Consider the following 72,089-nt stretch of genomic DNA (forward strand, 5'->3'; position numbering starts at 1 on the left):
ATGTATAAAAGGGTGCCTCTGCCATTAGTAGAAGAGTCTTAATCTTCTTGTATCTTCCTTGTCACAACCCTAGTGATTGGTCCCGAGCTGGGCCTTCTGCCATCATCTCCACTCCTAGCTTGCCATGTGGCAATATTATTGACAAGAAACTCTTCATTCATAGCTTGTCATGTGTCTTTGAGTGATGGGAGAGTCATGGAAGGAGGCACCTAGCTTCACTCTTTAAGGATCTTAAAGAGTCAACAAGCCAAGAAGAGGCGCCCCAAGGTAGTCTTGTTTGGAGAGAAAGATATTCCTATTCTTAAGTTGACTCAGAAATACAAAACCAAAAAATACTATTATATTATTTTATACAGAAACTAAGGCATATATTATTTCTAAATTCTTCCAATTTGAACCTCTGCCCTTAGTTAAGAAGAATGGTGGCTTTAGAAAGGATGATCCTCCATCAGGTTAGGTCTAGTCACTTGAATAGATGAATAAGAGACCAAGAAAGGTGTTTACCCTAAAGAGAGAAGACTAAGGAGAGTATTGATGACTTTGTACGGCAAGTGCACCACGTTGTCTACAGTAATAATGTGTCCATATGGACAGATATCGAACCCACAAGGAACAACTGAATAATCAAGTAAAATATTCACTAAATATAAAACAGAATAATAAAAGTTTGTTGGAATTTGTTGTGATGGCAATGATTAATAAGAAAATAAGACAAAGAGTTGTTACTTCAATTGGAAAAATAGGGATTGGGTTTCATCTTTCTCACTCTTTTGTATTTAATTTAGTCTTGATAATATTGTGCCCTTAGATTGATATTGATGCTTGTATACAAATCATTTATATTGATTCCTCACATATAAAATTATTAAGATGTTTCCTAAATATCGATTCCTCGCATATTTATAAAAACAACTTAGAATTCAGATCAGACATTGATAGCAATTAACATTTCAAGTTTATTCCTAACACTCAAATATTTTAAGTATTATTGTTTAGGTCAGAACCATAAAAAATACTTTCTAGTCAGATTTAAGATTTTAGATTAAGAATAAAATATTATATTCAGATATCACCTCAACGCATAAGAGTTTGAACAGATTACTCTCAATCCCAAAGGGTAGAATTAACCACACATCTTCTAACACCTTTTATTCTGCTAATTGGGTTACAAGTCACTCAATGGTGTTTTCCTTTCAATCTTGCACACTAGGGTTGTGCCTCAAGCCCCTTATTTAACCTAATTTTTTTGGGCTTAAGTGAATTCTAGCTTAAGCGAGATTTACTCGCTTGAGCGAGTAAAGCGTCGAATTTGTCCAATGCTACTGGAGCATTTTCGCTTAAGCGAGACAGGGCTCGCTTGAGCGAGATGCTCTAATGCTGAGTTGAGCTTTTTGTGCGCTTGTGCATTCTGAGGCCTTCCAACTTTTCCTTTTAGCTTACATTATTCTTCTTTAGCCCACTCATCTTCGTTCTCCCCTAGAAACCTGAAATTAACAAATTTTGGGAATAAAATGTTCTTATTCAAATAAAAATCACAAAATATATAAAAAGGTATAAATTCATAAATTAGAGATTATTTTATACTTATTTTATCAAATAATACTCATAAGTGCCTATATTTGAATATGAAATATTACTAATATTTGGCACTTATCAAGTATTGGTTGGAAAATTCAATAGCATAACTCTATGATTCATGATCTAATTTTTATGTACACAAGACACTTATTTATAGTGTGGAATCCGACCAAGGATGAAGCCCAAAAGGGGAGAGGAAAATTCAAATTTGAATTCTTCTCCCATGTTTCGAGTTTGTTTCACATTAAGCATGTGTTTAATGGTTAAAGAAACTCCAAGTGTTCTCATTTGCCATTACTTGTCTTTGGTTTTGGTTGGGCCAAGTGAGTCCAATTAAAACCCTAGATAGGTTTCTAGAAATCCTACCCTAACCATAGTCTATATAAGGCCTAAATACAAGCCCAACATCGCTACTTGACCCAATTTTTGAAGCCCAATTTATTTACAAGAAAGGAAATCTTATTATAATTTTACAACTAAATCAAGGCCTAACAATTTGTAAGAATGTTCCTCTGGCAGTCTTTACTAAGTACCAATTCTTCTAATCCTGGCTCTAGTGGAATTTATGGCTGGAAAGTTTCCATCACCAACGATCTTAAGCAAAGACAACCTATATCTATTGGTTGTGTATGTGTTATGCATTAACAATACAAGGCTAAATGCATTCAACAATTTTACTGAATTAAGGTGTGTTAAAAAACCATATGTAACAGCTTGTGAGGACTCATTAAGCCTACTTCGGTGAATATAATTTTCATGCTCTAGCAACACCATTAACTGTTACGTTTCAGTTTCAGATCCTCTAAGTGATCTCTTATATGCACACCTAACATTGTACAATTGTTTTATTATGGTGACATTGTCCTTATTATTCTCCTTCAAAGTAAGTAAAATGTTTGCCTACTTCACTAAATTTTAGTCATGTCAACGACCATGAAATATTTGTTAGGCTTTAATATGCTAACATAAAGTGACCTATTAATGCATCCAACTCCCAGATATTACCTTCAACACCCACCCTCCTTTATCGTGAACTAGTTTAGTCTGCAATTAAAAGAACAAACACATTTTCTTATACTAGTTATAGTGATCTGTAAATCGTTGTTGTATTTCCTATACTTATCACCTCTTTCACAACCTAACAACACATATGTCTTTCGTTTTTTATTTCCATTATTTGTATCAAACCTCAAAATGATAATTACAAAACCAAGTCAAAATTTTACCCTACACACACATTCAAGTAAGTCATCACATGTATCAAATACCTACACAAATATAGTGTAGCATAATCATATGTTTTATGTCATATTTTTTACACAAATAATATGAAATTTAACTTACTTCATTTGTTGTAAAAGGTCGAACACAATCTTCTCCAACCAATTCTTCTTTTTTGTCTCAAACTTTATTATATCAAACTCATCTATGTTAGACAACTTATCCACTTAATTTGATATTTTTCTCCAAAATTAGGATTTCAATTTTATATTTCACAATCATCATTGAAGTAATGGTAAAAGTGATTACAAAACAATGTAATGTTTTATTCTATGGTGTAATTACACGATGTAAGTATGAACTTAAAATAAAATTTAAAAGAAATTTAAATAACTGCATATTGAGATTGTGTCATCGAAAATACATTTGTTCTTTTAAAATGTGTTTTGGATTACACAATTTGAAAATCAATATATATTTTAGATTGTGTAATCTAGAAGTCATTTTTTACTTTCAGATTGTACAATCCATAATACTATTTTCACTTATGAATTGAGAATCTAGAACACAAATAATTTTTATATAACATTATGGATTGTGTAATCTGAGAAGTCTTTAGATTACACAATCTGAAAATTAAATTAAAAATCATTACCTTTCTTCCCTACACTATCTTTACTTCACCTTAAATCCAACAACCTAATGCACTCTACACTTCCAACATCACCACCACAAGCATGAAATGTGTAAAAACACTCAAAATAACCAACAACAACACAACACCAAAACAAACAATGCCCTTCCTTGTCATTAAATACCCCAAGGGTAAATTTGAATTTTAAAATTTCATGTGGGCGCATATAAAAATTATAAGATTACAAAAAGAAATGATCCTTAAAAGATTTTCAAATTGTTAGTATGGGATTAAATATTCTTGAATGTTTATATTGGTAATAAGGGGGTTTCTTTTGCAACTCATAATTTCTTCTTTCGCCTCAAAAAGGGAATGTGTAAAAGATAAAAAAAAAAAAAACCGTTATATCTCCTTTTATGTTATTGTTGTTGGTTATTTCTCATCTTTTGTCATTGCCCTTTTGGTCATTACTCCTTTGATCGTCTCCTTTCGTCGTTGCCCTTCGTGTCATGTCTTTCACGCTTGGAAGAATTCAATATATTACATTGCATTCTGACAGAAGTTATTCTGGTTCTCAAGAATGACTTCTGGATTCACCAATCAAAAATAATTTTTATGCATTACTTGTGTATAAACAATCCATAAACTTTTTTAATGAAAAACTAATTTTCAGATTATATAACTCACAAAAAAAATCATATAAAAAATGACTTTCAAATTATATATAAAAAAATACTATTGTATACTCCATAAGCACGATAAAAAGTGAGTTTCAGGACGTGTAATTCAAATAACACTTTTGATGTTCTGATTACACAATCCAAAAAAATTTCAAATTGCAAAATTTGAAAAGAAAAAAAAATTAGTTAAATTTCATATTTATGGAGTTGCCATGGGATTCAAAATGAAATCCACAGACCACGAATGTCATGATAAATAGAAGGTCATCACTTCTATGGATGATAGAGCTGAAGTCAATGTTAGAGAAGAAGCAAGTTTGTCTGTTTATTTCTCCTTGAAAGAAAGAATCATGTCTCGTCATGGGTTGGCTTCCTCTATCTGATATTAGATCCTCTGTTGGAAAATCCCAACAATGATGTATATGACGTTGTGCATTGATTTTGAAGTACATCCTATGCATAGTTGGGGACGAGTTCTGGAAAGCAGTGACTCAATTCCTGTCTGTAGGGGCCCTGATGTCCTCATACAACTTTTTGCACACATGCTTTTAATTCTTGCATACAATTGTATACAAAACTAATCGTAACATGACCAATTATAAGCTCAGAATCAGATTTAAATTAACAAATTAAACCAAGTGAAAATTGGAACAGCAACTCTGCAGTATTTGATACTTTTAAACATCTAAATATTTTAACACGTCTTTTATGCGTTATTATCCTTGAGTTAAAGTTTACAACAATAGCAGTTCTCCATCTAGAAACTGATGAATTGGACTATTAGTCTGAGAGACACAAGGGGAAAAAAGGTACAAATCTGATTATGGCTCCTCCAACTCTTGGGTTTTCTTCCTGTACTTGCGGTTGAACTTCAGCAAGCTCTTTCTAACATCCCCAACTTCTTGTTCATCTTCCTCCATTGCAGAAACATCACTGTTTTCAGGGTCACCAGCAGCTATGCCAACAGGGAAGCTTTTTCTATTCACGGCCTCTACGCCAGCATCAAGCTTGTGCTTTGAAATCATCTCACTGTCACTCATATTGGCATCACCAGATTTCTTCTTTGATATAAAGGTTACAGATGGAAGATCATCCAAAGCCTCATCCTCTTGAGATTCAGGTCCCTTGTTCAACTGCAAAAGGAAGCTCATGTATGCTTCTTTATTCGATTTGTCATCAATTTCACTTGGAGAATCATCAAAGGTATATCGAGTGTATCTTGAAGGATTTCGAATGTAATCCGGAACTGCTGAATCAAATTCTTGTGACTTTGACAACTGGTCCAACATAGGAACCTCTTCCATTGAAGAGGTCTTCATGCGAACATCCCTGGTTTCTTCGTGCTCATCATCATTAAAATTATCTTTATCATCACATTCAGGATCAAACCGAACCCGTTTCTGTGGCCTGGATTCACAAGGATTATCCTTACTCTTCAAAATTGACTTGGGGTTAGTAGCATCTCCGCCACCACCCATGTCTGGTGTGGATTTCTCAGAGACATGTAGGGCATCAATTTTTTTAGCCGCTTCATCATCCTGCTTCAGCCTAATCCTCGCAGCCAAATGATTTGCACGTGGATCTCGCACAAAATCTCTGAACGAAGTAGGGAAAACACTGCTAGAACTAATCTCAACTCCATCGTCCTTTACATCCTTCATGTACACACGATCACCCGAATCCTCTTTGCCAATAGCCTGCTTGTCATATTGATCTTCCTCTTCCTGCATAAAGTGTGATTCAGTCAAATATTTTTCCAATCCAAACTTTGATTGTGAAAAACTAGTAACAAACAGTGACAACAAAAACAAGAATCGCAAAGAAAAAACAGGGTGCCCTCCTCAAGTTAAGTTCTAGTTCTGCGCTTACACAAATAACAACAACAACAACAATAATAAAAGGAATTCAAAAAAAAGAATTTGGTGCAGACTGCAAGTATCCTCTACAGTTGCTTGAACCGGGTAGGACTACTCTACAGGCAGGCATACACTGGGTTCAAACACAAAACCATTTGACTAACATGAAAAAACTCCATCCGATTCGATCCACATGTTTCATGATATTTGAAATTTAAACATATATAATAATCTTAGTCCATCACCTTCAAAATATACTCTTCAATAAATTCATTTTCCTACAGAAATTTTCACATTAAACCAAAAAACCCTCAAACTTAGAGACCACTAGTTAAGGTGGAACAACCAGGTACAAGTGGACCCGTGGGCGAACTAACTGGTAACAGTAACAGACTCTTCAGTATATTCAAATCTTCTTCCTACACAATTTCCCCACACAAAAGCGGAGGGTAAACACAAATTAAAAGGAAAAAGGGTTTTTTCATTGCAGGTTAAAAAAACAATTTTCATCATCAAATTGGTTGAATTAAAATTACAAGTGCATAATGTTAGTTCATAACAACATATTAGTGAGGGGAAAAGGATAGAGAGGGATGAGCGGCATATACCTCGTAATCGAGGGTGCAATCTTGGCCAATACCAGACCTAATCTGCCACTGTTCATCATCGTAATCGGGGGGTTTAGAGGGTCCACGTGGCGCTTCTTCTTCGTCGTCGTCGTCTTCGAGATCGTCGAGGTCCTCCTGCTGAACCCGCGAACTGGAAAAAGTGTAGGGTTGGGTTTGGGGTTGGGGCTGGTGGGTGCGATTGGAGGGTGTGCTATCGATTTCGCCTTCGGTGAGAGACCATAGAGAGTTGATAGAAGAAGAGGGTATTGGAAGAGAACCAAAGGCTTTCGCCACACGCACTCTGAAACTATCCTCCATGCCGTTGCAGTGATTCGGGGAATCGTACACAGAAATTTGATTATATAGGGAAATGGTGAAAAGGGTGAGAAAGAAGGGTGAAAATGGTGAGGGTATTATTGGCGTCACTCCAAAGCGAAAGTGCAATGCTTTCAACGTTTATTACCCTTTTATGGCGGTATACACTCTACAAAACATTTTAAATAATAAAATCAAAGAAACTCTACATTTTTATTTACCATCATATTTAATCAAATAAACTAGAATAATATATTCAAAAATATTTTTAAATTAACACATTTTTTTATTTGTTTTTATTAAAAATATATTTTAAATTTAACTCAATTTTATAAAATAGATTTATAAAGTGATATTTGTACACACTATACACTATGTATATACGTCTTTATTTATAATCGATATGTGATTTTCAACATATTTATTATAATATACTTTAAATAACTATATTATAATATTAAGAAATGAATTCTAAATATAACTTAATTAACTAACTCATAATATTAAATTCGCACTCGTTTATATAATTATGAGATTTATTTATTTGATTTCAAACTTTTTTATTATTATCATATCTTAAGTATAATTTTTTTTATAAGTGAATGTATAATAAAGTGAATCATATATTTTTTAAAATAAAAGGAAGGTTTGTGTAGAATTTTAAATACAATTTGAGAAAACATCAATGGGTGTAAGTATAATTTGCTCTATTTTATAAGAATAATTTATATTAACATTTATATTTTTATAATTTAATTTTTTTCGTGTTATGATTTTATTTTCTTTGAAAAGACGATAAAAAACTATTTTGTGATTATCTTTGTTGTTGTGGGATGTTGAATAAGGTCATAACAAAGGATTAGATGTTTAAACAATATCATTTTGGTCGTAAATAATGGGATAGTATTCACTACATCAAATTTACATTTGAATTGTTTGCATGCATGTAATGGTGAAGAGGATCGAAGAGAGCTTATTTGAGATAATGGATTCGGTTTACTTCAATAAAAAAGTTGATAAATGAGATGGATGAAATGATGGCCACATAGGTCATGCTTCCTCACTCAAGACATAAAGATGAGAGGAAAAGTAGGCTTATGTTTCTTTTCCTAAAATGCTTCATTCCACTTGCTTTTTCATAGTGGTGATGCACTTATATAATTGGTTATCTCTCCACTATAACCGATTTGTTGGCTAAGATATGCATAGTTAACATCAACTTATAAATGTTAATTTTTTATTATTAGATATAAACTAACTTTTGCATATATTTAAGGGAAGAAGCAATATATTTTTCTCATGTTAAAGATAAATTTAGTTACAATGAAAGGATATAATAATAGTTCAATAATAACTCCAATTTGTTTCTTTTAAATCAAACATACTTTCAAACAAATTCACAAAAGATTGTCTAAGATTAAAAATATTATGATAGAAACTAACATAGAACATTTTAATTTTATATTGTTCTTCTTAACATGTATTACATCTAATTCTTTTTTTCCAACTACAAAAAGGTTTCACTTATCAATAAATAATTATAAATATTAATTGTCACTTCTAGCTTATAATGACTACACCAAGTCATTCTTGGCTATTTGGTATTCCTCCACTTATATTAAGCATCAAGTACGCAATTACACAATGTCCTTTCAACCTGAGTACACAAAGTGATAGAGGACCATCCTCAACCTTACATGCACCAAGCATACAACTAAGAGCAGAGACCACTTTCAAGCTATACAAAAGACATTGTAACTCTTAATCTATAAATATTTGTAAAAATTTATAAAAAGTAGAATATGATTTACTTTAGACCTTGTATTTTTGGGTCATTTCTAGTATGGATAGAAATAACTTGAGGAACTCTAGAAATCCTCACTTGAGAACTCAAAAAAGGGTTTTTAAAGCTCCTCCATGGCTTCCTAATTTGTATATAGGACAACTTTAAGTTGTATATAGGATAATTTGGCATTTTCACATGCTTCCTCAAGAAAAGTTGCATGTGATAGCCACTTCATGTTCTTTCACAACATGGGGAATGGATGTACTTTGTACTTTCCCACTTGCTAAAGGTTAAGTAAATTTTTTTATAATAATTATTGATTATTTCACTAAATTGATAGAAGTCAAACCTTTGACATCTATCATTGTTTAGTAGGTACAAAAGTTCTCATGGAAGAATGTGTATACAAACATGGTCTCCCACGTTTGATTGTTACATACAATGGTTGTGAGTTTAAAGATAAAAGGTTTTAGCAATTCTTGCAACAAGTCAATATCAAGCAGTGAGTATTATCCATTGATCATCCTCAAACCAATGATGAAGTTGAGGTAGCTAACATGGTCATTTTAAATGAACTAAAAAAATAAACTTGGTCAATAAAAAGGTTATAGGCCGAAGAGATGTCCAACATACTATGGGATTATTATTGCACTATGTTAATCATCTACAAAGGAAACTCATTTCTAACTAAAATATGTGTCAAATTCCATGATTCCAATCAAACTTGGAGAGATATCTTGAAAGAGACAAATTTTTTATAAAAGTAGTAATAATGATATATTGAAGGCGGAGTTGGACCAAATTCATGAAATAAGAGAAGAAATTGCAAAAAAAAAAGGATAGCCTAACGTGTGTCATGGAACAAGTTTTCCACAAAGGAGACTCAATATGACAAAAACTAGGAAATGCTTGAAAAGATAAACATGAAGGAAAATTGACACCCGATTGACATGATCTTTACTAGGTAACTGATTTCTTTCAAAATGGAGCATACAAACTTGAAGAATTATTTGTCAAACTTTTACAGAGAACTTGGAATGCAACACACTTGAAAAGGTAGTATGTATTTTTTTTTTCTTAGCTTGGGTTTTATCCCTGACAAAGATTTTTTCTAACAAAGTTTTAGCGATATACATTCTTAAATAAAATCTCAAATTCTTGATAAATCTCTTAAAGATGACACATCGACTTAATGATGTCCATATGACTATGATACCATATCAAAGGATATTTGATGAATATATCTAAATATGTAATTCAAAGTAAACAACTAGGACGTCATATCAAAGACATTCAATATATATAAATAAATAGTTCAAAGTAAATGGCCAGTCAGATCAAAGTTATTGAATAACTATATAAATAAATCATTCAAATGAAACGATGCGGACATCATATTAAAATGTCTAATGTATATGCCTAAGTAGTTAAAATAACAACTAATACATTAATGAAAGTTATTTTATATATGTACCTAAGTCATTCAAATTAAATGATTTATCAAATAATTAGTATATTAAGTCCTTCAAAGTAAAGAAATTATCAAGTCATACAAAGTAAGAGATTTATCAAGTGATGAATTTAGAAATCATGGATTAGAACATTGGCTAAAATTTTCAAACATGAAAATTTTGAATGATTAAAATCCTTGTTAGATAATGAGCACTAGTAGTAACTTTACTAACAATAACATAGAATAATATATTTATAGTTTTAAAGTTTAGATACAATATTTTTAGTCATTGACTAACTCCTCATGGATGACATCTTTGCCTAAGTCAATTTGGCTAGCATCTATTGAAGAAAAAAAAATTAAAGATTGACGCATAACCTTTTTAAAGCCCTCAAAATACCCTTTGAAACGCATTATTGTAAGTGTGATATTCTTACCCTTCAAATTCCCTTTACTTTTGTGTAATTTTTCAATCTTCTCTTGAAGATGAATTGCTCTAACCTCAACCTCTTGTAGCTTTTTCCTTGGCCTCTTCCAATCGCTTCTTCAATATCTCCACTTCACCTTTTAAAGACTAGTTGTTTTCTTCTATGTCCTTCATTTTTTCCTTAAGCAATCTCATGTGATAGACATATCACGCTTAACCAATGTTTTTTCCAACTCCTGGATTTTTCTCACCATTTGAGAATTGCCAATGATAACTTCTTTCCATTAGTGGATGATCACCATACACCTCACCAACATTATCTCACAAGAGTCGAAACACTCAAGTTGGCCTTCATGTTAATAATTAAGAAATAATTGGAATCCAACGCAATAACATATGGTTAACTCAGGTGAATGGACCTTCTTTGCTCCTTATTAGCAAGCCTAGTAAGTATTGGTTGGAACTTTTTGTTTAGGGAAGTGGTCGAGGAATGTTTAGTTAAAGAGTAGCTCAAGGAAGAATTTAGGGTTCTGGCTAAATAGGTGGATTTGTAGTCATTGTTGTCTTCAAAGCAGTTGATGAAGATCCCATATCACTCCTCTTCTTCATTTCACTTTTTTCTTTTTTGAATATTTTTAGTGATCACATGTAAATCATTCTTTAGAGCAGGAGCACTAGCCTCAACACGAGGTTTTTTTTCATAATTTTTTCATAAAAGAATACTGGTCATATGAACTTATCAAGAACAACATATAAAAGCATAAAAAAATGTCTTACCCAAAAAAGGGATATATAATCCTTGACAAGAGTACATTGAGACCTTTGTTACTTATAAATCGATGAAGGTTTTTTATGATCTTGATATCTATCATATCCTCAAAGTTAAGAAGGTACTTAAACCTCGATTTAATATAGAGGAAATCGAGGAGTGTGGTTAAGGTAAAATAACAACCGTTTTCTAGGATTTTAAGGTGAGTAACTTTTTAACGTTAAGAAAACTTTCTTCTCTTTGAAGAATTATTCAATTTTTTGAAGACACCACATTTTCTAATTTAAAGATACAACACTCATTTCCAATAAATAACTTAAAATTTAAGTTTTAATTATACAATTTCATCTAAGTGTCTAATTTAAACACAATTATTTAAAATTGGAAGATACAACTAATAAAAATTACAGTTGACTTTTGATCTAGTATAGGAAGAATAACATTTGACTTTTGCTTCCTATACTAGATCATTTTGGATCTACATTAAAATTTTAAATGCCTAAATTGTCTTTGGAATTTTGATTTGTGTGTCTAGGTTGGTTTTTGGTATTGGTAAATTTTCGACAAGATACGGTTCCAAAAGAAAGTTATTTACTTTCCGTAATGAAAAAAGTATTTTGAAAAAAAAAACAGGAATATTAATTATTACTTTGGGAATACAAATTCCGAGACAAGAAATCTAAGTTTTAAAAAAATTTAATATTATAAATAAAAGTTTAATTCAATTCCATAAAATTTTTTATGAACTATGATTTACATTCACTTGTATAAATAATTTATATTTATATACAAAGAAATATTTTTATATTTTCACTTCAATAATAATAGAATGAGGATGCAAAATCATAATATTTTCTTTATAAAAAGGCTATTTCTTCACGGAGGGCCCATTTGTTCTGTCTTTGCTTGTACGCTACAGTTACTTAATTCAGTAATAATGAAACGAAAGTCACAGAATATATAGCCAAAATCAGTGCAAAATCGGTAGCAGCAACGATGGTCAATGCGGCAGTGGTATTCGCTGTTTTGGTGGCGGCGATTTGGGTTGCGGAATCAGAGTACATAGAGTACAATACGACGCAGAGGATAGTACCAGACAAAATAAACGTGCACTTGGTACCTCACTCCCACGACGATGTTGGCTGGCTCAAGACCGTCGATCAGTACTACGTTGGAGCCAATAACTCCATTCGGGTCTGTCTTTTTTTTTTTTCAATTTATTATTATTATTTTTGGCTGCAAAGTTAGGAATTGTATAATGAACAAATAGTTGAGGTGACTTGTGGCTGCAGGGTGCATGTGTGCAGAACGTGCTGGATTCTGTGATATCCTCGCTCTTGGAGGACAAGAATCGCAAGTTCATATATGTTGAGATGGTAATTGATCATATATGGCATTTCAGTTGCATTGCACTGCGTAACTTCTATTTTGGTTAAACTTTTTTTGTAAAGAACTTTAGGAGAGGAAAATAAAATGATAAAACTGATTGACTAAAATTAATTTATTTACATGTTAAAAATAAATATTTGAGAAGTTATATGTGAGAAATTCTACGAATTAATTCATGTATAAGCTAGTCCAAAGAGACTCATGTTTGGACACATTTCTTTATGAGGAGTTCTAGAAGATAAAAATGAAATAAACTTCTTTGTAAGTTAAAATTAGCTTATGTAAAAGTAAAATGTGTGAAATACATCAACAAAGGAAAGAAGTGAGAAAATATCAAGAATGCCTAACTGAGTGAGTGAGTTTCGAATTTGTGTACAGGAATAATAATAGTACCTTCCTGTGCTTTTTGTGGTGTTTTATTTTTTTTTAAAGGGCAAGAACTAAGTAGTGGGTTTAATTGAGTTCAGATTTTTTTTATGGGTAGGCTTTTTTCCAAAGATGGTGGAGACAGCAAAGTAAAGCAATGAAAATTAAGGTCAAGGAGCTTGTCAACTCGGGTCAGTTGGAATTCATGTAATGTGCCTACCTTATGTTATTCTTCCTCAAGCTAGTTTATGGTTATTGCTTTTCAAATTCATGTCTAATTTAGGAGGGTGCTTTTGCGTAATTTATAGCTGGCATATATTATGCTTAAGTCGGTGACTTTGAATCTGATTAGTACTTTCTTATTCTTATGCTACCTTTTGTTTTGGTTCCTGATTTGGTTTTTGAAGAAATGGGGGTATGTGTATGCATGATGAGGCCACTCCACATTACATTGATCTAATTGACCAGACCACACTGGGGCATCAATTTATCAAAGAGGAATTTGGTAAGGTTCCAAGAGTTGGTTGGCAGATTGACCCATTTGGCCATTCTGCAGTTCAGGCTTACTTGCTTGGTGCTGAGGTATGTTCATCTTAACTGAACCATGTGGACACTTATGTGTAACATAACATCCTTGATTTCACTTCTAGTCACTTGAAAATTGTACTACTATTATGTGTGAAGTCATTCACACACAATTATATTAAAGTTTTAGCATGTCATTATGAATTTGCAAGTCCTATGTGATTGTATCTTTGCTGCAGCTAGGATTCGATTCACTCTTTTTTGCTAGAATTGATTACCAAGATCGAGCCAAGCGATTGAAGGAGAAGACTCTTGAGGTTATTTGGCAGGGTTGCAAGTCTCTTGGCTCTTCTTCACAGGTTAGTTGCCTAATGATTCTGTTTCTACTTACTAGTAAGATTTTTTCCCCTTCATATAAGTTCTTTAGAGGAATTATTCCTGTGAAAAAACTTCATTGCAGATATTTACTGGGATATTTCCCAGGCATTATGACCCCCCTGATGGTTTTACATTTGAGATAAATGATGTTTCACCTCCTATTCAGGTAGTCTTCTTTATTTGTTTAAAATTTACTTGAAGAATATGTTTAATTCTCTATTTGACTATTTGAAGGACGACATTCTACTATTTGACTATAATGTTCAAGAAAGGGTCAACGATTTTGTATATGCCGCCTTAGCTCAGGTGAGATCTGGCTGATAATTGAACCTCTTTGTTTGTCTTATAGAAATCTGTATATTGATAGCTCAAATGCTAAATGGAGGTGTAAGAATGAAAGTTAAATTCTACTTAGTAAACTAGGAATGTAGTGGATTTTGATTTGTTACCTTTCACATTGAAGGGAAAAAATATTTGTGTTGGTGGGAAAGGATTTTTAGGAACTTCTTGTACTTCTAAAATTGCCATAGGATCTTTTTGACGCCTAAAGTATGCATCTTAAAGAAGGACTTGAAAATGGTTAGCTATATGAGAGGAAAATTGATTCAATGTAATTTAGTACTAGAGGATATATATAGGGAACTCTACCCACTAGAATAATGATTACAATGATTTCTAGTATCTTACAATACCAAACTTGTAATAATTACAATATCTCCTTGTAACTTAACAAAATATTTTCTGCACGCCCAAAACTCCCCTGGTGAATGGATATTTATCATTCCTAGCTTGCATGTGAGATCATGAAATCGTTTTGTTGGAGGACCTTTTGTTAACAAATTTGCTAGTTAAAGCCCAAATGGGACGTAGGAAGTAGTGGTAGGCCCATTATCCAATTTTTCTTTAATGAAGTTTGGTCTATCTCTATGTGCTTGGTCATATCATGTTAAACTGGATTGTGAGCAATGGTAATTGATGGTTTATTATCACAATAAAGAGTCATAGGTTCTTCACATTTCACTTTAAGATCATTCAAAATAACTTTTAAATGCAAAAGTTCACACACCTCCGTATTTAATTTTCCATTCCTCTTGAACAACAACCCTCTTCCTAGACTTGTCTTCAAATATTGAAGGATTCTATTCATAGGTTCTAAATGTTGCTCTCTTGGATCATATATGAACTCACTAACTACACTTACAACATAAGCTATGTCAAATTTGGTCTGGCTTAAGTAAATGAGCTTCTCAGACAAGTCTTTGATTTTATTCATTGTAGAACTACCTTCATCGCTCCCAATTTTATATTTATTTTCTATGGGAACTCTAGTGCCTTGCAAACAATCTTGTTTCTTTGAGAAGATTTAGAACAAACTTTCTTTGGGAGATAAGGATGCCTTTCTTCGAGTAGAAAGCTTTTATCACAAAGAAGTACTTTAATTTTCCCAAGTCCTTCATCTTGAATTGAGCAACAAGCTTTTCTTTCAAGATTCGTTTCTGATAGCCATCTTTATAAATTCACCTGCATCCTATTGCCTTTTTATCTTGTGGCTTGTAAAAATCTCCCATGTTTAGTTCTTTTCTAAGGTACTATTCTCTTCATTCATGGATTGAACTTAATTCTTATCTTTCAGTGCCTCTTGAGTTGATGTAGGGATTCTAATTGCATCAATGGCAGAAAGTAAACTCTGGTGCTATATTGAAAGGTGTTTAGTGGATACAAAATGAGAAATAAGATACCTAGTACAAGACTGTACTTGAATAAATATGATAGAGAAAACAGTGTATTTTAACATACAATGTTATACCTTTTATTGATGTATATATATAGGTTACGGGTAAGACACTTACCTTTTATTGTTTGCATTAGGAATATAGTTGAGTTGAGTTCATTTTCTATGTGGTTTTGGTATCCTAGTCCAAGGAACCATAACTCCTAGGAGGCAGACTAAGACAAATAATTCTTCCAGTTGAGTCTTGCATTTGTAATGGTCGGAGTAGTTGAAAAGAAAGCAACGAAATCTATTGAGTTATTTTAGAGATGAAGAACAATGATCAAACTTGAGAAAAGAGAAGAGGAACCTTAAAACCATGAGGGAGAACGTGTCCCAACACTAAAGACAAAAGAGCCAACGAGTTAGACAGAGGTGGCATCGAGTGGTTTCAAAAACGGGAAGGCGGCACATAGAGGACACACATTGAAATTGGTTGCTCGTAGATCGACGAGTGGATGAGAGGTTGGTCACGCAACCACCAAGGTTGGCTTGCACTCCTCGAGGCGCACCTAACCTTGACTTTTTTGAACAAACTATTGAGCACAAAATATACTAGAATTTGATGCAGGCCCCTACATATCAAAGTACTAAATTAATAGGTTGAACACTTTTTGTATTACTAGGAGGATATCTACCACATTGATGCTTTACAAATTGACATACATCAAACTTAAATGAATCAACAAAATCTTTAGAGAATAAAGAAGGAAATGTATTCCTTACAACATAAAATGACGAATGTCCTAGATGACGATGAAGGAAGCAAATTTGAGAAAGGATTCAAAAGTAGCGTGTTGGAGATCCTACATTAACTAGAGATTAGGACATTTCATTGTATATAAGTGAGTGCAAACCTCACATCATAAGCTAGTTTTATGAGGTTGAGTTAGGCTTAAAGTCCACTTCTTAATATGGTATCAGAGCCATTTTCGAGCCTATCCTAACGAGAGTTTGTTGGGCTTATCAGGCCACCTGCTATCGGGCTATTATTGGACAACTGATAATATGTTATCCCACGCACGAGCTGTCACTCTCGGCGTGAGGGGGATGTGGGATCTCCAACACACCCCCCTCACGCCGAGAGTGACAACTCATGCATGGGATAACATATTATGGGTGGTCCAATAACGGCCAGATAGCGGGTGACCTAATAAGTCCAACAAACTCTCGCTAGGAGGCTAAAAAATGACACTAATACCATAAGAAGCCATACAATTTTCAAAAGAATGAGAAAGATATTCACATCCATTATCACTGCACTCAGCTACCCCATTTTGTTGAGGTGTATAAGCACATGAAGTTTGATGAAGAATACCATGATTTTATTTTATTTCCACATGACCCTCTCCACTCTTTACCTCCCTAAGTGATAATGGACGTGAGTATCTTTCTCATTCTTTTAAAAAATTTTATGGCTTCTTATGGCATTAGAGTCATTTTCGAGCCTATCCTAGCGAGAATTTGTTGGGCTTATCAGGCCACTCGCTATCGAGCCGTTATTGGACCACCCATAATATGTTATCCCACGCACGAGTTGTTACTCTCGGCGTGAGCGGGGTGTGTTGGAGATCACACATCGACTAGAGATTATGACATTTCATTGTATATAAGTGGGTGCAAACCTCACATCATAAGCTGATTTTATGAGATTGAGTTAGGCTTAAAGTCCACTTCTTAATATAGCGCAAGACCTAAGACAGACAATACTTGTTTGTCTACTAAAATTGTCCTTGGGTCCCAGGTTTATAAGGAAATATAACCTTCCTTGTTCCTTAACAATTCCAATCGACCTTTCCGTGGCAAGATTCTAAAAACCACAATGAGAGAGAAAGAAGGTTACAAAACAATTTAGGTTATGAGTAAGCTTTTGAGCTAAAAGGAAAGAGTTGTAGCTAAGGTGACTAAGTGTAAGATGCGGATGCAGAGCCCCTAAGATCGAGAGATTAACTTGAAAATGTTAAACTATATGAGTGGAAAAACATTTTCATTGAATTGATTGAATGTAAATCCGTCCAAGAGGATATATAGAGAGAACTCTACCCTCTGGAGTAATGTTAACAATGATTTCTTGTTACCACACTTTTAATAATTACAATATCTCCTTGTAACTCAACAAAAGGAATGGATGATAAAGAATATGAATTACCTAAAAAAAATATGGCTTCTATTAATTGTAACAATTTCCCTTTTACTATTTAAACATTTACACCTTTTAATTTTAGCAAATTTGTAGCCTTAAGTTAAAGTCATACATTTTTGCAAGGTATCTTTTTTGGAGAACCTATAACACCATGACCTATGAAAAGTTTGTCAATGCATTATATTTGAGAGTAAATTTTTTTATTTTTATTCATATATTTTAGTTAGCTTTATGTTGTTTCAAATGGAGTATGTCTATCATGGATGTTACAGACTAAATCTTCTACCTGTTTCTAGGCTAATGTGACCAAAACAAATCACATGATGTGGACAATGGGTACAGATTTCCGTTATCAATATGCTAATTCATGGTTTAGGCAGATGGATAAGTTCATTCACTATGTTAATCAGGTACTCTAGCTTGTGTTTTTTTTCTAAAATGTTTCTCTGGAGTTATTGTTTTATATCATTGATGAGACTTACAGTTTAGCTCCTTGGAATTACAATTTGTACTTGCACATCGTTTCACATTTTCTCAGGATGGACGTGTCAATGCATTATATTCAACGCCATCTATCTACACTGATGCAAAATATGCAGCTAATGAATATTGGCCTCTTAAAGTTGGTGATTTCTTCCCGTGAGTTTATCATACTTATGTTCTAGATTTATCTTTGAAATTAGAGGTAAGGAGGGAGAAGGCAAGGGGAGGGAAGTCACAACCTTTTCTTTGGAAGCTTATTAATGAGGGGAAATAAAGGTAAATAACTTACTTTAAATTAAATAACGGATATAAATAATTCCCATTCTTTTAACTTTAACACCCAAACAAAAGGAAGAAAGTAACCTTCTTTCAACAAAGAAGTGCAAGATATAATAAAGCTATTATGAGCTTTCTTCTAATAGCTTAAGCTATAGAATTTTTTGAATTGTGTGACAATCAACATGACTATATTTATAATTCATGCAACATTCAATACAGTGGAATCTAATATGCTAATTCTAAGGGCCACAATGTAACACTCATTTTGGGGCAATGCCATACTCACCTCATTTTATCATATGAATTGCATACCCTTTGTTGTCCTCCCAAACTCACTCTATTTTGTCTCCAAAGTAAGCCATCTTCTCTATTCAACTCTAATTTGTGGTTGCAATGTTTTGCCATGATCTTACTTTAGGAAAAGATAAATTTGCTGCTAAATCTCTCAAGTGTTTTATCGTAGATATTCTGTATGGTAGAGAGGTTACCATTGCTATTTTCCTCAATACTTATATCTTCAAAGGTCAGCATCTTCGTGGCCTGTCCCTTTTTTTTCCACTTCAGATTAGAGACCATATATAATTTAGTGAATTCTGAGATAATCAATCCACACGTATATACTTATAACTTATAATTTGTACAACATTCCACACAATAGAATCTGATGCTAATTTTGAGGGCCAATTTTGCAGGAATTAATGGCTGAATCAACTAAGAATTAGTATTCAATAACAACTAATCAATATTATATATGAGAAATCTATTTAATATATGCTACTTAATTCTAACATAAGCTTTCATGAGAGTTGGGTCTTGAGAAATAGGAATACCACCTTCATTTACTTCCTTTCCCATCTCTTCCATTACTTTAAAGCTTACACATTGTTTAGAGATCCAATTTTTTAAATTCAAGACACAACATTTTAGGTATGCAGATCACCCAAATGCATATTGGACTGGATATTTTACAAGTAGGCCAGGTTTGAAGGGCTATGTGAGAGTGATGAGTTCTTACTATCAGGTAAATTGTTTACCTTTTTTACTTTATGAAGTAATTAGTTAAGTGCTTGTGAGCTAATAGCTCATTTTCTTGTTTGGACTATCTTTATTGCTTTTCTTTTATTGACATTTAGGCTGCAAGGCAATTGGAATATTTTAAAGGGAGGAATGAAACAGGACCAAACACTGATGCATTAGCTGATGCTTTAGCAATTGCTCAGCACCATGATGCAGTTAGTGGCACAGAAAGACAACATGTTGCATCTGATTATGCGTTGCGTCTCTCATTGGGATATGAAGAGGTGCATATTAATAATTTTCTGCTTTAGTATTAATATCATAAATATAAACTTATACATACAAATTTTTAATTTTCAGGCAGAAAGATTGGTTGCATCTGCACTTGCTTCCTTGGTAAATCAAAGATTAAGTTCCCATAGGATGAACCCAGTGAAAGATTTCCAACAGGCAATGCACCACAATTATACCATAAGTTTCTTTAATTTTTTATGGAGGAATTAATCATAAAATACATCTAACAAAAATCATTCATCTTTGATTTTTACTATATACCTAGGCCCATATCTATGTTTTCCTTTGTTGTGCTTGAGATGCCCAAGGATTCCATTAAATGACTCTCTATCATTTATCTCTACATGGTATCTAGAGCCTAGTCGAATCTGTTCCCTCCCGATGGACTCATTGTCCATCGGTGCCAAATTGTTTTTCTGAAAATCGCATTTCTTTCTATTTTTCAACATCCCTTCTTCATTGTGCATCTTTTTTCCAGTAGTTTTCTATCATTTTTGCCACCACTGCTGCGGTCATCTTTCTAACCTGCTACCCCACGAATAGAGTAGCCCTCTCATGCGCCACCAAAATTGCAGTCATGAGAGCATTCATGTGCGTCTAGAAGCAAATGTGCTCTTTTCTCCGTTCACCATTGGCAGTTGCGGGTGGTGGCATGTCTAGCTAATTTCTGGCCATGCTCATCAACCCCTAACTCGCCCTGGAGTCCCCTTCTTCGATTTGGTCTTAACTTCGTGATTAGGGCTTGTTTTACGTATCTTCGCTTTTGAAATTAGATTATGGGGTCTTTGACTGTTCCCACATTGAACTTTGTTTGGTCCACCCTGTTGCGTTCTGTGCAAGTTATTCCTTAACATACTTTCACTTGAAAAGGATTTACGTGAGCCGGGGAAGATTTTTGTTCACTTGAATTTAATTTAATGACATGGTTTTTTGAAAGTTTATTTAGTTTTTGTTAACACACATTATTTGCAAGGACACCATTTTTTCATCCTACACAAATGGGTATGCTCGAGTGACCAACAAATGTCCACCAGTGTTGACTTTCGTCTCTGGCAAGTTGTGGTTCTGATCTCTTGATCTCCCTCTCCATTAGGGTTTTCACCGAAAAGTGGTGACCCATTCAGACCAGCCTAGAGGAGCTCCACTCAACATTTGTCACCATTGAAGCTACTTCACTCTTTGGTGACATGTTGGTGATAACATGCACAATTTATCCTAATAAAGGAATTTTGGTTGGTGTTGGAGTTATTGTGCCTTTTACTGAGATTTTGGAATGTGAGAGCGAAGCAAGAAGGTTAGTTTTGCTAGGCGTTTCCATAGGTTGATTGAGAATTCAAATAATGATGGCATAAAGAAATGCCACCAATGTAGTCTAACCCCAAGAACTAAAAATAGCACTTTGCAAAATCAGAAGACTGAAATGGTGAAAACTTTTAATTTAGGGACCAAAAGAAACAATGTCCCCAATTTGGAGGACTAAAACCATAGGCTTTAATAAACTTTTAAAAAACCATTTCACTCAATTAAATCCATGGGAAAATGCTGAGTAGGTAACCATTTGCCACATCTTCAATGTCACTAACACTCCCTCACCCCAAATACTAAAGTTAGCATTTCCTGATATCAAAAGATTAAAGAGAAATTTTTTAGTTAGAGGATGAAAAGAAATAGTGCCCCAATTTTGAGGACTAAAAACATATTTAAGCCTACATAATATCTTCATTTGTTGTGCATGAGACACTCTAGGATTCCATCATATGACTCCCTATCATTTATCACTTTATGCACATGCCAAACTTATTTCAGCAACAAATAAGCATCCTTGAACTACCCTGCTAGTGAATAACTCCTTTGATCAGTTGTATTCAGGTGAGTTTATTTGTTATAACTGTCAGCCTGTCACTATATGTTGAATTTTGTTGTTCAGTTAGATGATCTTTTGTAGTTGTTGTGAACCAAAACTCGTTACTACAAACTCAATAATCAATAGAAAGGTTTTTTTTTTTTTTTTTTTTCTGTACCTTTGTTTTTCTCTTAATTTGGTACCAGAGCTTCTCTTCTCTTTGTTTTCCTTTTACTACTTGTAGAAAATCAGATGGTCAATCCAAAGTTATACATTTAGAGTTACACATTTCACTACATTAACCATTCTTAGCTGATAAGGGTTCCTATTTCTCTTGTCTTATTATGTCCTTAATAAGTGATATAAATGAACGAGAAAGGAGTTATTTATCTTATTGAAAATGCTTTTGGGCACTTTTAATTGTTTTGATTTCTAATATATGCTATTGACTATCATCAATCTGTCACTTTATTTTTTTTATTAACTTAGGCTTCCTTAATCTTCTCAGTTTAAGAACGTTTGGTATTATACTAAATTATGTGAATTTGTTTTCAGTGTCCTCTTCTTAATATAAGTTACTGTCCTCCATCAGAAACTACGTTGGTTAATGGAAAGATCTTGGTAAGGATAATATTGATTTTTTGCATGAATATAATTAGATATGAATTTTGCTTATTAAAATGGTTCTCACAATTTTTTATTCCTTTGTAGGTGATTGTTGTTTATAATCCTCTTGCTTGGAAGAGGGAAGATGTAATTCGAATTCCTGTAAGTTCTTTTGCTGGTAGTTAGTTTATTTTATTTTTTGTTGGACCTGGGTATGTGCTTGAAAGGTGTATTCCATCACTTCAAAATTAGGGGTTGTTGCCATGTTCCATTTACTTGTGTTGAATGTAATGGGTTTAGTCCCTAGTTTCTATTATTTTGTTATTATTTCCATTTATAATTAAACAATCCCATGTGTATTTTACACAAGGGAAATTATCCTATATTTATTATATTTATTTTCTTTATTCTTAATATGGTATCAATAGCATAGGCTAAGGGTTCAATTTTTGTCTGGTGAACCCACTATTGCCCGGTGTTTTCCACCCACTGTCATTGCTGCTCCGCCATAGCCATCGATTGGGCCAACAACACGATGATCGAAGCTCTCGCACTCTTTTAGTTCATGGTGATGTTCCCCAATGTTTTTGGGGTGATGTTGTTCTTAGTACATGTTATCTAATTAATTGTATATGTTTGGTTTTAGAGAATAAAATTCCTCATTTTATTTTATTTCCTCATGAACCTCTTCCTCCCTTACCACTTAAAGTTTTGAGGTATGTGTTTTTTAGGGTTCACTAGATTTCAAAAAGGATATAAATGTTTCTCACCCTCTCTTAACCGCTATTTCATTTATGGAGATGTTACCTTCATCAAGTCTTCTTTTTATTTTAAGTCTTTATCTTCTCCACCTGTGTCCATCTTATCAAGTACATATTCCAGTTGTCTTTGATCTTCTTGTTGTGTCTAGTGTACCTAAGGATTCCCCTCCTCCACCACCTCTTCAAGTTTACATTCGTCGTACTTTCCATCATCCACTGGATGACTCTCTTCTAGTGCTAGCTCCTTTACCCCTTCCGACTCTGATGGTTGATTCTGGTCTTCCCATTCCCCTTGTAAAGGTATATATTCTACTCATAATCCTTCTCCACATTATAATGATTTAAACTACCATCGACTATCTCAACCTTTTTATACATGTCTTTCATCTAAGTGGAAAGAAATAGATGAAATATATTTCTGAGATATCTTACAAATGTGATTACAGTCTCTATTTATAGACTGTTTTACAACCTAATTAAAGAAAGAAATAATAGGCAATGAAAACCAGAAATAATGAGTGTTTAAAGCTGTACAAATCAAATAAAATCAAATCAGTAACAAATCTGTTCTAATAAATATAAAATGGAATCTGCACTTAATTATAACATAATTCTCCTGATTATGCAACACTCCCCCTCAAGTTGGTGAATGTATATCTATCATTCCCAACTTGCAAGTAAGATCTTCGAATTGTTTTGTGGGAAGTCCCTTAGTAAACATATCTGCCAATTGGAGTCTTGAAGGGATGTACTCAGTGGCTATAAGACCATCATCCAACTTCTCTTTAATAAAGTGTCGGTCTATCTCTACGTGCTTTGTTCGATCATGTTGAACCGGATTGTGTGCAATACTGATAGCGGACTTATTATCACATGCCAAACCCATAGGAGCTTCATATTTTATTTTTAGGTCATCAAGTATGATCTTCATCCATAAGAGTTCACACACCCCTTGAGCCATGGCTCTAAATTCTGCCTCTGCACTTGATCTTGCAACTACATTTTGCTTCTTGCTCCTCCATGTCACCAGATTTCCACCCAAGAACATGCAGTAGCCTGTGGTGGATCTCCTATTAACAATCGATCCTGCATAGTCAGCATTAGTATATACTTTCATGGATAAGTTTTCCCCCTTTTTGAATAGCAATCCTTTTCCTGGAGAGGCTTTTAAGTACTGAATAATTTTATCTACTGCCTGCAAGTGTCTTTCTCTTGGATCATGCATAAATTGACTAACCACACTAACTGCATAGGCTATATCTGGCCTAGTGTGTGAAAGATAAATGAGTTTTCCCACAAGTCTTTGATATTGTGTCTTCTCCACTTTTGGGTTTTCCTCATCATTCTCAATCCTATGATTTTGCTCTATTGGCACTCCAGTGGGCTTACAACCCAACTTACCAATCTCTTTGAGAAGATCAAGGATGTATTTCCTTTGAGAAATAAAGATGCCCTGTCTCGAGTAAGCAACCTCTATCCCAAGGAAGTACTTCAGCTTCCCAAGATCCTTCATTTCAAATTGAGCAGCTAGTCTCTCCCTCAAATTTTGTTTTTCAATCTCATCATCACCTGTAATAATCATATCATCTACATAGACCAAAAGTAGAGTGAGTTTACCATTCTGAGAATGTTTTATAAACAAAGTATGGTCACCTTGGCTTTGTCGGTACCCCAAAGATACCATAGCTTGAGTAAACCTTCCAAACCAAGCACGAGGTGATTGTTTAAGACCATATAGGGCCTTCTTAAGTCTGCACGCCTTATTCCCTTCATTAACAATACCATAACCAGGTGGAATCTCCATGTATACTTCTTCCTCCAAGCTTCCATGCAAGAAGGCATTTTTAACATCAAATTGATGCATTGCCTAACCAAAGTGTGCTGCCAGGAAGAGAATAATCCTGACGGTATTCATTTTTGCCACTGGAGCAAAAGTCTCCTCATAATCGATCCCATAGGTTTGAGTGTACCCTTTTGCAACCAACCTTGCTTTATACCGATCCAGTGTGCCATCAGACTTATACTTAACTGTGTATATCCACCTACAACCCACTGCTTTCTTATCTTTTGGTCTCTCTACAATCTCCCAAGTCTCATTCCTTTCTAACGCGCTCATTTCTTCATTCATGGCTCAAATCCATATTACGAAAGAGTGGACTTTAAGCCTAACTCAACCCCATAAAATTGGCTCATAAGATTAAGGTTTGCACCTACTTATATACTATGAAAGGCTCTCATCTCTAGTCGATGTGGGATCTCCAACACACCCCCCTCACGCCGAGAGTGATAGATAGAAGCTCGTGCGTGGGACTATATATTATGGGTGGTCCGATAGCGGCCTGATAGCGGGTGGCACGATAGGCCCAACAAATACTCGCTAGGATAGGCTCGAAATGGCTCTGATACCATATTACGAAGTGGACTTTAAGCCTAACTCAACCCCATAAAACCGGCTTATAGGGTTGAGGTTTGCACCCACTTATATACAATGAAAGGCTCTGTTTCATGGAAGGTGACATCTTTGGAAATATAAACTTTACGACTTTGAGGATGATAACATTTGTACCCCTTTTTGTTGGGGGCATAACCGATGAAGACACATTTGATGGCACGAGGATCTAACTTACCTTGATAAGGACTATGAACATGGACAAAAGCAGGACAACCAAAGACACGATTCTGAAGACTATTCAACATGGGAATAGAAGGATAGAATGTGGTCATAACCTGAATAGGAGTAACACCCTCTAGAACCCGAGAGGGTAATCTATTAATCAAATAAGTGGCAGTTAGGACTGCTTCCCCCCAGTAAGATCTAGGAACAGATGTTTGGAAAAGTAAAGCTCGAGTAACCTCAAGGAGATGACGATTTTTCCTTTCAGCAACCCCATTTTGTTGAGGAGTGTCCACACAGGTTAATTCATGAACAACTCCATTTTCCTCAAAGAACTTGGAAAGGTTTTGGTTCACATATTCTCTTCCATTATCAGAACGCAATCTCTTAATTGGACTTTCAAATTATGTTTGAATCATTCTGTAAAACTTTACAAACAAGTGAAAAACTTCAGACTTATCTTTCATGAGGAATATCCAAGTAACCCGAGTACAATCATCAATAAATGAAACAAACCATTTTGCACCCGAGATATTAGGAATAGGTGAAGGGCCCCATACATCTGAATGAATAAGATCAAAAGGTTTAGAACTTTTATTACCATTGGGAGGAAAAGTTGTCCGATGGTGTTTAGCAAACTGATAAACATCACAATGAAATGACTCAGCAGACACTTTTGTAAATAAAACAGGAAATAAGGACTTTAGGGTACTAAATGGAGGATGACCAAGACGTCTGTGTTGAAGCCATATTTGAGAGGATGACCAAGATTCACGACCTTGCTGAAGATTAGAAGTGTGTGCCTGTAGTCTAGCACCCTTTTTACTTTCTTCATGCTGTAAATAATATAACCCGCCCTGCTCTTTAGCAATTCCAATAGTCTTCCCCATGGCAAGATCCTGAAAAACACAATGGGAAGGGAAAAATACCACTGCACAATTTAAATCTTGGGTAATCTTTTGAATAGACAAGAGGTTATTGGATAGTTTGGGAACATGAAGCACATTTTTTAAAGGAAATGAAGGTTGAAGGTGAATGGTACCACGACCATTAATGGGGGTAGTGGAACCATTAGCAACAGTAATATATGGCTTACCGGATAAAGTAGTGTAGGATGAAAAAGAAGAGGAATGAGGTGTCATATGATCAGTAGCACCAGAGTCTATAATCCAGATATTTTCAGTACTAGAAGCATTAAAGGATAAAAAACTAGAACTCTTGCCACTCATAGTAAAGGAACAATAGCTAGATGGCTTACTAAGGGAGTCCATGAGAGTTCAAAACCAACTGAGTTTTTCAGATTGGCAAAATTTGATCCTGTTCACACACAAAAAAAATCCGCCGGAAAAATTTTCCGGTGGTGGTTTCCGGCGGCCGGCGGCGGTTTCTGGCGAGTAGTGGCAGTTCCGGCGAGCGGTGCAGTTTCCGGCGAGCGACGGCAGTGGTGGTCGGTGGTGGTGGTCGATGGAGAAAGGATAAGGAAAATAGAAAGTTGCAGCAATGAAGGCTGTCCAAAAAAAATAATAATTGCAGCAATGAAGGCGGTCAAGGAAAATGATTACAACAATGAAGGCTGTCAAGGAAAATGATGACAGCAATGAAGGCTAAAAAAAAATAAAAATTGCGGATCAGGAGCTCTGATACCAAGTGGAAAGAAATAGATGAAATATATTTCTGAGATATCTTACAAATGTGATTACAGTATCTATTTATAGACTGTTTTACAACCTAATTAAAGAAAGAAATAATAGGCAATGAAAACCAGAAATAATGAGTGTTTAAAGCTGTACAAATCAAATAAAATCAAATCAGTAACAAATCTGTTCTAATAAATATAAAATGGAATCTGCACTTAATTATAACATAATTCTCCTGATTATGCAACAATCTATTTCTTCTGTCCATTGCAAAGTCTGTAGGTGATGCCTTAGCTTATCCTCATTGGTATCAGTCATGGTTATCAAACTCGTGAGTTAATTTGTTAACTTGTTCGAGTTTGCGTTTCTACTCACCCTTTCCGAGTTAACTTAGAAGCAAACTCAGTTTTGGAGCAAACTTGGTAGAGTCGAAAGCAAACTCGGTTGAACTTGAGAGTTCGCAATCGAGTTGGCGATCCCAAAGGGTATTCTTTTTAAACCCTAAACGACCCTTTTGCTTGTGTTAGGGTTCAAACAACTCACCCTGTGCTCGGATTTAGGTTTGGATTGAGGTCACGTTAGTGGTCAATGGTTTCACATTCGTCGTCACCGATCTCCGTTCGAGGTTGTTAATCTTCGTTTGTGGTTGTCGGTCAACGTTCATGGTCGCCTCACCTCCCTTGGTTCGTGGTAGTCGATCTGAATTCGTATTCACCGTTCGTGGTCGTGATCATCTGAGTTGGTGGTCGCCGGTCCCAGTTCCAATCATTTGCATCATCGCTGAGTGGTTCTCGCCTCTATTCGTGTTTTAAGTTCTTTTCTCTCTGGTTTCAGGAAACGTAGTATTTGAGTTGGTTTAGAAATTTCTATTGCAGATGACAAGAAATATTTGACACAATTTAAATTTGATTTTTTTTAATTTCAAATAAATAAGTTTTTTAAATTCATGTTCTTTTTAGGTATGTTCAGGAGTTGATCAAATTCAAGTAGAACAAGTGCATCCTTATATATTAAAAGTAGAAGTAAAAATGCTCCAAAAGATGATCTTTCTTCAGAACCCAATTAGATGATGTTTTATAATATTTTTGTATGAACCTATTTATTTAGGTTACATTGAACTTATGTAATTCTCCTTTACTACTAAATTTAATTATTTTATTAGTATTGTAATCGTTTGTTTTAAGTGCTTTGATTAATTTATTATTAAAATATTTTTTCATACGAAGTAAACTCTTACGAGTCTACGAGTTGAGTTTACGGAGCTCTCACGAGTCTACGTAGACTCTCGAGTTTGGTAACCTTGGCGTCATGCAATGTTTGATGAAATAAGTGTTTTATAGACTTGTGGAACTTGGGAACTTGTTCCTTTACCTTATGGGAAATCTGTTGTTGGATGTAAGTAGGTTTTTGCTATCAAAGTTGGTCCTAATGGTACTATTGATCATCTCAAAACTCCTCTTGTGGCTAAAGGTTATACACAAATTTTTGGACTATGGTGATACATTTTCTCCAGTGGCAAAGATGGCTTTTGTTCGCTTATTTGTAGCCATGGAAGCTCTTCAAAGATGGTCTCTTTATCAACTAGATGTCAAAAATGTTTTTCTTAATAGGGAATTTTCAGGAATTGTATGTCATCTTCACAAATCTTTATATGGCTACAAGGAGTCTCCTAGGGCCTGGTTTGGAAAGTTTAGTAATGTTGTTCAACAATTTGGTATGAGTCGCAGTGAGGCAGATCATTCAATTTTTTTACCGCCACTCTAGTGCATGGTGTATCTATATAGTAATATATGTTGATGACATTGTTCTTACAGTTTGGTGATCACCATGGCATTTCTCAAATAAAACAACATATCACCACTTTCAGTCCAAAGATTTTGGCAAACTTAGATTTTTCTTGGGGATTGAGGTTGCACAATCCAACAATAGTATTGTCATCCCTGAAAGAAACTATGCATTGGATATTTTAAAGAAAACTGGATTAATGAAATCAAAATTCGTTGACAAACCTATGGATCCTAATGTCAAACTCCTACCTAGTCAGGTGGAGCCTCTCTCAGATCCTAAGAAGTACAAAAGATTAATCGAAAAGATTGAACTATTTAACTGTTACTCATCTTGATATTTCATTTGCAGTTAGTGTGGTGAGTCAATTCCTTAGTTCCCCATGTGTTGATCATTGAAATACAATTATTTATATATTAAAGTACATTAAAGGTTCTCCTGGAAAAGACTTGATATATGGTCACAATAATCATACTAGAGTTCTATGTTATTCAGATGCTGATTGGACAAGATCTCTGTTTGATAGAAGATCCACTTCTGGATATTGTGTATCTATTGGTGATAGTTTGATTTCTTGGAAGAGAAAGAAACAAAATGGTGTGCAAGATCTTGTGAAGCAAAATATAGAACTATGGCCTCTACTACTTGTGAGCTGGCTTAAACACTTAAAGAATTTCAATTTAGAGAGGTCACTGAAATGACACTTCATATGTGATAATTAGGTTGCTCTTCATATTAGTTCAAATCTTGTTTTTCTTGAAAGGACCAAACTTATTGAGATTGATTGTCATTTCATTCAAGAAAAGATTGTATCTAGAAACATCAAGACTGAGTTTGTTAATTCGAATGATCATTTGGAAGATATTTGCACTAAATCTTTATGGGAATGTAGAATTGATTATACTTGTAACAAGCTTGGTACATACTATTTATATGCACCAGCTTGAGGGGGAGTGTTCAATGTAATGGTTTTAGCCCATAGTTTCTGTTATTCTGTTATGTTATTATTTCCATGTATGAATAAACAATCCTATCTGTGTATTTTACACAAGGTAAATTATCCTATATTTATTTTCTTTATTCTTAATAACTTGGTTATCATTGGGTCATTTTCTTGTAGTCTTGAAAAATATATTAATTCACTCATTCCAGCAAATTTATTCTTCAGAGCTATATGTTTGCCTCTTGAAGGACCACAAAGTTTGTTTATTGTGTGTGCTAGAAGGCTTAAAGATGATAAGAAAAACTTACTTTTGTTTTGATAATTTCTTCAAGTTTGATGGAATGAGCTAATTGAGGGATCTATAAGCATTCATATACTCTGTTTCATTTATTTGTATTTCCCACCCCTTGGATCTTTGATAGTATCCATTAATGCACCCTTGTACCAATAAGCACGCTAAAGGAAACAACATGTGCATATGTATCAGATATGGTATTCGAACAAATTTCTTTGATTCAATTTTTAGTGATTATCATTCTGATTATTTATAAATTATAACTATTCAAAAACTTCAGACCCTAATTTATGCTTTGTGTGACTGAGTCCTGAACATATTTGCCAGGTTTCCGCCACACATGTTTTTGTTCAGGATTTGGATGGGAAGAAAATTGAGTCTCAGCTTCTGCCTCTATCTAATGCTACTTTGACTATGAGAAAACATTATGTCAGAGCATATACAGGAAAAGCTCCTGGGAGCAACGTACTCAAGTATTGGCTTGCATTTCCAGTGTCTGTACCTCCCCTTGGTTTCAACACCTATACAGTCACAAGCTCTGATCAATCTAGTTAATGATATATGTTATTGCTTTGTTGTTAACTTTGTCTGTTTGTCTCTGGTCTGTTGTCTGTATCAGTGTAGTAGGACTGAAAGATAACAGTAATTAACTTTAACTTTATGACTCTTTGAATGACATAGATGATAGTTCAACTCTCTCAAAGATGTCAAGTCCAGAAGGAAGTACTGATAAAAGCATAAAAGTTGGACAAGGGAATCTAATGCTACTTTATTCAGCAGATGAGGGAAAACTGACTCACTATGTTAACAGTAGAACCCTGGCAAGTTTCAATAACTTTATTAATTTTTCTATTTGTAGTCTTCTCAATACGCTCCAAGATCATGTGTTATCTGATAAGGGATGCCATTATTTTCTAAGTTCAATTTGCTTAAGGAATAAAGTTAACAATGCTGAATTTTCTTATTTTCTTTTGGTTGAAGGTTACAGCATCAGTTGAGCAATCATACAGTTATTATTCTGGAAACGATGGGACTGATAAAGATCCCCAGGTAGTTACATATATACCCGAAGCTTCTATATATTTGAATTTCATTTGTCTTAATTTCGTACTACATTGTTAGTGGGAAGAATTTTTTTATATAGTTGTCTTTGCTATTCTATATATTTGGTTGTCCTAGCCAGATGCTGTAATTTCTTTGTTAGGCATATTTTGGTATAGTATTTTGTTTGGTAAATGTAAAGAGTACCAAAAACAGCCCAAAAAGGGCATTGTTTCACCTAACAGCATCATAACTGACCAATTTGCTCCAAAAATAGCAACAATTCCAAAGAAAGGCCCCAAAAATGACTGGGCTTTCTACAGACAAGTGAGATTCTCCTCTCTGTTAAAAGGAGAGTTGTTTTGCTCTAGATTATCAACACCTACACTTGATTGTTGCCACACTCGTGATTTTCAGATCTGGTTGGTTATTTATCATGATTTGGCCGCCATACAAGTTTTCTGATCCCACAAGTAGGCGTTGGCTGACTGGTAGGATTCCTTAGATGATTGGTGGTTGCCCTCATATACTCATGATACCATGTAATGAAAGGAGAAAAGACAATTATGTTCTAATGGGATGATTTGTATAGCATGGTCTCCCTATGCCATATAAAATACCATGTTGAGAGTGTAGTACATGCAGTACAAAGTACACTGAAGTCAAGCCTTATGCTCTCGTTAACCTAGCAAATAAAAACAATAAAAAAGTGAACATTTGTTTTCCGTTTTTGATGCAGGATAAATAGTGCATTTGTCAATTAGAAGATTGACTTAATGCTCTAGATTGTACATATGTTCCCATTTTCTTTATTTTTTCTTTTCTGGCCTTTCCTTTACTATGTCTTCTAATTGGAACTAAGATAAGATCACCTTCTTACTTTAATCCATAATATTCTTAATTAAACTGGTTAAATATTTGTTTTGATTTCAAACTACCTTTTTCTTAAGGCTTCAGGGGCATATGTCTTCCGTCCAAATGGTTCGTTTCCCATTAAATCCGATCATCAGGTTATGGACTTTTCCTTTTGAACATTCAATGGTTGATAATTTTAATTTATGGCCAATCCAGACAATAATTTATTTTATTTTGTATGGTTTGTGTTCAGGTATCTTTTTCTGTCCTGCGTGGTCCAATATTGGATGAAGTGCATCAACAACTCAGTCCATGGGTATCCCAGGTAAATTATGATTAAAATAGCTATTATATGAACAATTTTTCCTACATGCATCTACCCATAACTCCCAATGCCTGCAGCATCCCCTGCCCCCTCAAATTTCAGTAAAATTAGAAGTTATATCTCTTGTAATTGTCTATTAAGGATGGAAGTCTAATTTGTTTTTTTGCATATACAGATTACACGGGTATTCAAGGCAAAAGAACATGCTGAAATTGAGTTCACAGTAGGTTACTTTTCATGTTATCCAATTGGAAGAGCAAATGATTGTTTCATTTGAATTAAATTGCTCAGAAACATTTGAGATGTTGCATCTTAAATTTATGTATATATATATGTGTGTGTGTGTGTAGGTTGGGCCTATACCAGTGGATGATGGCATTGGGAAAGAAATTATTACTCAATTTAAAACGACAATGAAGAGCAACAAGACATTCTACACCGATTCTAGTGGTCGTGACTTCATTAAGAGGGTTTGTTAAATTTGTTTTCTGTCCACCTACTATTCTAAATTATGTATATCAGTGATTATTAGATTGTGCCTTTGTATTATCATAAACTATTCAAATTTTGTATTTGAGACTTCCAACATATTTGTAAGTGGAAGATACAATATAATTAATAGGAAAACCTTGAGTTAAACCATATTGATAATGGGGTCTCATGATGGGTGGATGAAATGCGAAGAGACTTCATTTAGGCTTAACACTAATGACATCTAACAAAGTGGAGGCCTATCTGTAAGTGCTTTGATTTGTCGCCTAACATGTGTCTATTGCCTTCTTCTAGTTTGGAAACAGGAAATCATCCTACATTAAATTGATCTGTCAAATTTTCTCTAAGTTAGGTTATTTAGGATTTTTTTGAGAGTCGAGTTTGTCTTAGTGGTTGCATCAGTTTCTCTTCATCAAAGCTAAAGCGATTTTTTCTATAGCTAGGGGGATTGGTACACCCTTTCATAGGTGCCTTCTTCTCCTTGCATTGTTTTGTTTTTTTTTTTATCTTTGAATGGAGTTGCAGAAGCTTGTTGGAATGGAGGAAAAGAAAACTGGATTTAAAGTGGAGAAATATGGGTTTGGGAGAGTGAGGGGTGAGGCCAACTCACTAGGAAGGAATCTATGGGAGGCTACACAAGAGACTACCCTAGAGAGAGCTTAAGAATAAGTGTTTATGGAAAAAATGGGCAGCATATCTCTTCTCATTCAAGCTGAATTTTACAAGAGGATTAGCACTCCTATTTATAGTGCTAAGTAGTGTACATGTTCAAAATTTTAACCCTAAAAACTCTCCACTCACATGATGACAAATGGCTCCCTCTCATTGGAGCAAATCCTCTCAAATTGGAGCTTGACAAGTGCCCTATCTTCATTGGTGGAAAATCCTCTCCATTGAGGAGATGCCATTGAGCATCTGCTAATTTGTAGCTAAATCCTTCTGCTATGGAGGGTGTTCCACATGAGAAAAATGGAGTTAATAAAAGAAGGGATTGGATACTGCAGTTAATCCTGAAGGGGAAGATGAAGTCTTCGTTGATATGCCTTCTTTGGAAAGCATTCAAGGATGGGGAGAAAATCACTTGCTGAGTTTAGGACGACATCAAAAGAAAGTGATGAATGGCACTTCTGGTATTGCAGATTTTGCTGCAGAAGTCTTTTCTACAGATGTCTTTTCAGCAGATTTCAACTAGGTTCTTTCTAAATCTGACATTAATAACATGCCTTTGCACAACAATTTTACTTCTCTTGTAGGGATGGAAAATGGAGAAGCGGTTATTCTCTTAGAAGAGGATCGTGAAAAATCTCCTAATGATAATATCCTCTTCATCCTAATTGGTTTTCCTTGGAGATTGGTGAGAGTTTGCAGAAGCTAATGGAATTAGTGAGTCAAGGAGAGCTCCATTGGAGTAATGGATTCCTTGTAGTTGCCATGAGGAGTGGGCAGAGTGATTGGTTCGGCCAAATCATTTGGAAAAGATGAAAGAAGAGACCAAAGGTGTTTATCCTAGAGAGGCTAGACAAAAGAGTGCTTAGGCTTGCAATTTGGCACCATAACACTCATATATTTGATCTATCTTTTCATGAGCCAAGCACTCCAATTTATAGGTTAGAGGGTCAGCCATTTACAAGCAAAAAAAGTGGGAAATTACAAGAGTTTGAATTAGGCGTCTAAACTTAAGTCACAAGGCAAGCATGATCAAGTGTGCACCCATGACCTAATTAGCCTAATTAGGTCCAATGACTGACCTAGAGTTTAATGTGGGTTCCAATTAAGCCCAAGTATACCCTGGGTATGTTTTAGAAACCTAACCATAACCCTAATCTAATTAAGGAAAAAATACAAGCCAAAATCCTACTCTAGAATTTACACTAGGTCATGGCATTTTTAAACATATATAAGAAAGTGTCCCTGCCATCAGTATCAGAGTCTCAATCTTGTCTCGATCTTCTTGTATTCTCCTTTCCATATCTCTAGTGGTTGGTCCTAAGCTGAGGCCTCTGCCATCACCTGCTGTAGACAAATTTAAAAACAAAAGTAAGAATGTCTCTGAGTTGTGGGCCGATAGGGTGGAAAAGGGGGATTCCTTGAGTGACAATAATGAAGATTCACTACAAACTACAAGAAAACTCTGGCAACCTTTTAAGGATGGCAACAAAGGAAGAAAGAAACCTGCAAAGGCTTCCCACTAACAGTGAGGTTCAGCGTAGTGGTGTGACTCTTTGCTCTATGTGCTTCGTATGTAATGAGGACTAAAAGTCTATTTCTCATCTTTTTCTTTGGCTGCTGACTTCTGGTCCTAGGTTAAATAAGTTTTCCCAAGGAACTCTTTCTCTTCTTCTTATGATCTCACTGATTTTCTTAAGTCTATTGGGAGTCCTTTAATTAAACACATTAGGCTTGTTGTCATCACCTTCACGGTCTAGATGCTTTGGAGAATGTGAAATCACACCAGATTTTAACAAAAAGATTAGCATGAATCATGCTTTAGATTCTATTAAAGGTTTTATCAAATTGTCAGGTAATGCTTCCAAAGGTTTTAGATTCTATTAAAGGCTTTAAATTCTATTAAAGGCTTTAGATTCTATTAAAGGTTTCCCCTAGCTGGCTGGAAAAGGTCAATACAGATGGTGGAGCTAGAGGGTTCGCAAGGCTTGCTTCTTGTGCTGGGATTTTTAGAGGTAGCACAAGTGAATATGATGGAGAAAGGCCGCCTTTCTCCATCAGAATATGTCGAGGGTTTTTCATCCTTTCTTGATGTTCAGTCTTCTCTAGTGGCGGAGTTCATAGGAGCTATTATCGCTCTAAAGGAAGCACAAAAATTTGGCTATAGACATCTCTCGATGGAGTGTGATTCTTCCTTAGTTTGCCCGACTTTCTCTTCTAAATCTCTTGTGCCTTGGTCTTTACACTATAGATGGAATAAAGGCTTGTTTTTTTGTAAAGGGATTGATTTTAAAATTTCTCATATCTTTAGAAAAGGCAATCATTATGCTAATAAACTTGTCTCCTTAGGTTTACTTAATAGGCTAGAGTTTGTTTGATATAGTAGTTTGTCTCCCAACATTTCGTTAGACTTCTTTCATAACAAGTTTAAACTCCCCATGTTTCGCTTCGCTTTGTATAGGTTTTGGCCTAGTCCCCCTATGTTTGTTTGTATCTTTTGTTTTTGTTTTATGTTATCTTTCATGTGATGACATATGATAGTTGAAACCTCGGGTGTCACCCTAGCTCAGATGTGAGGTTTCATTTTGATGCCTAACAAGAGTTTTATAAAAAAAAGTTCTCTACCATGCTCTTCCTTGTTCTCTATTCTCTGTTCTCTGGTGATTTTGGCTGGAAAGGTATGCTAGAATTTGCAAGAAAGCATTCTAGACAAAATCATGTACAGAATTTGCAAGAAAGCTCTTCCTTGTCACATTTTTTTCATGCTTTTTCTTTATTAGATATGCAAAGAGATTGGCAAGCCCTATTACATGATTCAGTCTCTGGTTTTCGATGATTCTTTTGTATTATTCTTGGGAGAATGGCTTATTCTCTAGCTTTGTTCCCTTTTTTGTTTCTTGTATTTTCTTTTTCAATTGATAAAAATTGTTTGCAGATTCGAGATTTCAGGACAGATTGGGATCTTCAAGTGAACCAACCCATAGCTGGAAACTATTACCCTGTATGTTTCATTTAATTGAAGATTGACTATCTATTTTTCAATTTTTAGCTTATATTATGTTCGTCTACTGTTGTACTTATGAATGGATTTGTTTACTATCTATTGTAAGTTTTTCTTTTCCTGAGCAAATGATTTTTTTTTTCTATTCAGGTTTCTATTTAAATGAAAATCATTATGTTAAGAGACATGAAACTTGTGTATTATGAATTGAAAGAATATACATTCACTCAGACATTGTTTACAGAGATCTACATTTATAACAAAGTCCAACTAAAACAGTTACACTAACTAGAGTAAAGAACAAACTATAGTTAATACTAACTAACTAATATACAGTGAGTTCATTCTCACACCACTTGGAGGCTTAGAAGTCTTAAGGAGCTCAGCCCATTGAGTTTGGCACGACGAAAAGAAAATCTAGTAGAAGATAAAAGTTTTGTTGGAAGATCTGCCCACTGATCTTTGCCTGGAATATATTGAACCACTAACTGCTTGTTTTTACATCTTTCTCTCAATTATGAGCCAAATTGACGGCATTGTGATTTTCGTATAACACCAAGGGAGCATGATGAGGAACAAAAAGTTTGAAAAGAGTTGTATCAGAAGAATGTGCGTTGCGGTGGCTGTAAGACTTCTACAATTTGCCTCATTACTAGACCATGAAATTGTTGTTAATTTATTTTTACGTGTTATCGATATCGGATAACACGGAAAATATTGGGGACCTCAAAAATCTTTTATAAGTTATAACAAAAGCCATAATAGGTAATGGCGGAAGTATTGTGGTCAAAAGAAATTCAATATATACTTATAGATAATTTAAAAAAATACAAAAATATAATTGTAATACAAAAGTAATGAAAGAGGCAATCATAACTAATAATAATATTAGAAGATAAAAGTTTTGTTAGAAGATCTGCCTGCTGATCTTTGCCTGGAATATATTGAACCACTAACTGCTTGTTTTTACATCTTTCTCTCAATTATGAGCCAAATTGACGGCAAATTGTGGTCAAAAGAAATTCAATATATACTTATAGATAATTTAAAAAAATACAAAAATATAATTGTAATACAAAAGTAATGAAAGAGGCAATCATAACTAATAATAATATTATGTCTAGAAATTCAAATAACAATAACATCAAATAGAAACACCACAAATTTCAACTTCAAAACTTAAAATAACAACAAAACATAAATAAATGTCTTAAACTTCTAATTATCTAACTCTTCTTCAATCCCAACATAGTTTTCTTCAATATCATTCAATGGAGCATATCCCTCGTCCTCTTCCCCTTCAAAGAAACACTTGTCAAAGTTAAGTAATTTTTCAAACTCAGAATCAAAGCTATCATGCAATTAATTCCCAACCCCAATTTGAATCTTGTCTTTGCTCCTCCTTGTTGGGTTGAAGTTGCTTGTCTCCTTGTACAAGTTATTGGTTCTATTAAAAGAAAAGAAAAGAAGAATAGGATAAATCCCTTGTAAATATCGCCAGATTGCTCTGATCCGGCCAGTTTTCGATCCCCCCTGCGATCCAACACGTTTTGCTCCCAAAAAATCGCAAGATCGACAATCCTACAATCTAGATCACGATTTTGGTAACATTGATCACCAATGGAGACATAATAACCAAAAAATGATCTTCTATCAGATGGAGATCCTGCCCAATCAGCATCTAAATAATAAACGACTTTAGTATTCTTATTGTGACCATATAACAAACCTTTTCCAAGAGAGCATTTAATGTACTTCAGTATACGAATGACTGCATTCCAATGGTCTTCACATAGAGAATTAAGATATTGACTCACCACACTAACTGCAAAGGAAATATCAAGATGAGTAACAGTGAGATAGTTCAATTTTCCAACTAATCTTCTATACTTCTCAGGATCTAAAAGAGGCTCCCTCTGATTGGGTAGAAGTTTGACATTGGGATTTGTGGGAGTATCAACAAATTTCGAATTCATCAATCCAATTTCCTCCAAAATATCCAATGAATATTTTCTTTAAGAGATAACAGTACCAGTATTGGATTGTGCTACTTCAATCCCTAAGAAATATTTGAGTTTGCCATGATCTTTGGTCTGAAAGTATTGACAAAGATGTTTTTCATGGTGATCACTGCATGTAAGAACAATGTCATCAACATAGAGTGACGGTAAAAAATAGAATGATACCAAACTATTAAACAACATTGCTAAATTTTTCAAACCAAGCCCTATGAGACTGCTTGAGACCATATAAGAATTTGCGAAGACAACATACCAATCCAGAAGACTCCCCTGAGCAACAAAACTGAGAGGTTGCTCCATATAAATTTCTTCCTGCAAATCCCTATTAAGTACGACAATTTTTACATTCAGTTGATAAAGAGGTAATTGTTGAAGAGAAACCATGGCTATGAATAAGCAAACAAAAGCCATCTTTGCCACTATAGAAAAAGTATCACTATAGTCTAAACCAAAAATTTGGGTATAACCTTAGCCACAAGACGAGCTCTAATACCATATTAAGAAGTAAACTTTAAGCCTAATTCAACCTTATAAAATCAACTTATTAAGGTGAGACCCTCGTGCGTGGGACTCTATATTGATAGGTGGTCCGATAGCGGGTGGCACAATAGGCCCAAGAAACCCTCACTAGGATAGGCTTTAAATGACTTTGGTATCATATTAAAATAAAAGAAAAGAAGAATAGGATAAATCTCTTGTGTATATTGACCACATATGGTTATGTTTATATAGAAAAAGAAACATGAGTTAAACCCATTACATAAATAGAAATATCTAACAATATCTATAATATCTCATAATATTTAATAATATCTAATAGTATCTAATAATATCTAACAGGTTCTACAACACTTGAAGCTTCATAAACAGTTGCCCAATTAAGAGTGAGATCATCATTAAAAACCAACTCATTTTCCCCTCTTTGTTATCATTATCATCATCTACTTGTTCTACTAACCACTCATTGCACTCATCAATGTCATTCAGTACAGTAAGGTCTATTTCATCCCTAATATTGTATCTTTGAGAAAGTTGTTGGTTACTGTTGCATAATCAGGAGAATTATGTTATAATTAAGTGCAGATTCCATTTTATATTTATTAGGACAGATTTGTTAGTGATTTGATTTTATTTGATTTGTACAGCTTTAAACACTCATTATTTCTGGCTTTCATTGCCTATTATTTCTTTCTTTAATTAGGTTGTAAAACAGTCTATAAATAGAGACTGTAATTACATTTGTAAGATATCTCAGAAATATATTTCATCTATTTCTTTCCACTTGGTATCAGAGCTCCTGATCTAGGAGACTCTGCTTCCGCAATTTTTTTAGCCTTCATTGCTATAATCATTTTCCTTGACAGCCGCCATTGCTGTAATCATTTTCCTTGACAGCCTTTATTGCTGCAATTATTTTTTTTTTTGGACAGCCTTCATTGCTGCAACTTTTTATTTTCCTTATCCTTTCTCCATTGACCGTTATTGCCACCGCCATTGACCACCGCCGACCACCACCACCGACCACCATTGTCGTCGCTCGCCGGAAACTGCACCGCTCGCCGGAACTGCCACTGCTCGCCGGAAACCGCCGCCAGCCGCCGGAAACCGCCATCGGAAAATTTTTCCGACGGATTTTTTGTGTGCGTGAACAGGATCAAATATTGCCAATCTGAAAAAAGTTGGTTTTGAACTCTCATGGACTCCCTTAGTAAGCCATCTAGCTATTGTTCCTTTACTATGAGTGGTAAGAGTTCTAGTTTTTTATCCTTTAATGCTTCTAGTACTGAAAATATCTGGATTATAGACTCTGGTGCTACTGATCATATGACACCTCATTCCTCTTTTTTTTCATCCTACACTACTTTATCCGGTAAGCCATATATTACTGTTGCTAATGGTTCCACTACCCCCATTAATGGTCGTGGTACCATTCACCTTCAACCTTCATTTCCTTTAAAAAATGTGCTTCATGTTCCCAAACTATCCAATAACCTCTTGTCTATTCAAAAGATTACCCAAGATTTAAATTGTGCAGTGGTATTTTTCCCTTCCCATTGTGTTTTTCAGGATCTTGCCACGGGGAACACTATTGGAATTGCTAAAGAGCAGGGCGGGTTATATTATTTACAGCATGAAGAAAGTAAAAAGGGTGCTAGACTACAGGCACACACTTCTGATCTTCAGCAAGGTCGTGAATCTTGGTCATCATCTCAGATATGGCTTCAACACAGATGTCTTGGTCATCCTCCATTTAGTACCCTAAAGTCCTTATTTCCTGTTTTATTTACAAAAGTGTCTGCTGAGTCATTTCATTGTGATGTTTGTCAGTTTGCTAAACACCATCGGACAACTTTTCCTCCCAATGGTAATAAAAGTTCTAAACCTTTTGATCTTATTCATTCAGATGTATGGGGACCTTCATCTATTCCTAATATCTCGGGTGCAAAATGGTTTGTTTCATTTATTGATGATTGTACTCGGGTTACTTGGATATTCCTCATGAAAGATAAGTCTGAAGTTTTTCACTTGTTTGTAAAGTTTTACAGAATGATTCAAACACAATTTGAAAGTCCAATTAAGAGATTGCGTTCTGATAATGGAAGAGAATATGTGAACCAAAACCTTTCCAAGTTCTTTGAGGAAAATGGAGTTGTTCATGAATTAACCTGTGTGGACACTCCTCAACAAAATGGGGTTGCTGAAAGGAAAAATCGTCATCTCCTTGAGGTTACTCGAGCTTTACTTTTCCAAACATCTGTTCCTAGATCTTACTGGGGGAAGCAGTCCTGACTGCCACTTATTTGATTAATAGATTACCCTCTCGGGTTCTAGAGGGTGTTACTCCTATTCAGGTTATGACCACATTCTATCCTTCTATTCCCATGTTGAATAGTCTTCAGAATCGTGTCTTTGGTTGTCCTGCTTTTGTCCATGTTCATAGTCCTTATCGGGGTAAGTTAGATCCTCGTGCCATCAAATGTGTCTTCATAGGTTATGCCCCCAACGAAAAGGGATACAAATGTTATCATCCTCAAAGTCGTAAAGTGTATATTTCCAAAGATGTCACCTTCGATGAAACAGAGTCTTTCTTTCCTAGTTCTCAGCTTCAGGGGGAGAGTATTCAAGAAGCTGAGGACCTTGAGTTGCCACCTTTTCCTTTGTTGCAGGATTTCGTTCTTAGAGAGGATGACAAAGACCCTGCACCAACATCATTACCAGAGAAGAATAATGAAGACAAATATTTTGGAAAACAATATCAGCGAAGGCAACAAGAACCCGTCCTGGTCGAACAACAACTTCAATTGTCTGAACCGGAGGTAAGAACTCATACCAGTGAGACTCTTGAGGACACCTTAAATACTGCTTTTGAACCTAACCTAAATGATTTACCTATTGCCTTGAGAAAAGAAAAAAGATCTTGTGCCAAATATCCTATATCCCAATTTGTGTCTACAGAAAAACTTTCTATGTAGCACCAGAGTTTTCTTTCAGCTATTGATTCTATCAAAATCCCTTCATCGGTACAAGAAGCCTTAAAAGATGAGAACTGGATTCGAGCCATGAATGAAGAAATGAGCGCGTTAGAAAGGAATGAGACTTGGGAGATTGTAGAGAGACCAAAAGATAAGAAAGCAGTGGGTTGTAGGTGGATATACACAGTTAAGTATAAGTCTGATGGCACACTGGATCGGTATAAAGCAAGGTTGGTTGCAAAAGGGTACACTCAAACCTATGGGATCGATTATGAGGAGACTTTTGCTCCAGTGGCAAAAATGAATACCGTCAGGATTATTCTCTCCCTGGCAGCACACTTTGGTTGGGCAATGCATCAATTTGATGTTAAAAATGCCTTCTTGCATGGAAGCTTGGAGGAAGAAGTATACATGGAGATTCCACCTGGTTATGGTATTGTTAATGAAGGGAATAAGGCGTGCAGACTTAAGAAGGCCCTATATGGTCTTAAACAATCACCTCGTGCTTGGTTTGGAAGGTTTACTCAAGCTATGGTATCTTTGGGGTACCGACAAAGCCAAGGTGACCACCATACTCTGTTTATAAAACATTCTCAGAATGGTAAACTCACTCTACTTTTGGTCTATGTAGATGATATGATTATTACAGGTGATGATGAGATTGAAAAACAAAATTTGAGGGAGAGACTAGCTGCTCAATTTGAAATGAAGGATCTTGGGAAGCTGAAGTACTTCCTTGGGATAGAGGTTGCTTACTCGAGACAGGGCATCTTTATTTCTCAAAGGAAATACATCCTTGATCTTCTCAAAGAGATTGGTAAGTTGGGTTGTAAGCCCACTGGAGTGCCAATAGAGCAAAATCATAGGATTGGGAATGATGAGGAAAACCCAAAAGTGGAGAAGACACAATATCAAAGACTTGTGGGAAAACTCATTTATCTTTCACACACTAGGCCAGATATAGCCTATGCAGTTAGTGTGGTTAGTCAATTTATGCATGATCCAAGAGAAAGACACTTGCAGGCAGTAGATAAAATTATTCAGTACTTAAAAGCCTCTCCAGGAAAAGGATTGCTATTCAAAAAGGGGGAAAACTTATCCATGAAAGTATATACTGATGCTGACTATGCAGGATCGATTGTTAATAGGAGATCCACCACAGGCTACTGCATGTTCTTGGGTGGAAATCTGGTGACATGGAGGAGCAAGAAGCAAAATGTAGTTGCAAGATCAAGTGCAGAGGCAGAATTTAGAGCCATGGCTCAAGGGGTGTGTGAACTCTTATGGATGAAGATCATACTTGATGACCTAAAAATAAAATATGAAGCTCCTATGGGTTTGACATGTGATAATAAGTTCGCTATCAGTATTGCACACAATCCGGTTCAACATGATCGAACAAAGCACGTAGAGATAGACCGACACTTTATTAAAGAGAAGTTGGATGATGGTCTTATAGCCACTGAGTACATCCCTTCAAGACTCCAATTGGCATATATGTTTACTAAGGGACTTCCCACAAAACAATTCGAAGATCTTACTTGCAAGTTGGGAATGATAGATATACATTCACCAACTTGAGGGGGAGTGTTGCATAATCAGGAGAATTATGTTATAATTAAATGTTGATTGTTACACTTTATGTAAACCAAATCATGCAAACTTTTGTGGTCCATCCTATTCCTTTTTTTTAATGAATCTGCATTATGAATAAGTAAAATGTGAATTAATTTCTTTCTACATTCTACAAAAAAGATAATAATGAAAGAATCATGTCATGAAAAGTAGTTATTACTTGCTCAACTACATTCCAATTGTGCTCACATTTCGATGAACTACATGTCAAACTTAAAATCTTATCACACGCAAGACCAGACATTGCTTATGCAGTTAGTGTGCTAAGTCAATTTGTGCATGATCCAAGAGAAAGACACATGCTAGTAGTTGACAAAATTCTTCAGTACTTGAAGCCAAACCCAAGAAAGGGATTATTCTTCAAGAAAGGAGATGCTTTGACCTTGAAGATATATATTGATGCAGATAGACTGTGTAGATTCTATTATTGATAGATAATCTATGCATGGGGATTCTATATTTCTTGGAGAAAGTCTAGCGATGTGGAAAAGCAAAAAATATGATAGAGTATCTTGATCTAGTGCAAAAGTTGAATTTTGAGCCCTTGCTCAAAGTGTGTGAAGGACTCTAGATAAAGATCATACTTGGTGACATCCCTATGCAATTGTACTGTAATAACAAGTCATCCATGAGCATTGCCAATAGTCCAATCCAATCTGATACGACCAAACATATTGAAATTGGCAAACACTTCATCAAAGATAATTTGAACAAAGGCCTTGTGGTTATAAATCATGTTCCTATAAGATTTTAGATAGCAGACATTTTCACTAAAGAGCTTCCTCATGGCAGATTCTAGGATCTTTTAGACAAGTTGGGAATGATTGATATTAATTTACCAACTTGAGGGGAGTGCTGTGGATAGCAGATTATTAACATAAAAAATAGTCTCAATATCTCCATAGTAATTAGGAAAAAATATCTTCAAAATCTTCCTATTTATTTCAGCATATTTTTATTTCCTTTTTTGTAAGTTTTTGGTTATTACAAATAGAGATTATGAGAAATAGCTGCTGTGATTGATATCCATAAAATAATCCTTTTGTTTTCAAGTGTTAGGAACCATAGCTTGAGGTTGCTTGGCACTACTGAGTTGTTATGATTACTATAGTGGAACACTCAAGATGTTCCAATGAGCAGAATATACATGAGACTGTGAATAAACATTCCATTGAGATGGAGTTGGTTGATTGCGAGGTACTTGATACTTGGATTGAACATGTTGTAATAGATAAGAGTCATGTGTTCATATCTGAAACATTGTAACATTGAATTGTGGCCACCATGGCCACGACCTTTAGAACCTCTGATATTAGAGTATGAATTAGTATTGATAATTAGGGCTTGCACTAGAAGTAAAATGGGGAAAAAATGTATGTCAGTCATTTCTGTGAAAAAAGGTGCTAGTAGTAAGCAATAATTATGGAATTACTTTTCTTGATCTCAAAAGGAAAAAATACAGTGTATTTAAAAGAAAAACGAAATCCTAATAAAAGAAAGTAAATCTCCTGAAATAAAGAAAATAAATCTCCATACATAAATACTTTAAATCTAAAGCAAATCTACCAATTGAACTCTTAATCTCATTCCCTTAATTTTATTGATTTCTTACAAAAAAACATATATTCATTATCCATTCAATCTATAATTATTGTACAGTAAATGTTTAATATTTACACTCATATTTCAACAATTTGCAATAGCTTGATTTAGAAAATTCGTTTGTGACATTCACTAAAGAAGATTTTCCTCTACTGTGTGAGTATTACGTGACGCATGACGAATCTTAGACTGAAGCCGTCTCGCTTTAGTGAGTTTGATGAAGAAAATAGGAATGAATTTTGTCCCAAACCTCAGCAGTGAATGGATCCAAGAACTACAGCAAGCATAGGTCTTGATGGCAATGATTCCTAAACTCGACAATCTAGTTTGAGTTAAATTTAGTCACGATCTTCCTCAGTTAGAAAACATATTGGATTGCGAGGGGAGACAATGAATCGTTACAGATTATGTGCTTTCATTATATGTTTAATTTGATATCACCACAACAAAATATTCTTCTCACCGAGTTTCTCTATGATCCCACGAGACAAGATTGTTAGCCATTGGAGTTTGAGAAGAGAATCATCATCAGGGAAAGGTTGCACTGAGCTAGCGTCCTATGACTTGGAACTTCCTGATTTGCAGTGGAAGCCATGAAAAAGTTGGACCAAAGAGCCCATGATACCATGTTGAGAGAAAAGGAAATTGTTAACTATGAATTGAAAGAATTTACATTCACTCATTGACTTTGTTTACAAATATCTACATTTATAACAGAGCTCAATTATAAGTTAGCTGTAATTGTCTAACTAAAGAAGTTACACTAACCAGAGTAAAGAACAAGTTGCAGTTAATACTAACCAACCAACATACAGAATAGGAGTTTTACACTCACATTCATCTTTGCTCTCCTTTTCACTTGAACATGTTTTTATTTTATTTCTTATGCATGTTGATTTGCTTGAAATAGATATTTCTGCATTTTAGTCCATCTGCTTTATTCTTCAAATGAATATTATAAATATTATGGCTTGTCACTATTCTTTCAGGTTAATTTAGGAATATATATTCAAGATAGTAGTGTGGAATTCTCAGTGTTGGTGGACCGCTCAGTTGGAGGTTCCAGCTTGGAGGATGGCCAAATGGAGCTGATGCTCCATAGGTGGGTTATTTTGCCAAGTTCAACATGTTACTAATTGTTAGTCCATAGTTTCTGTTATTTTATTATTATTTTCATTTATAAATAAACAACAGTATGTGTTTATTTTATACAAGGGGTTTATCCTATTTTTCCTTTTCCTTTATTCTTAATACTAATAATGAATATGATTGACATTTACTTGTTTTATGATTTGGTTTTATATTTTGTTAGGAGGTTGCTTCATGATGATGCAAGAGGTGTAGGTGAGGTACTCAATGAAACAGTTTGCATTGCTGATAAGTGTGAGGGCTTAACGGTTAAGTAAATCTTTCCAAATATCCATCTACAATTGCTTGCATAATGATTTCTGGTTATGTGTTCATTTGTGAGCAGATTTTTCTGGTGCTCTGATAAGGTCTCATTTTATTGATTTTTGTTGTTGAGATATGGATGTCGTCATGCTAAGTGCAATTATGCGATTTTATTTAGTTGATCTCCTTACATACACCATTTTGTGTATGGAATCTGGTATGCTTGCAATGTACATTAAAGATATTATAAAATTTGCAGTTATTGAGAGAGAAATGGATGGAAGAGATTCTGAAAACTGGTTGTATTGCTACACAACAGATTCCATCTTATGTATACTGATGACAATAAATACAAATAATTATAGGATATTTTATTCCTAGAATTATAATACATGACATAATATGCCCATAAATCATATTATAAAAAATATTATTTTAACCAGATATTCCTCTAACTATAAAGTCCAGTGACAGCTGTACCTGGCCTGAGCAGTTAGTTTTTCTATGACCACTTCCAGTGGATATGTAAACACTGTTAGTGTACTCTAGTTAATTGAATGAATTCACTTTTTATTTTACCTAATATGTTTCTCTTTTCTTCTCTTAACCATTAACAATCACATAACTCCTAATAATAAATGCCTTAAATGCATCTATTGATCCTTCTTAATCCACTTTGGATCTTGGTTCCCATCAATACCACCTGTTGAAATATTAGCCTCGTCCCAAAGGACTTCAATACCAATATTTCTCTTTTATTTAGGGCTTCTGTTGGAGATCCCACATCAGAAATACATTCCATCTATTTCTTTCTATTCCTTTCAACTTGGTATCAGAGCTCCTGATCTGGGAGACTGTTTCTGCAATTTTTTGGCAGTCTTCATTGCTGCAATTACTTTTCTGGGCAGCCTTCATTGCTGCAATTACTTTTCTAGGCAGCCTTCATTGTTTGCTGCAAATACTACCGTTGCCGACCGTCAACTACCACCGACCTCTGACGCCGACCTTCGCTGCCGACATCCGTAGCCGACTTCGACGACGACCTTTGCTGTCGACCTCTGACGCCGACCTCTACCTCTGCTGCCGACCTCCGTAGCCGACCTCGACAACGACCTTCGCTACATCTAGTGTTGTGGCAAGATCTAGTGTTGTGGCAAGATCTAGTGCAGAAGCAGAATATAGAGCTATGGCCTCGGCTACTTGTGAGCTTATTTGGCTTAAACAGTTACTTAAAGAATTGCAATTTGGAGAGGTTACTCAAATGACACTGATATGTGATAATCAGGCTGCTCTTCATATTAGCTCAAATCCAGTTTTTCATGAAAGGACAAAACATATTGAGATTGATTGTCATTTCATTCGAGAAAAGATTATATCAGGAGATATCAAGACTGAGTTTGTTAATTCAAATAATCAATTAGCAGATATTTTTACTAAACCCTTACGAGGACCTAGGATTGATTACATTTGTAACAAGCTGGGTACATATGATCTATATGCTCCAGCTTGAGGGGGAGTGTTAGATATTATTAGATATAATTAGATATTATGAGATATTATAGATATTGTTAGATATCTCATATTTATGTAATGGGCTTAGCCCATATGTTTCTTTTTCCTATATAAACATAACCCTATGTGTTCAATATACACAAGGGATTTACCCTATTCTTTCTTTTTCTTTAATACTTATAAAATCGGCTTGTAAGGTGAGGTTTCCATTCACTTATATACTATGAAATGGCCTTTTCTTTAATTGAAACATAGAATTCAAATCTGACCCCTAGTTGGAAAATTTCCCAACCTTTGCATCTCAAAGAGAAGCCTTTCTTCCATGTATCCAGTCCTCTCATCCATATGCACCACATTATTTCGCAATCTTGTTAATTGTTCCTCTTGTACATCTACACGATCAAAAACTCAAGCTATTTTCAAATGACCAGCATGCTGGCCCCGGATACCTCTTCCCACTGATCTGACAAGTGGACCAAAATGATAGAACATTAATTGATAAGCTCTGGAATACAATACTAGGCACAGTAATCGTGCATAACACAACAATATACTTGCCAGAGATAAAAGTTTCCAAAGAGGCATTTTCTGCCCACAAACTGCAAATGACAACAGACTATCCTGATATATAACTGCTATCTGTTATTTTCCATAAATATCTTCAATTGGGTGCTTTCTAATACTGAACTAATGCTGAATAAATGATGCAATACAACTTAAATTATTTTGAATCACTTACTCTCATGATAATAATTGCTTAAAATCATTCAATAATTCCTTCCTAATTGATGAGGTCCCCATAGGACTTGAAAGATCTATCACCTCTTAGAAGGATTTCAACCAAAGAACTCAACCAAGAACACCTTTCAATGTCTTGGCCAAGGAGAAAATCATAAGAAACAAAAGAGAAAAATGAAAATAAAATGGACAAGGTAAAATGATGGAAAGCACATTACCCTCAGAGAATCCAAGGATAAATGCGTTGTTAATTCACCTAAAATTGAGTATCAAACTATCAAAACACTTAATCTTACACAAAATCAAGTAATTTTATATATCTTAAGTGTGAAAAATACAAGAGAGGAGTCTTTTATTTGTAGAATTAGAAGGTGTGTTCAAGAAGCTAACTAAAGGTGTGGAAGGGATTCAAACAACTAATCCTAGGGGAATGTACATGGGTTTGGCTGACATTATTGATGCATGCATGAATGAGAGGGATTGCAACTCCTTTTGGTTCATGTAATCATGAAGTAGTTAGGTGTATGAACTAGCTATAACTACAAAGCAGTTGGAATTTGTTTGTTACATTTACCTACATCGTTCTAGAAGATGCTTGAAGCCTCTAGAATATTCTCACATATATTAAAACAAAAAGTTTCAATTTTACAAAATAGACTGTCTATTTTATGCTCTTGAATTCCTTCCTCTAGCTTCTTTATTCTTGCTCTTGTTCTTGTCTCTTGAGAAATTTTCATCTCTTGTTCTTCCTTTTTTCTTGAATTGTTTGATGCTCTTTTGTGGTCCTCATCACTAATCCATTTGAACTTTGGCTCCCATCATTCAGCAACTTACGGTTTACTAATAGTACAAGTTTCTATGATATTTACAGATTCAAGGAAAACTTTACCTTAGAATTGACCAAAAAGGTGAAGGTGCCAAGTGGCGTCGCACTGTTGGCCAGGAGTTATATTCACCACTGATGTTGGCCTTCACAGAACAGGTAAAATGAAGGGAGACCCCCGAAAAGGTGGTCGCTTAATCATTTGAGTAACAGTCTTCCCTTGTCATGCAGGATGGGGATAATTTGTTACATTTCGCTGCATCAACATTTTCAGGCACAGATTCTTCCTACAATTTACCAAACAACATTGCTCTTTTAACCCTCCAGGTGTGCAAGGAAGATTGGTGACATTTATACACAAAATAGAAGGAATTTAAGATTCCCTCTAACATTTTACATTATCTTTATCCCTGATGAGTATCTAATGTTTTTATGAACTTCTGCAGGAATTTAAAAATGGAAAAGTACTCGTGAGATTGGCTCACCTTTATGAGGTAGTAATTTCTTTTACTTATGTACTGATAATAAATGAAATATTTAAACTTTCTAAGGATTGCTTGACTGCAATCTAATATTCTTAACCATGATTGGAATTATTTTCTGACACGTACATGTTTTACTTACATTTAACCTATGCTAAAAATATGCAAATATGCATACGTTTCTATCAAAGAAATGGAAATAATATTTTATGTCACTGTTAGAGGTCAATAACAGTTTGTCAATGCTACTATAGACTAAGTTTAACCACGCAAAGATATTAATAATCAAGCTATGAATGATTCTGATATTTGTCATGCATCAACTGGAATCTTTACGATGTTCGACAACTTTTCCATTATTTTTATTAGCCATCAAGTATCAAATATTTTGCTCTGTATTCAGACATCACAATATCCTATATTCATGGATTTTTGTTTGGTGCCTATTTACATATAAAGATTGGAGAGGACAATAATTACTCAGTAATGGCTAGTGTGGAATTGAAAAAGTTGTTTCCTAACAAGAAGGTAAGAGCGATAACTAACTACTCCAGGTTATTTTTTACACATCATATATCCCATGTATATGTTTCCTTTTAACAACTAAACCTTTTCAGATAAATAAAGTGACAGAGATGAGTTTGTCTGCTAATCAAGAAAGAGTTGAAATGGAAAAGAGGAAGTTAGATTGGAAGGTAGAAGGTTCCACTGATGAACCTAAGGTGGTGAGGGGAGGACCTGTTGATCCTACAAACTTGGTGGTTGAACTTGCTCCAATGGAGATCCGGACATTCTTCATTGACCTTAATCCCCTTCAAACAGTTTCTGAAGCAGAAAATCATATGGCTAATTATCAAAGCATCCAATAAAGTAGCATCTATGCATTGTGTCTGGTTGCATTTTGTTGTTCCAGTGGAATGTATGTTCTTGTAAATATAAATAAAAGTTTGCGTGGTTTGTGTTTGGTGACTATTAGAGCGAGTTTTTTTAACTAAAAATGATGGTCATTGCTATTATGAAATCAAACTATTATTATGAAAAGCTTGGATGATAAGTTCTAAGTCACACATTCAATCCGTAGCTAAGTTCATCCCTTAGAGATAGCAATTTCCATGGCAAGGATACTCCCCATAGCTTTAGCGTATAAGACACAATCGATACCAATAAAAGAGGGCAATTACTTCCTGCACCCGATCATTTGCTTCCTGCACCCGATGAAATTTTCAAAACCCAACTATGCCCTTGTCTTCTTTAGTTAGAAAAGTTGTGAAGGTTTCTTTGGAAAAGCTGTGACGGTAGTGCTTTGAGCTGGTTTCCTTCATTGGTGGTGCTTTGAGTTGCGTAGGAGGTGGATTTACAGTGGTGGTGGTGGTGCATTGTTGTGAGGTAAGAACCGATTTAAGCTTCTTTATCGCATTTTCTTCGAGCTCAGGTAGTGACGGATACCGATATCCGGAAGTGTTTTTTAACGTTACGGATGTAAGCGTCCGTAAGTCAGTAGCATTTTCTACACCATATCACTGCATTACAGATATAATTATCCGTAATTGTATTTTGAATTATGGATATCCATATCCGTAGTTGTATTTTGAATTATGGATATTCATATCCGTAGTTGTAATTTGAATTATGGATATCCATATCCGTAGTTTATTTTTGAATTATGGATATCCATATCCGGAATAGTTGATTATTTTATGCAAGCTAAGTTATTTTTGTTTATTTCAACATTGTGAATGGATACACAAGACTCATACATGGGAATTTCAAGAGAGATTGATTTGTGGGATGGATTAGACGATGTTGATATGGAGTAGTCAATAACTTATAATGTGTTAGATAATGAAGATATGACACATAATCAAAGAGTTAGATGTTGCAGGTAAGAGTAACATCAAAACTAAATTGCAAGAGATAGCCTTTTTCTAGAGAAGACATCTATTAACGCACCACATGCTAAGGTGAAAACAAAAGGTGTTGTAAAGATGGTTCGTCCTACGAAATTCATGAGATCAACTAAGCGAATGCCGTCTTATTTTGAACATGTGGATCTCTTACACTCACAAAAGGATAGTTGTTCGACTAAAAAATCTATGGAAAAATCTATGGAAGGACACTTACCACAAATTCTACCACCAAAATCCATTCCTTACTTTGATTAGTTCCCTGCAGGGTATCATCCATACATTCTTGATGTTGTGGATGTTAAGGCTGATGGCCATTGTGGGTACCGTGTTGTTGCTGCCGAATTGGGCATGGGAGAGGAGTCATGGGCTGTTGTTCGAATGAATTTTGTTAAAAGAATTAAGTGAATGAAGACAAGAATATGTTGAACTGTTTGGATGGTATTATCTGTAACCCAATATTTGTGCCTATGGATGGATATATCCGTAAACCAATATTTGTGCCTATGGATGGATTTATCCGTAACCTAAAACTTGTGCCTATGGATAAAAAAATCTGTAACCAATATTGATGCTTATGGATAAAAAAATCCGTAAGTCATACAACTGGTTATGGATGGAAATATCCGTAAGTCATTAACATGTCTATGGATGAAAAAATTCTGAAGTCAATCAGGTGCAGGTCTTTAATTCACATTTTTCACTTCACCTAATTTAATATTCATTAAAGGCACTTTTGTCTTTTCACGTGAATGATCAGGTGCCCGTTGGAATTGATCAGGTGCAGGGAAAATGTGCCATAAAAGAGAAGCAACCAACAACAGAAGCTTTTTACTTCCTGTATCCGACTATTTTCCTTCTACATTCCCAATTTTTAAAAATGCTAATTTTTCCCTCTTTTATAACCAATTCAACCTCCAAAATCTCTATTGTTGTTCTTCATTGGTGCCCTTGTGATTTATACCCTTGGACATTGGATTGCACACTCTTGATTGTTGAACAATATTACAAAAAAATAATTTTGAATTACATAATTTAGATTTTTTTGTGATCAAGAAAAAAAATAAATAGATTGTACAATCTAAAAAATGAAAACCCTTAATATATGAAGAAATAATGGATATTTTATGTCTATCTTGTGTCTTAATTTTAATTTTTTATAAATCTTGTGTCTTAATTTTGATTTTTTATAAATCTGGTGTATCTTAATTTATGTCTCAACATTTATTAATAAGATTAAATTATTGTGCTTAGCTTAATCAAAATAATTAAATATAGTCCACTTATTCGCTAATAACAATACTAATCATTTATTAAAACAAAATGTGTGTAGAGCCGTAATTTTGTTAGACATTTTTTTGGTCTTAGACATGTGAACTAGGCTTTTCTCCCAAAAGAAAAAGGTGTAGAGCACTTTCTTAGAAAGACGGTTCTTAGAAAAAAAGGTAGTCGTGGTGTTTGGTGTTATTGTGGTGGTGGTGACGGTGATTGTTATGGTGGTGGTAGTAGTGGTGGTTGGTGGCTTAGTTCGTCATTCTCAGGTGAGTTCTTCAATTTGGTGCTCTTAAAGGTTTATTTTCAAATTAGGTAACCCGTCGGATCATCAGATTACATAATCTGTAATTGGTAATGTGAAGGAATCATGTTCCATATTACATAACACGAAACTTAGTTCTGATCCAGGATAACATTCTAGATTACTCAATTTGTAATAAAACATTATGTTTCGCATTACGTTTTTTTATCCAAAACTAAGTTTCGTCTTATGTAATTCGAAAGATAGACACAAAATTTAAGGTTTCGGATTAGTTAATTCGTACATATATTAAATCCAGAATGAACCAAAAATCACATTTTTGGATGGCATAATTCGATATAAAATAACTTATGGATTACCCAATCCAAAAGTCATTTTATAAATATACCTTATGGATTACCCTATTCAGAATTCATTTTTTTTCTTAAAATATGTCTTACGGATTACTCAATCCGAAATTTTTTTAACTTGGCAAATGCCTTACGGATTACCCAATCCATAAGGTATTTTTGTAGTTATTAAATAAGTTATGGATTACACAATCCGGAAGGGAAATTGAGTATTGTTTTTAATTTGCATAATTGTGTGAATTTATGAAAATTAGAATAAAATGAAAATTTATGTTCTATTAATGAAGGTGCAAGTATGGACATGGAGGTTGGATTGATTACAAAAAGATCTGATGAAGTAGAAATGATGTATAGTATGAAAGAATTAATAAATTTTGTGCATCAACATAAATTGGTTGAAGGGGACTATGATACCCATTTTACAACAGATGAGATGAATAAATTTCATTTCATTCATGTTTATTGCATTATAATTTGAAGAAGTGATTCATGTTTATTGCATTATAATTCAAAGGTTACTGTAACTGGTACTCGAAAATGTCAAAGTCCTTTTAAATTACAAGGTAAACCTATTGGAATGGGTCAAGGTTGGATACTTAAGGTAATCTAGGGTACTCATAATCATGATTTTGTATAATACATTAGTTGGTCATCCATATGCAAGCAAATTAAAAACGAATGAACATTCCATGCTTGTTGATGACTAAAAGCATGGTTATGCTGGGTAACATACTACATACTTTGCAGGAGAATAACGAGAATAATATGACAACAATAAAGCAAGTATACAATGCAAGATACTCGTAAAAGAGATCAATTAGAGGACTAAGAACTGAATTACAACAATTAATGATGTTGTTAGACCGTGACAATTATCTTCACTGGAGTACATTTCATGAGTCTTCCAATGTTTTTAGTGATATTTTTTGGACTCATCCTAATGCTGTGAAACTTTTGAATGCATTTAACATTGTATTCTTGATGGATACGACTTACAAAACGAACAAATAATGATTGCCTTTGCTTGAGATTGTTGGTGTGACTTGTACAAATTTGTCCTTCTCTACAGGTTTTGCGTTCTTATCTAGCGAGAAAGAAAAAAGAACTTCATATGGGCACTACAAACATTTAAAGAGTCATTTTTTATATCGCATGTGGGGCCTGAAGTCATTGTTTGTGATATAGATCTTGCTTGGATGAATGTCATCAATATTGTGTTTCCTAAAGCAACAAATCTTCTTTGCCGGTTTCACATCAATAAGAATGTCAAAGCAAAGTGTAAAATGTTGGTAGATTATGTCGAGGTTTGGCAAGTTGTGATGGATTCATGGAAAACTATCATTGACTATACAAATATTGCTAAATTTGATGGGTTTGTTAACAATTTTGAAACTATTTGTTCACAGTGGTCATTACTTGTTGAATATGAAAAGAACACATGGATTATTTCACACAAAGAAAAGTTTATAAAGTGTTGGACAAATTTGTTAATGCATTTGGGAAATACAACATCAAACAAGTATATCAAAATATGTCTTTACTTTGTTTAGAACGTGTGTAACGTGTAACTATTTTATGTTTTATACTTATATAGGGTTAAATCAGTCCATTGGTCTTTGAAATTAGTATTACAAAATAGCATGGAGACCTGTGTTTGGTTGGGATGCTATAAAGCACATTATTATACTTCAACATAACGAAATCAAGGCATCCTATCATATGAGTCTACATGTCAAAGGACACACCTTCAATGTGAAGTTGTATAAATTGTTGTTTAGCTTTGTATCTAAACATGCTTTGATTCACATTGCTTAAGAGTTTAATCGGGTCAATGTTGTGGGTTATGATAATGAACGTTGTGGATGTGTACTTAGACAAACTCACATTTGATCCATGAGGAAAATAACAAATAAATAGAGGTTGTTGTCATTGAACATCATTCATAATCTAAGGATAGATCCTTCTCCATAGGGAGGGAATGATGAAAACTCATTCAGCCTCGAAACAATTGGCTAAGAAGATTGGAAGCAGAAAAAGGATCTTAGAAGACTCTCATCTCAGGGAGAATTAATGTTGTCTGCTCTTCCATTTTTATCTAGTTTTATAAACATTATACATAGTAGTATAGGCTTCATTTTGGGCTTGTATTTGGGTCATTTTCTTGGGCCATGTTTTAGGCCAATTTTCTTGGGCCATGTATTGAGCCAATTAGAGTAGGGTGTAAATAAAAAAAGAAAGAGTCTATTTAGAGTTACAATTGGGCCTCCTTGGACCCAATGCAACTCTAGACCATCTAAAGAGTTTTTAAGGTTAAACTTGCACCTTGGCTGCCCATAGCACTATAAATACAAGTGTTAGCCCCCTTATAAATGAGATTTGAATTGATAATGAAATGTTGCCCAAGTTGCTAGCTGATTTGTCTTCAAAATCTCACTCTCAAGTTTGCACTTCTATTAGTGTTTTGCTTGAATCTTCTTAGAAGTTGGCCACACTTCTTCTAAGCCTCTACCTCTCCTCTTCATTTCATCTTCTCCACACTTCAATTCAGCCATTGATGTCACTTTCAAGTCTATTTTTCCGCAACATACAAAACTATAACAACGAAGAAGCCAAAACAAGTTAGGATTGCATCACAAATTGTTTTCTTATTTGTGGAATTTTATCCTTCTTGCTTTTACAATTTCTAAAGAAATCAAAAATTCATATTTAAAAGTTTAAGTAAGTTTCTTTGAGTCTTCATAAGTTTTTTTCTTGTTTGTCTTGTTAAAAGTTTTGTCATCATCTAAATTTTAATTTGGTTTAGCTTTCTTTCTTTTAACTTTTCTTGCTTGTATTCAAATCTTTCTTAAGTTTTGTTGGGGTTCTTTGTATGAGCAAGTGATAAGAGCTTTGACCTCTTTCACTTGAAGTGTTGCTACCAAGTGTAGATCATTTGGCAAAAAATTTGAAAACATTTCTTGAGTGAATTCAACATTTTATCCATCTTTTACCAAATAGTCGAGTGAGTGCATTATTTGTTGTTTAAAACTAATTATTTAATTTTTTTATGCGTAAATATGCATCATTTATCCTTAGGGGAATCTTCCAAACCACTTTCTCAAAGGCACACATTTTGGTGGAACTTGAAGGAGGAGCTTGGTTCAAAAGGAGGAAGACATGAGACAAATGGTAGAAAGGATGCAACGCCTAGAAGATACCCAACAGAGACAAGCTAGTGAAAGGAGATGTGAGCCTAGAAGAGCTACTAGACATTACATGCACTATGGAAGTCAAGAAGAAGAAGATTGGAGAGTGCAAAATTTGGAAGTTAGGCGCCATCAACACCAACATCAACAAAAGAAGTTCATTTCCTTTTGTAAAATTACCTAGTTTTAATGGGGATAATTGTTGAACCAAGTGGTGTTCAAGCTTTGAAGAATCCAAATCCTTTGAAGGATGTTGAAGCCTCTGCTGTGCTTGATGTTGTTGTGCTGGTTTAAGCTTTGTTTTGGGGTAGTTTATATGTTGTAATCCACCCTATGATTAAATCTAAAGCATTAGCATTCTCAATCTTTGTGAAAACAAAATGATTTCAAACTAAGTAAAAACAACCGATTGTTTTATCGAAACAACCGATTGTTTGTACTTAGGTGTTTTGAGAAAAAGTTTGAAAACTGTTTTGAATGGTTAAACTGTTAAGTACCAAAACAACCGATTGATTCGAGGAAACAACTGATTGTTTGTTTTGGGACCATAACAGAAAAACTGTTTTCTTTGACTGAGCTTTAAATGATTTAACTGTTTACGCTCCAATCATTAAATGCTTTGACCAATCTTTTAATGCAATTTAAGAGTTTGTTAAGATTTGATAACAAACTACATCTTTGAATATTTTCAGAAAAACATATTTAAGAATTAAGAATCTTTGACAAAGTTTTTTCTAAAAGAGAGTTTTTGAAAGTGTTGAGATTGCTAAGTTGTTTGTGATTGATCAAAGTGCTGGAATAGGATTCTGCTTGTATTGATTTCAGATTATCTTCTGTAACAAGTGTAATCCTTGTACTTTGTTGAACAATTTCGTTTCTGTGTTTGCTGAGATTGGCTGTGTGTTCTTGAGGTGTTCAAGATCAGCAATCTTAGTGTTGGCCAAGGAGAGTGTGTTTCTAGAGGTGTTCAAGGTCATTCTCTTAGTTGTTGTGTAAGTGATCAAGTGGTGATTGCTTAGTGGATATCCTCAGGGTTTCTGAGAAGACTAGATGTAGCTCTGGATTTGGAGTGAACCAGTATAAACAACTGTGTACAATCTCTCTATCTTTAACTCTTTAAATTCAGTTTGTTTGTTGTTTACTGGTATAAACAACTGATTGTTTCTACGAAACAACCGATTGTTTTTCTGGTCTATAGCTTTTGCTTGCTGTTTTGGCTAACTGAATTGCTGAATCATTTGGTTCCTGAGATAAATTCATTCTAGTTTTTGAAATATTTGCGAAAACCCTATTAAACAATTCACCCCCCTCTAGTTTAAAGCCATCTTTTCTAACAATAATGACCCAAAGATTTATCTAGGATGGGAAGCTAAGGTAGAACACATTTTTAATGTGTATGAGGTCGAAGAGGACCAAAAAGACCAAAAGGTTAAGTTAGCTTCCCTAGAATTTGAGGACTATGTCATGCAATGGTGGCATCGAACTGTAATGTACATTGGGCTAAACAAGAGGTCAGTCGTGGTCTCTTGGCATGATTTAAATTTCTGCATATGTGCACGGTTTGTTCGTCCACACTATAGAAAGGAACTCTTGTTGAAGCTCCAATAACTTCATCAAGGATCTAGGACTATAGACGAGTATTTCAAAGATTTAGAAGTAACTTTGACTAAAATTAATATGCATGAAAGTGAAGAGTCAAAGATTTCTAGATTTGTGAGTGGATTACAATGAGAAATACAAGATGTTGTAGAATTATATGAGTATACTTCTTAGCAAAAATTGGTTCATCTAGCCATCAAGGTAGAATCACAAGTTTTAAAGAGAATTTAAAAAAAAAAATACTCATACTGATGGATTTTCAAATCATCTTGGAAGGACAAACACAAATTTCAAAACCAAGACTTTCCTTCTAATTTCTCAAAAGAAATCACCCCACATCATAAAAATTATAAAAATAAACCTTTTACTCCTAAATCACCCACCAAAACCTCAAGTAAAAAATGCTTTAAATGTCTAAGTTTTGGGCACATTGCTGCTAATTGCCCAAGTAAAAGAACAATGATGGTTAACGGGACCATAGTTCCCAATCATCTAGAGTTAGTTCCCCTTCCTCTTCAAAAACCCCAAGTGAGGGCGAGTGTGAAATACCATGTGAAGATGATTTGTTAGTGAGGCGCATGCTTAGACAACTTCAAAAACCTTTTGATGAAAGTCAAAGGGAGAATATTTTTCATACAAGATGTCTTATTAATGACAAATTATGTTCAGTAATAGTAGATGGGGGTAGTTGCACAAATGTGGCAAGTACAAGAGTAGTGGAGAAACTTGGATTGCCCATCATATGTCATACAAAGCCCTACAAATTACAATGACTTAGTGAAAAGGGTGAAATAATGGTTAATAAACAAGTCCTCATAACATTTTCCATTGAAAAATATAAAGATGAAGTTTTATGTGATGTTGTGCCAATGGAAGCCATACATGTGCTTTTGGGAAGGCATTGACAATATGATAGAAAGATTTTACATGATGGTCATACCAATAAAATTTCATTTAACTTCCAAGGGTGCAAGATTATGTTAAAACTTCTCTCACCAAAAGAGGTTAATGAGAATCAAATAAAAATGAAAACAAAAAGAGAAAATGAAAAAGATAAAGAAAGAAATGATAAAACGGGTATCAATACCTCACCTCACACCGTAAAAACAATCATGTTGACATCTACAAAAATACAAATTGCTCCTCTAAGGTGTTCTTCTTCCTTATCTTTTTCATTACCAAATCATTCTAAATACTTGACATCTTTGACAAAGAAGTTAAGGGATGACATTTAAAAACCTCCTAAAGGTTCTCACCTTCTAAGAGGATTTTCACAAACTAATCAAATCTTCCCTAAACATTCTCTGCAAACATGGCCTGTATCTAGAACTCATTCATGCAAACTCCCAAAGCTTCATGAACATTAGTTTGATTCACAAACCATTTCTAGAAATGTTTCTATCTTCTTTGTGAACAAACTAACTATATTATTTATAGGAGTTCTAAATTCGAGGTCGAATTCTTTCCAACTTGAGGGAAATGATACAACCCAATTAGACAAGGAGATAACCAAGGACACAACAGACATTTCATAATTATGTCAGTCATCTCAACATCCAAGACAAGGCCCCACCAAACTTCAAAAGGACCTCAGCAAAAGAAGAATTGAACATAGACCAGAGCATCAAATGTTCTTTCTTTTGGTCTTTTTAAAAGACAAGTTTATGTAAATAAAGTGGGCTCAATTTGGGGATCCAAATAGAAGAATAAGCTAAAGTTGGGTTCACTTAGCATAAATTGGGGTGTACTTAGAATATATTGGGCTTGTGCCAAGCCCACCTTTTATGGCAAGTGCTTTTAGGTTTAGGGTTTCTTTGACCTACCTTCTAGAAGGTTTCTCACAAATGACACCCTTACCCCTCTATCTTGTTATCCAATACACTTTTTCCTATAAATAGAGTGTCTTGCCTCATGTATTTCACACAATGGAAATTGAACAGAAAAGAAATTATGCTTGAGTGATTAGTGAGCTTTGTCTCCTAAAGTTCTTGGGTATTATCTTGAGTATAGTGCACCTCAAGTGGTGGCTACTCACCACTCATCTTGGAACCATCCACCATTCCAAGTGGCGTGATTCTTTGCTCCATTTTCCATAAGCTTTCTTCATCTCTTCATCTTTTTCCTCTTATTTGCACCATTTCCATTCCTTTTTATGTCCTTAGGTTCTTCCATCTTGTTTCTTTCCATTATATGTTTTTATTTCCGCACCTCATCATCATCAACACCATATAATTGTGTTTTTATCTTTGCCCTCTAGAAGTGAACCTTCACACTTACTTAACCACTTGGTTAAGTTTGTGTCCATTGGGAATCTTCTTTGGGTTTCTCACCATAATTGTTAATCTCAAAACTCCTAAACAAAAGAGTAACCCATAAAATGTGCAATCCTAAAATCAACTCACGTCCATAATGCATTATGAATTTTAATTTATTATTTAAATTGAGTTGGATGTATATGTATGAATTAAAAATCTATGATCGTATAGTTTTGATCTGACATGTGGTGTAATATAAACATAGTCATTCTCAATGAGGAAATACTATGTTGAGACGTTTAGATTGTGTATTGAACTTGGAGTACTAAAGAAGATGATTTGACTCTACTGATATTGGACTCACATAAAGAAAATATTTGGTAATGAGAGTTAAAGGATTTTAATATGACCCAATCCACGCTTTTGAAAAGAAATGTGTCTAGTAGGTCATAGGGATTTATTGTGTCATATGAGTGGACTAAGTTCCTATTATGTGATTTTGTTGTAGTGACAACTTAGTGAAGCCAGTTTTACGATGCAAATCTCTGAGTCTAATTCAACGTATGTGTCTTTTGAAAATAGAGTTAAGTGTTTGTGATGCACGATGTATGTTAGTAGTTCATAACATGAGATGTAGCCTTTTGACTAAGTGATATACACTTGATTTTTTAGAGATATTTAATGAATGGATTGATATTATATCCATGAGAATATATGGATGAGATGTGGATGAAATGTATGAATTTTTTCCTTCAATATATGTATATGATTTCAATAAATGAATGTATATAAGTTTGTTTTTAAAACTGTAGTTTACCTTATTTTTGTGCATTTGTATATTGCTTATCAATTGTGATGATCATGCGTTGTGTTGCACAAGCAAATGATATTGTACGAAGATAATTTAACATAGATTGAGAAAATATAATAGATTATGCTTATGTTTTTGTTTATTTTCTTTTTCTTTGAAGTTATATTATGAAAGGGCAAAGATTTAAAAAAAGGTAACGTAGATAATATGAATATTTATTTATCTTATATTAATTAATAATAATGGAGTGTTACATTAAAACATGATTCTTAAAAAAAAATTATATTTTAATAATAGTTGTTTTAGTTTTCTTTTTCACTTTTTAAACTATGAAAAATGTCTTTTTTAATTAGGTTCAAGTAAGATATATAAGTAAGAATACACATTTGCTATATTATTATAAGATCATTGTTATTGTCAAAAATGAATAAGAGGTGAATCGGGTTGATTGGATTGGTCGATTACTTCCTTGAAGGATTGTTGAGTTAAGTGATGAAAGCCGAGTGGAAGACCACATGTAGAAGATTCTCCAATGCTCAAGTAAATAAGAGTACAATAATATCTAAATAGTGAGTAAAATAAAGTATTAAGTGAATTGAGCATACTCCCTGGGATGGTATTTATAAGCCTTAGTAGTTAGTATAATATCTTGAGTAACTAATATGGTTATAATAACTTATGCAATTATCGCATATTCGTGTCGAGTTCGGGAAGATGGGTCAGTTACTTACTAGTATATGAGATATGTGTAGTAATTGCAGGTGGTTATGTGCCACATTATAAGTGGGTAACAACTGCTAATAGATTCTAGGTATCGAGCAATACACAAGTCCCCCAAACTCAAGAATTTGATTTATTTTTTGAGTACATATTGTCGATTTATCTCGGGTTAGGCTTGATAATTGTTTGTGGCTCAATGGTCCGAGCATAATGTAATTAAAGTGTATGTAATAAAAGCGATAAATATTACCATTAAATGATAACTAAAATGAAAAATACGACATAATAATGAGACGAATAAAACAATATGTCTATTAATGAAGGCTTTTTTATCTCATGATGGAATCTACGTTTTTAAGTGTTGTGTCAATTTGGTAGCTGACATTTCATTGAAAGGTTGTCATGAAGAGACATGTTGCCCTAGATCGAGGTAACAGTTCATTTTGGCAGGGTTAACATTTTTAAAATTAGGGTTTAAGTAAGTGGGACGCTTTTTCAAAACCTATAAAAGACAAAATGGATATTTTTTTCATCTTTTCGTCATTTGATTTTGTTGGTATTGATGCTTGTCCTAGGTTCTAGTTCTTTTGTTCTTCAACTCTTTGTGATTTTTTTCATTTGCTACTCATTTTGCTTTTTAGGTATGTCTACCTCTTCTGCTTTTTCTTCTAATCCTGTTTCTTCCTTTGAGGAGAGTCCCCTTGTTAGTAGAGAGGTTACGCCCTTAGGAAAGGACGATTCCACAAGTCACACTGACTTGGTTTATGTTGAAGGGGATAGTTGGAAATTAGTCCAGAAGCTATCCCAAGGGCCTATATGACAGTTATAGCGATGGCTACTGATAAATGTCAGATTTCAATAATATTTCATATTAAAATACAAGTACTTGTGGATATTAATTGATAAAATAAACATAAAACAACCCCTAATTTATGAATTTATACCTTTTTACATATTTTGTGATTTTAATTTGAATAAGAACGATTTATTCCCAAATTTGTGCTAATTTTAGGATTCTAGGGAAGAATGGAGATGATTGGGCAAAAGGAGAATATACAAAGCTAAAAAGGGAAAACTGGAACGCACCAAGCACTCACCAAAGCTTGCCCAAACTCACCTAAGTCAGACGCCACCAGAGAATCTCGCTCAATCTCGCCCAAGCGAGATTGCTCCAGTAACATTGGGCCTTTTTTGTGTTTCTCGCTCAGACGAACCCAATAATGTCCAAGTGAGAAGACACTTAGCCCACACAAATTAGGTTAAAGAGATGAGGCTTGAGGCACAACCCTAGGGTGCGAAATTGAGAGGAAAACACCATTGAGTGAATTGTAATCCAATTGGGAGGATAAGAGGTGTTAGAAACCCTAGAAGTGGCAGCCGTCAAGGAGAAACATTCATAATCTTCTTTTCTTGCTCTCCCTGTTTGAAACAGCCACCATGTGTGGCTAATTCTATCCTTTGGGATTGGGAGTAATCTGTTCAAACTCTTATGTATTGAGGTGATATCTAAACATAATATTTTGTTCTTGATTGATGATTGGTAATGTCGTTTTGTTTGAAATGCTTGGTTTACCATGATCTTGAAATTTATATTTGACTGGAAAGTACTTCTAAGTTTTTGACCCAAATCAGAATGCTTAACATATTTGCATGCTAGGAATAGATTTGAAATATTAATTGCTATCAACGCCTAATCTTAATGATAAGAACTTTTTATAAATATGCGAGAAATTGATATTTAGGAAGCATCTTAATAATTTTATATGCGAGAAATCGATATAAATGATTTTTATACTGGCATCAATATCAAATGACATAATATTGTCATGTTAATCAAAATACAAAAGAGTGAGAAAGATGAATCTCAATCCCTATTTTTCCAATTGAAGCAAGAAACTTTTTGACTTGTTTTCTTATTAATCATTGCAATCTTAACAAACTTCAACAAACTTTATTATTTTGTTTTCTATTTAGTGAATCTTTTAATTGATTATTCAACTATTCCTTTTGGGTTCGATATCCGTCCTTAGGGACAAATTATTACTTCTTACAACGCGGTGCATTTGCCGTAGAAAAGTAATTACCTACCACCGTTGAACCAGGGAGTATTAATGTTGTTCTAACTAAACGAAAGGATTCCTACCAAGTCTCTGGGAGATTTCTAAGCCAAGTCCTGCAAAGAAAACGTGGAAGGAGAAGTTCCTCTCCATCTTTAATCCTGAGTACTCTTGGGTACTCAATGAATTTTTCTCATATTCCTCCAAGTTTACCTCGAAGGATAAGATGGAGGAATTCATTTCTTCCTTTAGCATATGTTATGACGCCATAGTTGATTTTGTGGTGGTTAGACATTGTGTTGAGTTTTTATGAAGCCTCCTCGTGATGTTGGGGACTTCACTTTTGTTTATGAGTACTTTTTCAAATAATCCAATATTACTTTTGCTTTGTCTCCTTTCTAGTGTCGCATGCCGACTGCTATAAATGTTACGTTGAGTCAGTTGCATCCAAATAGTTAGCCTTTCAAATACTTTGCCACACATATTCAAAATCATACCTACTATTAATATCTTTATGTATTTTTATCAACTAAAGCACGATGTAGAGGTTAATTGGGTTTCACTTAATGGAGCCCAACATGGTTCTCTTTTTACTGTTCATTCCTCTTCGTTTAAAAACTTTAAAAAAAATGTAAGTTAAAATGTGCACCTCAAAAGCAATAGAAATGATATTTTTTTATCCAAACTTTCACATCTCGTTTCCCCATGTATTGGAAAGGTCAAACAAGTTGAAGTCTCGTGTTGAGTATCTACTCTCTCCCAAAGAGAGACTAGACGTAGAATTAATGAAGAATTTACCTCGTTCAATTAGCAACCGTATGTATTCCTCAGTCCTTTTTTTGAGGATCCTCATGCCATTTTCCTTGGTAAGGTTTTTATGTTCTATTTCTTTGCTTGTGTCTTATAGTAATGTTGATTGACTTTGTTTTGTTCCTCCGTGTAGAGATCATGGCCAAAGACTTTGACTATAAGAAGTTGTGTTCCCCATGTTTGGAACGCCCTCTTTGGCCGGGCAGAAAAGCATGAAGGCTCCACAATCACAACATAGGAAGGATGCAGAAACTGGTTGATGTGAATGTAACAACAAGAATACATGATTCTTTGACATTCTTAGGAGCAACTTGAGCTGGTTTTGAAAAGGCACTTTACTTAGAATTGGATCAATGTTCTAATTCAAGAACTCACCAAGACTTTGCACCAACCAAGGCTCATATGGAAGTCCATATATATTCAAATGGAATCAAACAACAAAGATGAAGAACAAGAAAGTTAAACCGAACAGAAATGTAATGTTAAGCTACTGAACCGAACAGAACCAAGGAAACAAAGCAGGAACTACAAGTTCAAACGGTACAAATGAAGGAAAAACACTAGAAATTAAGAACTACCGAATGAAAATTGAAGAAAAGGAAGAAGGAGCACTTATAGAATGAAACTTGCTGGATTTGAGATTTGGAAGAACAAATCACGCCACTTGGAGCCTTGACCCAAGATAAGTGAAGGAGTGTCGCCACTTGAAGCTCACCATTGCTCACAAGATAAGGCAAAGGAAGAAGAAGACTCAAGACTCACAATTTCTCTCTAAATTTGAGTATAGTCTCTCTACTATAAAATCCAAATCTGATTTGTACAAGGGCAGCACCTTTATTTATAGCCTATAAGGTGCTGAAATGCAAACCCAAATGTGCCTCAAATGAGCATCAAATTCGGCGCCAACTAGTGCATGAAGGAAGTGTGACTTCCCTTCCTAGTTTGGCACCTCCTAACTCCTATCTACACTCCCCCTAGCCTCCCTTACTACTTACACCTTTTTATTACATCCGCACCCCTATTCTATAAAAGAAATAAGAAGAGTCATCTTATTATACTCTTGTCCCAAAGCTCTTGCCATGCTCCTAGTGATTCGTTGGGCTTGGGCCCCTTGTTGGGCTTGGGCTTCATGAGCTTGAGCATCCTCTACTTGGTTTCCATCATACTCCCTGGGTTGGAGAGAATTCGTCCACGAATTTGGGAAACCTGCAGCAAAAGGAGTGAGATCAGTAATATTGAAAGAATTACTACCAAGATAAGTAGGGGACATATCTAACTCGTAGGCATTATTATTAATCCTCTTGATGACTTGGAAAGGGCCATCACCACGAGGCATAAGTTTGGACTTCCTTAGAGAAGGAAATCTATCCTTTCTCAAATGAAGCCAAACCTAATCACCGGGCTCAAAGATTAATGCCTTTCTCCTTTGGTTGGCAGTGTCAGCATACTTACCAACTTTCTTCTCAATTTGTAACTTGATGCGGTTATGCAAATCCTTAATAAAAGAAGCCTTTTCAAAATCGTCCTTGCATAGAACCTTATCAAGTACATGAATGGGAAGAAGATCTAGAGGTGTGAGGGGATTAAACCCATAAACAACCTCAAAAGGAGAATGGTTAGTGGTGGAATTTACTACCCTATTATAAGCAAATTCAACATGAGGTAGTAAATCCTCCCAAGCCCTTGGATTCCCGGAAATAAAGCATCTCAATAATTGACCCAAAGTTCTATTAACCACTTCGGTTTGACCATTAGTTTGGGGGTGGCAAGTAGTAGAAAACAGAAGTTTTGTGCCAAGTTTCCCCCATAAGGTCCTCCAAAAGTGACTTAAGAACTTAGAATCCCTATCGGATACGATACTTCTAGGAAGTCCATGCAAACGAACAACTTCCTTGAAGAAGAGATTTGCAATATGGCATGCATCATCCACTTTGTGGCATGGGATAAAATGAGCCATTTTAGAAAAAGGTCCACTACCACAAAGATGGAATCCTTACCCTTCGATGTCTTGGGCAGTCCTAAGATAAAATCCATGGAAATATCCACCCAAGGCATTGTAGGGATAGGAAGAGGGGTATATAAACCATGGGGTTGGACCTTAGATTTAGCATTCCTACATGCTATACATCTATCGCAGAAGGTATGTACGGATTTGCGCATGTGAGGCCAAAAGAAATGTTCATGCAATGTTTCTAAGGTCTTAGCTACCCTAAAATGTCCCATAAGCCCACCCTCATGAGCCTCTCTAACAAGAGATTTTCTTATGGATCCATGGGGAACACAAAGTCTTTTCCCTTTGAAAAGAAAACCATTATGTAAGAAAAAGTCTTTGTGACCTCCCTTGGAACACTCTTGATAGATTAGAGAGAAATCTAAGTCATCATGATAAAGTTCCTTTATGTGATCAAATCCTAAATATTGAACATTCAAAACATTTAACAAGGTATATCTTCTTGAAAGAGCATCGGCAACCACATTAATTTTACCTTGTTTATGTTTGATCACATAAGGAAATTGCTCAATAAACTTCACCCACTTAGCATGTCTCTTATTAAGCTTGCTTTGGCTTTTCAAATATTTAAGGGACTCATGATCACTATGGATCACAAATTCCTTTGGAAAAAGATAATGTTGCCAATTTTGCAAAGCTCTAACAAGAGCATAAAGTTCTTTATCATAAGTGGAGTAATTGAGATGACTCCCTTTAAGTTTCTCACTAAAATAAGCTATGGGGTGTCCTTCTTGAAGGAGGACGGCCCCAATGCCTATATTAGAGGCATCACACTCTATTTCAAATGTCTTAGCAAAGTTAGGAAGGGCTAGAATGGGGACTTTAGTTAATTTATCTTTCAAAGTTTGAAAAGCGTTTTCTTGCTCTTGTCCCCACTTAAAAACCACATCCTTCTTTACTATGGCATTTAAAGGTGCGGCAATTGTACTAAAGTCTTTCACAAACCGCCTATAAAAACTAGCGAGTCCATGAAAACTTCGTACTTCATTGACATTGGTGGGTGTAGGCCAATGTTGAATTGCTGCAACTTTTGTTTGATCTACATGCACCCCTTTATGACTAACCACAAACCCTAGGAAGTCTATATGATCTAATGCAAAGAAACATTTAGCATGATTAGCATACAATTTCTCCTTCCTAAGGGTTTCTAAAACTTGTCTAACATGTGACTCATGATCTTCTAAAGACAAGCTATATATAAGAATATCATCAAAGTAAACCACGACAAACTTGCCAATGAATGCTCTTAAAACATGATGCATGAGTTGCATGAAGGTACTAGGAGCATTAGTCAAGCCAAAAGGCATGACCAACCACTCATATAAACCAAATTTGGTCTTAAAAGCGGTTTTCCATTCATCACCATGTTTAATTCGAATTTGATTGTAACCACTCTTAAGATCAATTTTGGAAAATATTTTAGACCCATGTAATTCATCCAACAAGTCATCTAACCTAGGAATGGGATGCCTATATTTGATGGTGATGTTATTTATAGCGCGACAATCCGTACACATCCTCCATGTCCCATCCTTTTTTGGGACAAGTATGACAAGCATAGTACATGGGCTCATGCTATCTTGTACCCACCCCTTAGCTAATAAATCCTCAACTTGTCTTTGAATTCTTTGGTCTCTTGGGGATTGGTCCTATATTGATGAGAATCAAATAAAGGAGGCTTTTATTAATGGAGGAAGAGGACATCCACCCTCACATTTGAAGTTCTTCCTTCTAGTCTTCTCAAAATTAAAAGAAGACATAAAATAAAGATGAGGCCCAAGCCCAAAGCCCAAGCCCAAGCCCAAGAAGGCCAAAGCCCAAAGAGCCCAAGTCCATCCCATGAGGGGCAAGGCCAAGCTTTGAAATACTCTTGTATAGTTTTAGGAGGTGTGGTTATTAAATAAAGGTGTGTGAAAATGTAAAATAAAGTCACATTGTCCATGTGACTTAGGAGAGTGGTGTAGGTGTAGTTTTTGGGAGGTGTCATAGTAGAAAAAGGTCACACCTCCCATGTGACTTGTTTTTGGTGGGAATTTCAAATGAGTTTATTTGAAATTTCCCACCTATTTTTCAGAACCTTAGGCTATAAATAGAGGTGCTTCCTTTGTAAAATTCAGATTGGAATTAATCTAAGAAAACTCTACTCAAATTTTGAGTGAACTTTGGAGAGTTTTGAGCCTTCTTCTCTAGTCTTATCTTGATGGATCAATGGAGTCCTCAAGTGGCGGCATCACTCTCATCTAGGAGCATTCCACACTTCTAGTGGCGAGATCATCCATCCTCCTTCCATCTTCATGAGCATTTCTTCTCTCCTTCCTTTCTCCTCTTTCTATTGTTTGTGTTAGCTTGTGTTCTTGAGTTTTGGTTAGATGTTCTTGCTGTTTTTATGAGTTTTTGGTTCGGCAGTTTTATAATTCTGTCCATTCATCTTGTTCCTTTGCTTTTCTTGCTCATTTGTTCGGTTCAATTTGACTACAATTGGTTCATCCAAATGAGTTTGGGATTTGGTACTAGTTTTTGGTGAGTTCTTGTCTTAGAACAATGATCCAACTCTAAGAAAAGTGCCTCTATAATGTCCAACTCAAGGTGATTCCTAAGAAGGTCAAGAACCTTTCTCTATATGGCTAGTGGAATCACATCATATATGCAGGGCGATTTGGTAAAGAAACCCTGGGCATGAAGTCTATTTGGTGTTCAATCCCTCTTAGAGGTGGTAAACCTTTAGGAGGATCTTGAAACACATCTTCATATTCCTTTACCAAATGGTCCAAACATGTGGGACTATCCTTAGCCGACTCATATTCAATAGATCTAGGAATAGCTAAAAAAATAGGCTTGTGAGTAACTATTACCTTTTTAACTTGTTGGGAAGATATGAGAAGGCTTCTCTTGGAATTTTTTATATCTTTTTCTTTCTCTCTTTATTCTCTCATTTTGACTTGGTCCTCATGTACTTCCTTTGGAGAGAGAGACTTAAGAATGACTTGTGTCCATGGAAGTTAAAAGAAATTTTGTTGGTAAAGCCATCATGAAAATTTTTTCTATCAAATTGCCATGGCCTACCTAAAAGTATATGAGTAGCTTCCATTGGAACAACATCACACAAGACCTCATCTTTATATTTGCCAATGGAAAATGTAATGAGGACTTGTTTGTTCACTACTATCTCACCCACCTCACTCAACCATTGTAACTTGTAGGGCTTGGCATGAGAGATGGTAGGCAATCCAAGTTTGTCTACCACTCTTGTGCTTGCCACATTCGCACAACTCCCCCCATCCACAATTAAAGAGCATACTCTATCATTAATAAGACACCTTGAATGAAAAATATTTTCTCTTTGAGTTTCATCAAAAGGTTTTAAAACTTGTCCAAGCATGCGTCTTATTACTAATAGGTCACCCTCATGTGGGCTTTCACTTTCACTCTCACTTGGGGATCTAGAAGGTGAGGAATGTCTAGAAGATTCGGACCCATGCTCACTACTATCTACCCCATCATGCATATACATAGCTCGTTTAGAAGGGCAATTAGAAGCAATATGTCCATAGCTTAAGCATTTAAAACACTTCTTACTAGACGATTTATGTGGTGATTTAGGCCTAGAATTGGAAGTGGAAGGCTTAGACTCTCTAGGTTTGAAAGTAGAGTCTTTAGAAGGGATATTTTGAAAAAGAGTTATTTTTAGTTTTCCAAGAAGAGTGGTAGTAGTTATCCTTAGAAGAATTTTTTAAAGCATTTTTCCTTGCAAGTTGATTTTCAATTTTACTAGCAAGGTGCACCGCATTTTCCAAAGAAGAATATTCTTGTAACTCTACCACGTCTTGAATGTCCCTTCGAAGGACACTCACAAACCTAGCTATCTTAGCTTCCTCACTCTCATCCATATTAACTCGAATTAAAAGCGTGTCTAGTTGTTTAAAGTAATCATCCACACTTAGCGTGCCTTGATGAAACCGTTGGAGTTTCAACATAAGGTCTTTCCTAAAGTGTGGGGGTACGAATCTAGCGCGTAAACATGCTTTCAAATCGTTCCAAGAGACCACGGGCAGCCTCTTGAGTAGGTCAATGTCCATGAGGTATTGATGCCACCATTGCATGGCATAGTCCAAAAATTCTAAAGAAGCTAACCTAACCCTATGCTCATCCCTAACCCCATTTACATCAAAAATTTGGTCAACCTTAGCCTCCCATCCTAAGTATACATTGGGATCACTTTCACCACTAAAACTATGAAGTTTTACATTAGGAGAACAAGGGTCAGCCACATGTTGTCGCCTCTCTTCATGGTGATGATGTCTTGGCCTTGCATTGTCTTCATAATAACCATGAGAAG

The 72,089-nt window shown here is 34.9% G+C and overlaps 2 protein-coding genes across 8 annotated transcripts; one reads left to right on the forward strand and one right to left on the reverse strand.

Annotated features, from left to right (window-relative positions):
* Positions 1-4,758: 4,758 nt before the first annotated feature.
* On the reverse strand, positions 4,759-7,028 carry LOC137813605 (midasin-like protein). The gene is made up of 2 exons (XM_068615953.1): positions 6,578-7,028; positions 4,759-5,837 (listed from the first exon to the last, which is right to left on the reverse strand). Exons 1-2 carry the CDS (start codon positions 6,893-6,895, stop codon positions 4,935-4,937), a joined length of 1,221 nt encoding a protein of 406 aa, XP_068472054.1. The 5' UTR covers positions 6,896-7,028; the 3' UTR covers positions 4,759-4,934.
* Positions 7,029-12,174: 5,146 nt separating this feature from the next.
* LOC137813606 (alpha-mannosidase At3g26720) lies at positions 12,175-51,579 on the forward strand. 7 transcript variants are annotated; one of them, XM_068615957.2, is made up of 29 exons: positions 12,175-12,521; positions 12,620-12,703; positions 13,201-13,273; positions 13,490-13,664; positions 13,847-13,966; positions 14,068-14,151; positions 14,220-14,291; positions 18,196-18,309; positions 18,438-18,538; positions 19,589-19,682; positions 19,795-19,962; positions 20,039-20,128; positions 22,371-22,436; positions 22,527-22,583; positions 30,784-31,006; positions 31,138-31,277; positions 31,438-31,506; positions 32,448-32,507; positions 32,606-32,677; positions 32,853-32,900; positions 33,028-33,147; positions 36,771-36,836; positions 46,557-46,669; positions 46,880-46,964; positions 50,081-50,191; positions 50,264-50,359; positions 50,479-50,526; positions 50,974-51,042; positions 51,132-51,579. In XM_068615957.2, the coding sequence occupies exons 4-29, from the start codon at positions 13,500-13,502 to the stop codon at positions 51,381-51,383; spliced, it is 2,703 nt and encodes a 900-aa protein (XP_068472058.1). In that variant the 5' UTR covers positions 12,175-12,521; positions 12,620-12,703; positions 13,201-13,273; positions 13,490-13,499; the 3' UTR covers positions 51,384-51,579. The 7 variants fall into 7 exon arrangements, 6 of the variants coding, with proteins under 6 accessions (XP_068472058.1, XP_090156761.1, XP_068472055.1 ...); XR_016519674.1 differs by having other exon boundaries at positions 12,220-12,521; positions 13,201-13,289; positions 31,445-31,506; XM_068615954.2 differs by having other exon boundaries at positions 12,222-12,521; positions 13,201-13,289.
* The last annotated feature ends 20,510 nt before the right edge of the window (positions 51,580-72,089 follow it).

This window comes from Phaseolus vulgaris, chromosome 1 (assembly GCF_051622355.1).
Source record: "Phaseolus vulgaris cultivar YP4 chromosome 1, ASM5162235v1, whole genome shotgun sequence".
Taxonomy (NCBI): domain Eukaryota; kingdom Viridiplantae; phylum Streptophyta; class Magnoliopsida; order Fabales; family Fabaceae; genus Phaseolus; species Phaseolus vulgaris.

Coding starts and splice junctions, on each gene's coding strand:
- LOC137813605 (XM_068615953.1), bottom strand. CDS start 6,895: ATGGAGGATAGTTTCAGAGTGCGTGTGGCGAAAGCCTTTGGTTCTCTT. Junction 5,838..6,577: donor ATTGCACCCTCGATTACGAG/GTATATGCCGCT, acceptor CACTTTATGCAG/GAAGAGGAAGATCAATATGA.
- LOC137813606 (XM_068615954.2), top strand. CDS start 12,324: ATGGTCAATGCGGCAGTGGTATTCGCTGTTTTGGTGGCGGCGATTTGG. Junction 19,963..20,038: donor TCTCATTGGGATATGAAGAG/GTGCATATTAAT, acceptor TTTAATTTTCAG/GCAGAAAGATTGGTTGCATC. Junction 32,508..32,605: donor CCATTAAATCCGATCATCAG/GTTATGGACTTT, acceptor GTTTGTGTTCAG/GTATCTTTTTCTGTCCTGCG.